The sequence below is a fragment of the Candoia aspera genome, chromosome 3 (assembly GCF_035149785.1).
Source record: "Candoia aspera isolate rCanAsp1 chromosome 3, rCanAsp1.hap2, whole genome shotgun sequence".
NCBI classification, from domain to species: Eukaryota; Metazoa; Chordata; class Lepidosauria; order Squamata; family Boidae; genus Candoia; species Candoia aspera.
In genome coordinates, this window is record NC_086155.1 from 150,350,354 (window position 1) to 150,422,442 (window position 72,089).

At 40.9% G+C, this 72,089-nt stretch overlaps 2 protein-coding genes across 2 annotated transcripts; one reads left to right on the forward strand and one right to left on the reverse strand.

Annotated features, from left to right (window-relative positions):
• Positions 1–1,822: 1,822 nt before the first annotated feature.
• On the reverse strand, positions 1,823–29,543 carry CNDP2 (carnosine dipeptidase 2). Its single transcript, XM_063299042.1, has 12 exons — positions 29,404–29,543; positions 23,446–23,538; positions 22,412–22,555; positions 20,181–20,343; positions 16,308–16,396; positions 14,939–15,139; positions 10,671–10,755; positions 7,523–7,683; positions 6,011–6,175; positions 3,528–3,669; positions 2,766–2,913; positions 1,823–2,585 (listed from the first exon to the last, which is right to left on the reverse strand). Exons 2-12 carry the CDS (start codon positions 23,506–23,508, stop codon positions 2,516–2,518), a joined length of 1,431 nt encoding a protein of 476 aa, XP_063155112.1. The 5' UTR covers positions 23,509–23,538; positions 29,404–29,543; the 3' UTR covers positions 1,823–2,515.
• Positions 29,544–43,391: 13,848 nt separating this feature from the next.
• DIPK1C (divergent protein kinase domain 1C) lies at positions 43,392–59,770 on the forward strand. Its single transcript, XM_063300221.1, has 4 exons — positions 43,392–43,580; positions 50,473–51,147; positions 56,921–57,085; positions 59,016–59,770. The coding sequence occupies exons 1-4, from the start codon at positions 43,392–43,394 to the stop codon at positions 59,247–59,249; spliced, it is 1,263 nt and encodes a 420-aa protein (XP_063156291.1). The 3' UTR covers positions 59,250–59,770.
• The last annotated feature ends 12,319 nt before the right edge of the window (positions 59,771–72,089 follow it).

Consider the following 72,089-nt stretch of genomic DNA (forward strand, 5'->3'; position numbering starts at 1 on the left):
CCTATCTGCAATTTGGGTGGTGGTCATCTGCATTTAACGTGTAGAAATAAAGTGGTGCAGATTGGCAAAATGACAGCTGTTCTGAACTACGTTGGGGGGTGAAGAGAGGTCGCTCAAAGTGGCTGTAACCGGAGAGCGGTATTCGGCCATGGTAGCCAAAAATCAGAAGTGAGCTGCAGTTCACGTTATCTTTTAAAACAGTCTGTTAGTCTGAAAAGGTGCTACCAGGCGCCTTCTGACCAAGGCAGCTAGCCCACCTGAAATCATCTGAAGGTGTGCACCTCTGCATTTTGCAGTCTGGTTGCAATCAATAGACAAAGTATGCAGTTTGAAGGCGGCTTACCATGACGAAAGTTCTTACAGCAAAGAAATAAGGTTTCTTCTTTTCCCAACCAGCACAGAAAGCAGGGCTAGTTCAAGCTCCCTCCTGCACAGTTTGCAGCTCTTTTTATAAAAGCAACACCCTCCACTGTATCTTTGTGCTTTTAATGTGATGGACAGCTGGACTAAGGACAAAGGTTCATCATTCCAAAAACAGCGATTCAAGCTCCAAACAAATAATGACCCTTTGATGGATTGACAATGGTCACCCCTTTGAAATTCCCTTATTGTTTTTTCTATGTAGCCATAGTTGTATCTGGATAGAAACCAGGAGAAACAGTAACCCAACGTTCAAAAGTCTTTTCTTTGGCCTGCGTTTAAATATTATTGAAACTTATGAAACAACTGAGATAGACGCTGACCCCTCATTTGTCCTAGAAGGCTGATACAGGAAGATTCCCTCCCTGAGAGACAATGCCCCTGTGACTCTGGACACACAAACAGCACAGCATGTGCTTCTCGATGCCTCTATTACAGAGACATTCGTACTAGCCTCATCTCACCGTTACCGCATAAATACCCAGGGCGCACAGGACAATTCAATACCTCCCTGCTGCTTTCAGATACCAACCCTGCTAAAGCAAACTGTAGATTTAATGAGCACCTAGTTCACCTATTAAGAGTCCTCTGTAACTTGATACAGTCTTCCACATACTAACCTTTCATGCTGCCCTACACCCAGCTAATGCTCCTACCCCTTTTTATATTCTCACTTTTTATATATACTTTTAGTTTTTTAATTCACGTATCTTAATTCTAATAGCTTTTCAAAATTTGTTAGATTTTTACTTTTATTCTTGCTTTTTTAATTACTGTACCCCACCTTCCTTATGCTGGTCTATGACCATAATAAAGATTTGATTTGACACTGAAGGATAGAAGACTTAAAAATACATATTAAAAAAAGTTACATCATGCCTTGTTATTTCAGGGTTTGAAAGCAGATGATTAGGGCTGGCTTTACAAATTGTACTAAGCCAAAATATGTTTTCTTTGGTTTTTGCTTAGCATGTTGGGTAAACAAAGTCACTGTAGTTTTGAAACTGTTTTATGGTTTTATGCTAACCAAACTACTATGGCTTGTTCAATAAACCATGGCTTAGCACATATGTGAATGCTGTCTGTATAACATGGTTCCAATGATCTTCCATCATAGGTTTTAATTAAGACACCTAAACTTCAAATCATGGCTTATCAGACAACTGGTAAGAAATGGCATCACCTTCCAGCCATGTCAAAAAGGCTTGCTGTAGTCTATAATTCTGCTTATAAGTCTGTGTCACGCTATAGTCTGCAGTTGCCACAATAAACCAACCCCATGACATTCTGGAGTCTTGATTTCTTGTGGGACTTGAGACTCTCCCCTCCTGCCCTCCTGGAGCTGCAAGCCACTGATCACTTCAAACTTTCAACCTCTAGCAATCAATGACCACAGAGCTGATAGAGCAAAGTTGAATTTATTTAGCAGCTTTTCCACATGAAGTACAAAGAATGCTGTAGAAAAATACCAATTTGTTATCATCATGAGATGTCTGCACAGATGGCTAACAGGCACAAGTATCCGGAAAAACCTGCAAATAAGCAGCCACGAGACCCATGGGGAGAAAGGAGGTCCTCTTTGCTCTTTTACCACCCATTTCTATATGTCCAGTACTTTTGGATCCTTCTAGAAGGGTTTTGTTTTTGCAAGTTTAAGGAACACAGCTGTTATTTTCCTCCACTAAGATCAAAGGATTGGGCTCAGAACCTGTTCTGTGGGCAAGTCAATGTGAGGCATTACTGACCATTTGCTGCTGCTTTCTTAGCTTAGAGTACAGAATCATTAGAAGATTTCCACAGATTCTACTCACCCTTCTTTGTTTGGAAGGGAAGGCAAGTAAATTGGAGAGTTGCTGTATTGTAAAAATGCCTGGAATAGAGCACCTGATTTTTGAAAAAAGAAAAAAAAAATCAGCAGCAACTATCATGTTTGTATAAAGTGCTCTATATTCAATTCCAAAATATTATTCCAGGCATATCAACATTGGTTAGACTAGGAGAAGAGGGAACAAAACAGTACAGTTTTCAAGATTGCAGTAATGTACTTTGATGAATTTTCATATCCCAAAGCACAATTTGCAGAAGTGATTCAGATTCAGTTCTTCAACTTGGCAACTTCATAGAGATAAGCACCCAGAAGCTTCACTCCCTGAATATAGTTGTACCTGCGAAGGAAACATCCAGTATTAAATGTGAGCCAAAAAGAAAAAAAAAACCCTGAGCAATCCCAGCAAAACCCAAAATACAAGTGGAAAATCTCCAGCTTATGAGCTAAACCTAGCCCATAGCACTGGCTGCTGCTAGAGCTCCAACTCTGCATGTGACAAACAATAAATATGCTTTACCTGTTGAGTTTCTCATTCTGAGAATGGGCTCCATCATCAGCAGATCCAACAGGAAGCAGCATCACATTCTTGCCTGTTGCTTCTTGAAAGGTCAGCGTGACAGGAATGCTCCCTCCTTCTCGAGTCAGGTCTGGCTCTACACCAAACACTAGGAAGAAGAAAGAGGGAAAAGATCGAGAACTATCCTCATTTTCTTTACCAACCCTACCAAACTAGGTAGCTTCCAGATGTGCTGGCCTTTCAATCTCATACCCCAAGTCTGGACAGTTGTGCTCCTGGACTGACAGAATTTGTAGACCCTCATAAGGCACTGGGCTAGAAACCAGGGGGCTGTGACTTCTAGTCCCGCCTTAGGCATGAAAGCCGGCTGGGTTGTGGGGAAAATAGGAGGTGGAAGGAGTTATTAGGTATGTTCACCGCCTTGAGTTATTTATACAAATAATAAAGGCGGGATAGAAAATAAAATAAAATCAATCAATCAATCAATCTTGGTTGGGGAAAGTATTTTCTCTCATGTACCTGCTAACAATTTATAATCTTTCAGTGTTGGCATTGCAATAGCACAATGCCCATCTGTCGTCTTTTTCAAGGACTGTCCTCCAGGTTGATTTTCATGAAAACTGACAACAGTAATTTTCCCCCCTGTATGTAACTGCTATGAAGTATCTATATTGTGATCTGGATAAAGATCAAATATAGGAGATACCTTTTCCACCACATTTTGACTAAGATATTAAAAGAAACAATGAAAGATGTACTGACCTGTTTTCATGGCTCTTCTGCCAGCCATGTAGTGGGGATGATTGAAATCTGACACCCAAGGTTTTCCACCATGGCCCAGCTTTACTTTGAATTTGTTGGGGCTGTGCAACTCAGCAAACTTTTTGGACAAGTAATCTTCGACCTTTAATAATGATTAAACACTGGCTACTTAAACAGAGTTTAAGACTACAGTACAAATTAATTCCCTGCATATGAACAACTGAGCTGTTTCCCCAATAATTTACTTCCACCCTACTTTGAATATGAGCAAAGTATGAATTATGCTCATACCAATATTTTACCTGCCCTACACTACTGCATATGTCAGGGAACAATATAGTAAATGCCAAACAGCACTGAAACTAAGTGCTGAGTCACAACAGTTTGCAGGCCAGGATAATGATTGTGAAGAAAGGATTTAAAAAATCAAAAACTGCTTAAGGTGGCAGGAATGTACGAATGGGGGCTTTCATATCATAAGCCAAGATGGGACCTTTTTCAATTCTGTCTACTTCTCTCACAAGAAGACTTCTGTTTGGTGCATGAGATAACTTTACAAACACCACAGAGGACTTCCGGTAGGAACATGGTGGACTGAGCAGCTTTGCCCCCAAGCTCCGCGGGCACAACTGGAATTGTGGCAGTTTTTTCAGGCTCAGGCTGGTTTCTCCTGAAGCTCAGGAGTGTTTTTCTGGATCAAGAAAAATGCTTGGAATTGACCCATTTGTCCTTCGGATGGTGAGCTGCAGCCAGGAGATTGTAAACAGCATCTGTGACAGGTAAGACTTTGCCAGGAGGCTGGGATTTCACCATTTCTGAGTTGCGCTGCAGCCTTAAAGAGACATTCAGTCCAGCTACCCCATTTCTAAAGCACTTGATTTTTCTTTTTAAGCATTTGTACCCTGAGTCTTTCTACATTAAGGAGAAACAAACTCTCTTGGTGCTTATCATTATTTCTGTGATTTTTAAAATCTTTTTTTAAGCTTTGGATTTTGCTTTCCATCCAGTACTAAGGAGGGTTGAAAGTAGATTATCGTCTCCCTATTATTTTTGTGCTAATTTTGAAGATTTTTGCATTTTCCTACACGTTGAATCTGCCATTCTGAACTTTTACTTTCCTGCCACTACTTTCTCTGGGGGACTGTCTGTTATCTTAACTCAGTTTGGAAATTTTCCATTGACTCTCATTTCAGCCAGTTAAGTATCTTGGGGGCGCATAATTTGCAGCTTCAGAAATGGAGGGTCTTAGCCAGGCTCTCTCTGACTGTTGCTGAGATATCAAAGCAGGTATTAAGCAGATTCGTTCTGATTCCTGCCAAGTTATTCTGCAAGACATTCAGGGCATTGTGGAAAATATGTGGTCTGAAATGTGCCATTTGGTGGGGGATGATGTGGATGAATCTGAAGAATCTAACAGGATGGAAATGTCTCTCCCAAGAGTGAGGTTCGGTCTTCTGTTGAAATCCTGGATGAAACTGGCAATGAAATTGGCAATGCTGAAGGAAGAACTTAAAGGGAGAAATTGAACTGCAAGACATGAGTGAATTTGACTTTTTGATGGAATGTTATGGAAAAGAAGGGGTCATTATGTATGGGAAGCTTTTTGAAGAGAAGTCTGTTTGTGAGAGGAGCACAGATGGGCTGTTTGATTTAAGAAAATAGCACTGTGCATGTTAATGGGGATACGTAAATGTCTTTGTCTATTTTGACGTGTGTTAAGGGACTAAAAAATATCTGGATTGTCCTTTGGTTTTGGATGATTTTACTTTTTGTTAATGATTGGGATTATGATATTTTGTATTCAAGTTTTTTGAATTATTAATTATAATGGTAGACAAATTACATGCTTTTTTATTTTTGATCTTTATTATAGTAGACAGGAATGTGTAGGATAGTAGTAGGAATGGAATAATTAAGCAACTGTTATTTTAGGGGGGATGTGGATTAGGTTTTTATTTATATATATAAATAAAAACCTAATCAACATCCCCCCTAAAATAACAGTTGCTTAATATATGGAGGGAGCAAAGGTATTTATAGTGATTTTTATAACGTGCTAAGGGAATTGTAGAAATAATGTGATTTTAGTTTAACGTAGAGTAAGGGATTATGGAAAATTGCTGTATATCCCTGATGTTTAAAATCAGAAGTTACTTCTCTTTGTAATCTATTTAAAAAAAATTTCTCTTGAGTTTCCATACTTTTTTAGGGGGGGGGTTGTAATTTTTTGTTTTTCTGTATCTTTTATCTTTTGAAACTTAATAAAATTCTTTAAAAAAACACACACCATATATACTACCCAGTATTCATTAAGAGGTATTTGCAAAGCTGCAACTGAATTTGGAAGAAAAAAAAAACACAGTCTGTCTCCCCAATGAAAGGATCTATAGCATGGCTCTAATCCTGACTTCTTCCGATGCAGTTAACAAACCATGTTCTGAATTCTGTTTTGAGCTTCCTTATCTCCTTTCCTTGCCACATACCTGCTTGGTCACAACTTTTGGAGTCATGTCTGGCACCAGTCGGATTGAAAATTTGCCAATCACTTTTCGTGGTATCACAGTTTTAGCACCAGAGCCAGAGAAAGCCCCTTCTATTCCATGAAGGGATAAGGATGGGTACCGCCATCTATGCATCAAAACCTCTTTCTATAAAAAAAATTAAAGAGAAGAGATGAAGTCAGGCATGATTTTTCCATTTGTAGCAGAATGATTCAGGCAAAACTATAAATCATGAACATGTGGCTATCTTAGATAATGATAAAACTGGGGTATTTGTATGCTCCTCTGCTGACCTAACATTAATCCAGTAAGAGAACAATTTTAACAATGTTTTCACCTTCTGTTCTTTGGATCAATGTGCCAATAATTGTCCATTAGGACTAACTTGGAATGACAACCAACACTGCAAAACTATTCCAATCTCACTGAAATGTCCTTATGTTCTAAAAATCAAAAGATGGAGCAATATGCTTTTTATGGTCTAGAATTAGTAATACGTTTAAGGATTGAACTGATTTTATACTGATACCACGTGGATCTTATTCTCCCCCCTCCGCCATTCTTATGTTTATTTTAATCACTACAGTGTAAATTCTTACTGAATTTATCATAGATGTAGTACTTTTTGTTATACGTCACTAATTAAAATGTACATGCCACATCAGTCAGTGGGTCCTTCAAGAACCCACATCTTTTCCTGGTTCTCTGGGCAGCTGTGCAATTTTAGGAAATAACATGGAGGAATTAAGGTGTCCACAGAATGCCCATGATGTCACATCTTCTCAGTACCTCTCTATCTCAAACATGTATTTTCCCAAGACCGAGCAATTACTCTGAGGGTAATTACCAGGAAAATGTGTATTCCTCCTCTTTAAATGAGGCACTGGGAGTGTAAACACCTGCTCCAAAGCATTTTTTGGCTTCAGATCAGAAAGAGAAAGCATCCCTACTAAAAATTATTTAGGAAGGGCTTCCAAATGCATCCCCCCATTAAAAGAGGACTCAAATGTTTAAAAGATGGATTATAATAGTCTGTGCATGTAAGAGAGGAAATAATGCAATCTAATGCATGTGTCTTCAAAAGAATACCTCAGAGTTGAAAGTGACCTTATCCCAAGTGACAAGCACACTGATTAATCATCAAAACAAACTTACAAAACAGTATGTGGGGCTCAATATAGCAGCCATTTCCACAAATCTGGGTGTGGGGGCAGGTTGGGAAGGGAGAGCATCTTCTTGCCAGATCCACTATCTGCAGAACAGGATAGCTTTCTCTAACCAGATGCCTTTTGGATGCACAATGCTAGAATTGGCCAATAATGCATGGAAGATGCATTCCAACACATCTGAAGGCTACCAAGTTGGTATGGGCATCCTGATACCTTAAAAATACTAACCAGAGTACTCTTATTTATAAAGTGTTATTATATAACAGTGATAGATCACAAAATTTGCTTGTCTTCCTTACAAAGCTGATACGAAGATCCACCTCACCTTTGTGCCATGCAGCAGTTGTGTGGCTCCTACATCTTTTGCATACTCTCTTAAGTCAAAGTCAATTCTGTCGTAAAGTTCCTGTTCCTCATCTGTGACAGGTGCCACTGCCTCATAAATGCCAGGGATAAGGATTTTTCCTTTCTTATCAATTAAGGAGCCTGTGGGAAAAAAAAGAAGCCATGTGCTATTAAAGGCAGCCCAAGAACCTTCTTCCTAGTTACAAGTTGCTGGCACCCAAAGCTTTTTGCTTTTCTATCACATTCCTACCTACCATGGCAGCTGCAGGGAAGATGGCAAATAAGGAGAGCTGCACCATAGGCAGACCGGCATCTACACAAAAGCTGCTGATAAAAGAAACAGAGCCAACTCTCTTTTTTTAGATAGGTCTGTTTTAACTTTTTCAGGAGACTTTAGAAACAAACAGACTAAAATACATGCAGAGCTACAGGGCACGGCTGTTCTTCAGCTAACTGTACTGCCTGCTGAGCCATCGGTCTTATAGCCAATTCACACAGAGAAAGGACTTGGGTCAGGCTCAGCCTGGACCTAGGGAAGACTTTTCTCTGAGCACCCTTCTTCTATAAGCCAGAGGGCATGCAGCTTAAAGTCCAGGTTGCATCCTTAGCTCCATGCCTCCTCCTCCCAAGACCCTTTGGAAGTTTATTTATTTTATTTATCTATCAAATTTATGACTGCCCATCTCCCCCCAAGGAGGGATTCTGGGTGGTTTACAACAAAAATGAAATTAAAACAGTACAATATAAAACTATACAGTAAATATAAATACACAATAAAATATAAGTAAGGTAAGTTATTATAAAGTTGTAAATTTAATAAAACAGAAGGGGGAAATTATTAAGTACAAGACTGGGCTATGATAATATTAACTAAGAATATTAATGAAATGACATGAAAGCTTAGGTTTTCTCCAGTGCCATCTACTATTTCTTGGAATCCAGTCCCTAACATCAAGTGACCCCCAAAGCCTCACCCCCTTAAGGGGTGCCAACCTTTTCCAACCTGGTTCCTTTTCTTCTGACCTCTCAGAAATCAAAGCCACTGTGTTATTTGATCATTATGGCTGGGGGTTCTGGCACAGGGTCTTAATCTCCACTGATGGTTGGGGTGGGCTGCATGGGTCTACAGTCTCTAGAACTGGCAAGGCTGAATATTTTGTTTTTCAAGGTTCAAGGACACATGTATAAGTCAGAGAGAATGTGATATGCACACTCCCAACATGACTGATGTAATAGGGAGGGCCAGCTACAAAACACCCATGGACCAGAAGGGAAACTAGCTCCTCTAGATGGTTTTTGCCCTCCCAGTGGGACTTCTGCAGGACGCATAGGCACTACTGAAAATAGGATGCTGGGCACTGCTGCAGTGCTTTGTGGCAGACCAGTTTCCTATGATTTTTTTGTCCTGTTAAGAGAAACTTCAAGCGAAGTCAGAGAAGCCAGGAGACCTGATAGGCACCAAGAATGATGTCCAGGAGCCAGATCTTTGGACCTATGAACAGAACTGCAATTCTCTTTCTTCTTCCCCAATTTCAGAAAATAGTCAATTGTGCCCAGTGTCAGTCAACTAAAAAGTAACCCACCATAAGTTTGTAGGGCAGAAGCCACCAGCCCTGTGCTACAACTGCTTTCTCACAAATTTCTCTCTGCCCAGTCAATTCTTTCAAGGCTTAACTTGCTGTCACCCAGCCAGATAGTTCTAGTTATTAATTTCTACGAGGCTTGGATTTATTGCTGTGGGTGAAGATCAAAGGTTCTCTTGTGGACAAAGACAGATAGCAGAAATTTCCCTAGTTCATCTGCTTTAGAAAGCTTTAACACATACACACACAGACCAGTGCCCCCCCCCCCCGCCCAACCTGACTCCTTTCTTCCTTCATTATTTGAAGGCAAGAAATATCTGAAAAAGCATCAATCAATTCCAAGCGTCAGGACTTCCTCCAGGCCAATTCAGGGCTATTCCAGAGGATGGAAAGGATGACTATTGGGGGAACAACCAAGGCCAAAATGTACCCAAGCAACAGAATAATCCAGCCCTTGGGTCATGTACTAAGAGCATATTCTCAGAAGAGCAGTGTGGTAATAAAGTGGAGGCAGGGTGTGTCAGGAGGCAGTTGCATGGCTTTTAGCACATTGTCAGAAACAGTATGCATGTATGATGAGCTGACATGCCTTTGATGGGGAAGCAAAATGCTTGCAGAGTCATTCAAGGGAATCATGCTGCATGCTATGAAACGGCCTGACAGTTTGATGCAAACCACTGCAATTCTGATCTGCTCTCCCCAGGGCCAGTATCAGTCCCTTGCTGTTGCTGCTTATCAGACAGTAAAGAAATAATGTACCAATTATAACATCATGTTACTTTACAGACTCAGACAAACACACATGCAACTACTACAAGCAGCAGAGATGGGAAGAGATAAATACATTAGCAAAGAGAGGAAAAGTGACTTGCCAGGCCCAGTTAAACCAACATGCACAATAACTGCATCATTATTATTCTATTCAAGCCTTATCCCACCCACCTGGGCATCCCCTGAATATGGGGACTTCAGTTCCCAAATTCTTTGACAATGGGCACAGACTGGAGAATTCTGGGATATAGTCCTCTTATCTGGAAGGCTCCTTGGCTGGGAAAAGCTGATCTATTCCCTCAACACATTTGCTATGTAGGTAAACCGTTTCTCTTTAAAAATTAAAAAAAAGGTTGCATGAGATTTGATGGCAATTAAATGCTGTACAGGTAGAATTCAAATTTTTCCTTCAACCACATCATAAGCTGAAACAACATTCACAAGGCTGCTAATAAATTTGTTCCTTCTAGATTCAACGATCTTGCATTTATCTTTGTCCTTCAAGGAGAACTTTACCCTCTCATTAAGATTCTGGTTAGTCTATCAATTGTTAACTTTGCATTATCAAAAGCAAAGGATCAAGGCTATTTCTTTTTCTTTTTTTCCTTTGAAGTATGACTACATTACCAACTCCTGCAGTAGTTAATCTGAGGCAGGCCACAAATTATGGGAGGTGTATTCCCACATATCAGAAGACAGCCAGACAGGAAGATGGTTGATCTTTAAGATTTCTAGTTCTCTTTATGTACAATGCCCCCTTAAAATAGCCCTTACCCATTAAAGCAATAAGATCTGTCATTGCTTCATGCACTGAACCACCATATACGCCAGAATGAAGGTCTTTGTCACTGCATTCCACCTTATAGGAAAAGATAAAACCAAAAGCAAGGCCCATTAAGAGTCTTACTGACAGGCACTACTTATAGTACATCATTTTTAAGGTTAAGCTAAGCTGCTGTAGCAAGGATCTTTGCTGCAAATCTTGGGGAGACTTGCAAACTGAATTATGGAATTGCTGCTTCAGAAAAATCAACCAATTTTCAGTATTTTCTTTATGCTCAGAACAAGTTTTTAAAAAGTCAGATATACACTTCTGCAAAGCTGCTAGGGTTGAACTAAAGAATCAAGCATCTAAAAGCATTTCTACAAAAGAATGCTATACATACAGTATCTACCCATTTTTTTTCCTGTACACAACTAAAAGGTAATTCAGAGCTAATGCCAGATTTTGTCCTCTTGTTTACTAACAAAATAACCAATTCTTTGTCTATATAGTTAACAAATAACAAGAATGTCCAAGAAAATAAGCCCCAGGGTGTGGTTTTGGACAGGGCTCTTTAGCGTGATAAGCACCTGGATACTGAATTTAACTGCACTTAAAACAGGAGTGGACAACCTAAAGTCACAGAACCGAGGCAGCCTTGGTCTACTTTCGTATGACCAGCAACTTAATTTCAGTGCCTTCCACAGGCAATTAGTTCAGTCCTCTGACAAGAGCAATTTGCTCCTTTCAAAGCTGTCCAATGGGTAGAGAATAAGAGAAGAGAGGGGCAGGCCCATTCATTTTTGGCTGACCCTGCCCATCAAAATGGGCATCTCCAACAGATTACTTTTGAAGGGAAATGGCCCACAATGCACCAAAAATGTTGCCCACCTCTGATACAAGAACTTTCCATGAGGTTTGCATACTGTTTTAAGTTTGAAAAACATATGGGTAACAATATAGCTATACACTCATAGCCTGGTATAAATAATATGAAACCATGCAAGATTTTGACTTCTGCTGGGAATGGAGTTTTGAACAGCATCTCTTTGCAAATTGGCTTCACAAGTAGACCTGGCAGTACAGCATTTTAGGGCTCGGGCAGGATTCCCTGGAACCCAGAAGTGTTCCCTGGATAAAGGAGAGCCCTAGGAATTACCCCATGTCCTCCAGACAGCTGGTCATAGCCAGAAGATCGTAAATGGAGTTTATATATCAAGCGCTGAGTGATCAGCTGGGAGGTGGGATTGTCGTCCTTTCCCAAGCCACACTGCAGCCATTTAAATGGACTTTAAAGCTGACCACCTCATTTCTTAATGCACCAATTTCTTTTCCTTTTCTTTGTTTAAAAGAGGCTTTTTCCAACAGAGATGAGATTTCTCTTGGTAACTTTTACATCATTTTTGAAACTTAACTGTTGAGCATTTGAACGTGGTTTTGTATTTTATGTTTTGGGCAATGGACTTTATTCACCAAGATCAATGAGGATTTCTACCCAAAAGGCAATTAAGAGACAATATGAGAATAGCTTTGGACGTCATAGAATATTTAGAGCGCCACAATGAACAGCAAGCAGCTCTCAACTTTCTAGGTACAGAGAAGGCCTTTGATAATTTGAACTGGACTTTTATGTTCAAAGTTTTGGAAAATATGGACTTTGGAGATAATTTTATTCAAGAAATTAAATCAATTTATGTGCCTCAAAAAGTGTGTATTATTGTAAACGGCGATTTAACTGAGCCTTGTCATATACAGAAAGGAACAAGGCAAGGATGCCCTTTGTCACCTTCTTTATCCTAGTTTTGGAAGTCCTGAATACAGACATTAGACAAGACGATCAAATAAAGGGTCTGAAGATAAAGAAGGTGGTCTTCAAACTGAGGGCCTTTGCTGATGATTTAGTTTTAATATTACAAGACCCTTTGAACGTTGAACATTTGATGAAGAAATTAAAGGAATTTGGATCATTAGTTGGACTTAAATAAACAAAAAACAAAGATATTGATCAAGAATATGACTACACACAATCAAGAAATGTTGATGGGTAAGACTGGTTTTATCATTGAAAAAAAAAGGTCAGATATATGGGGGTGACATTAGCAAAAACAAATTCTACGTTGTTTCAGAATAATTATGTTAAATTGTGTAGTGATGTTAAGAAAGACTTGTTAAGGTGGGAAAAATTACAACCGTCAATGATGAGTCGGATATATGTGATTAAAATGAATGTTTTGCCTAGAATGTTTTTGTTCCAGACAATACCAATTTTGACAACAAATTTACCATTTAAACAATGACAGAAAGATATCTTTAAGTTCATCTGGCAAGGGAAGAAACCAAGAATCAAGTATAAATTGTTACAAGATGCCAAAGAATGAGGAGGTCTAGGTTTGCCTGATCTGAAATTGTATTTTTTTTGCCTGCTGTTTGCTATGGATGAATGATTGGGTGACTTTGAAGGACAAGAAATTATTGGAATTAGAAGGACGTGATCTCTGATTTGGGTGGCAAGCCTCCTTGTGGTATGATAAAGCTAAAGTTAATAAAGATTTTAAAAATCATTTTGTTAAGCGTGCCATACTGAGGGGTTGGAATAAATACAAACCAATTTGTCTCCTAATGTACCTATGTGGTTGTCCCCTCAAGAAGCTTTTTTTAGAAGAGAAATGGCAGGCAAACCAAGCTGGTTGAAATATGAAGATTTGTTGAATTTTGAAGAAAGGACACCTAACCTTAAAACAAGGGAACAACTAGAATTGGAAGGTCATATTTGTCAGTGGTTTAATTACGCACAACTGTCAGAATGGTTTAATTTGGATAAGAAGGTATATAATTTTGTTAATGAAAAAACACAATTTGAAATGGAACTTTGTACAAACGATGAGCATCTTATTAAGAAAATGTATAACATGTTGCAATTTAATTTAGAAGATGAATATTTTAAAGATTGTATGATTAAATGGGCTAAGAATTTTGGGTATAATATTATGCTTGAACAGTGGGAGAACATGTGGAACAAACGTATGAAATTTACTTTGAATTATAATTTGAAAGAACTTTTATAAAAACCTTTTTATAAGGCAATAGGCTAGAAACCAAGAATCTCTGAGTTCCAGTCCTGCCTTAGGCATGAAAGCCAGCTGGGTGATCTTGGGCTGGTCACTCTCTCTCAGCCCAACCCACCTCACAGGGTTGTTGTGGGAAAAATAGGAGGAAGGAGTATTAGGTATGTTCGCCACCTTGAGTTATTTATAAAAATAATAAAGGCGGGATAGAAAATAAGTAAATAAATACACTTTTATAAAATGATGTACCGTTGGTATTTAACTCCTGATAAGTTGTCCAAAATATGTAATGGGGTATCAAATGTTTGTTGGAAATGTTTACAGGGTGAAGGAACTTTCTATAATTTATGGTGGACTTGTTTGGAAAAGCTAAGAAATTCTCGAATCAAATATGTATTATTATTCAAAAATTCTCAAAGTGGACTTACAGTTGAAACCGGAGCTGTTTCTCTTGGGTTTGATGGAGCAAGAGTTTAAGCAGCAACGTGGAACTCTGTTCTTATATATGATAACAGCAGCAAGACTTTTATATGCTCAAAGATGGAAGGATGCACAAATTCCCTCAATGGAGGATTGGATGATTAAGTTAATGGAACTGGTGCAAATGGCTAAACTGACAGCACTGGTAAGAGAAAATATTGTAACTGGATTTTTTTCTATTTGGAAGCCGCTTTTGGACTTTTTGCTCGTAACGGAAAAAAATGTTCTCATTTTGGGTTTTGATGATTAAATGGTTTGATTTTAGAGAAATAATGTTACCAAATGTTTAATTAATAGCAAGAGATTAACTTTTATGTGCTTTTATATCTGTGTTGGAGAAGGTCAGAAGTCACCTGTCCTTTATGTTCTTCTGTCTATTCTTGCACTGTTTTAGTTTCGGTTGTTTCTTTTGTAGACTTGTATTCTATCTGTTCTATATTCTATCTGTATTTTGTGTTTTAATTATATCTTGAAAATCAATAAAGTTTTATGAAAAAAAATGAAACCAGGCAAGATTTCATTCAGTTGCCTTCTGCATCCATCTTTTCAAACAAGGTAACCACTGTGCCAAAATAGTTGTTGAAACTTTGAACACTGATAGTGATCAACGGTTGGCTAAGGCTGTAGTCCTATATCCACACTGATGGGATGTCTTTCAGCTTAGCGTACAATGCTGTAAACCTAATCACAGTTGTCATCTCCTTAATAGGCTGTTTTATTCCTTAGTCCTTTACCTCAATGAAGTAATAGCAGATGCCCCTGAGTCCATAGGTGATGCAGGGCTTCTTCTTGCCCAGCCAGTAGTTATCAGAGATACACACATAGTCTACATCTTTGAAGAAAGCATCTTTCTGTGCAAAAATCAAGTCATCAAGGCCTTCAGAGCCAGATTCCTCCATACCTTCCAAGCAAAACTTGACATTGACTGGGATTTCCTAGAAGACAAAACCACAACATTGTAACAGAAGTGGGGAGTGTTAACATTTTCACAGTTAGAGCCAATCAAATAGTTCCCAGAAGCCTTGGGAAGACTCCATGTTGGAGAACACTGCTCCAGGGCCAAATTAAACTTTCCAGTCATGCTACTGGCAGTTGTATGAAGTGTTTCCTAAGGGGTAAACAGCAGGTGTGTGTATGGGAGAAGAGCAATTCAAAATGAGATCCAGGGAAGTTAAAGGGGAGATTATTATTCCTTTGTTTCTATACTGTGATCCTGAACTAAATCAGCCTTAGCATATTTCTCTGTGAGAAGCAGTTTCCTCCAATCTGTTTTCACTGAATGCAGTGATGCATCCCTCACCTCCAGATTAACAAGTGGCTCTTACGTGATCTGAGCAGTGGAGGAAGGAACCAGCACCACTCTTTCAAAGCCCCAGCATATAGTGCCTGCCAGCTTTCTTTCTTTAGGATTGCAAGGAACAAGGAAAAGTATGGTGGCTGGTAATGTTTCTGCAGAGGCCAGAAGAGCTGTGCATTTGCACCCACGGGGACTGTGACTGGAAGGCGAAATAATCAGCACATCACACGACTCACGTTTGGGACAAGATAGTCATTTTCGACTTTCCTGGACTCCCTGCAGAACATTGGCAGCCCTTCTATTGCACTGCAGGTAAGAGCAAGCAGATTCAGCCAGAGCAGATTCAACCAAGGCTCCTGTGGTTCTTCCACTCCTAACTTGTCATATCTTAACTAAAAACTTCAGCAATGGTCTTTCCTTGTTTTTCAGTTGACTCCTTTTTCATCTTTTGCCCTGTAATCCAGAAGATGGAACTCCTTTTGACTGGCCTCTTACATTGTTTTGGCTTTGAGAAATGTGAGGAATTGCTGAAAACTGCTCCCTTTTTGTCCCTAGGAAAGGAGCAAACAAAACCCAAGTCGGGCATTTGTCATACTCCAGGCTTCCAGAGGGGACAGAAAATTTGGGGAAATAAATTTGCGACAAGCAGAAAGCTTGTCACCGGGCAGATGGCTAGCCACACAGACCTCCCTTTGGTCTGGTTACAGAATCAGCCATTTTAAATTATCTTTCCTGGTGGCTGCTGTGATTTAATACAAATGCAGAGTTTCAGCTTTTGCCATCGTTCACAGGACTCCCAGCATTACCTGTTTGGTTTGTTGGTAAGCCTCAAGAGCATTCAGCCAGGCTAGCACTGGACCTTTGTCATCTGTCGATCCTCGGCCGTACAACTTCCCTAAAGAGGCAACAAATTAAAGCAAGCTGTGATAAAATGGAATTCTCTCTGCTGCCATGGGAAGCTATAGCCTGCAAGGCTCAGGCCATTCTGGCACTGTCTGCACATCTCACAGCTCCATCTTAGCTTTAGAAAACAGACCATCTTCTCTGAACTCCCAATCAGGATACTTTTGCATCAGGACACCCAATCCATATATTGTACATATGCAGTATCAAATGGCTACACTTGTGGGTGAATGAGCTCAGTGAAATCTTGGTTGTAAACAGAATCCTGGATCCCTTTGCCACAGTAACCCACCTTTAAGCCAAGGACGGGTGGTCTTTTGGAGGCTAAGAATTTCCCTTAACCTTTAGAGGAAGGGAAGGCTGAAGCAGAAGGTGCTAATACAAAGGCTTCATCACATATATGAGCAAACCAGGATTTTTATTTTTCTCTGGTTCTAATTTTTAAGGGGGGAAATTGTGTGGGGATTGCTAAAAAAGACTACACATTCCAGCATCTCCTTTGAAAGCAAGATGCCTCTGCTGTGTAGACATTCAGCATGTTGATCAAAAGACCTGCTGGTGCACAAACCTTGTTCAGCTTTAAGTCCAGTTTAATGCCCTCCATGACCATTCCCAACAAAAAATCCATTAATGAAAAGGATTCTTAAGCTTAAGATAAGCCTTTTGTGCAGTTGAAAAGAAAGGCTATACATTACACCAGAGGTAGATTCCTGAGCGTCAGCTTAGCAACTGTGCATCTAAACTGAATCTGAAGGAGAGGATTTGCAGTCAAAGGGATCTACAATCCACTTTAAGTTTTAAAAGCCCTCCTTGAATTTAATGACGAGGTAACATGTAACATTTCACTGCTCAGGAAAAAAGCAAATTGGTTGGCAAGCATTCTATTTAGCACAATGCCTGCTTGCAAAGATAGGCCTTTGCTTAGTCATCAACATTTGACCTGAAATCATAAAGTTATCTATTACTAGAACAAATAGAGCTGAATGAAATTGCAATTAAATGATAAGCTTGGATAACAGGGAAAAAAGCCAAGACAAGTTCAACATTTTTCCACTGCTGAAAGCATCAAGCTCAGGAAGAACAATTAAGGGCATGGGACAGAAAACTGAAGTGTACCCTGCCTGATCAGAATGCCAGCTAGCTTAATATGACCTTCTCCAAGATATTCTATTCCATCCCCAGTTTTTTTTTTTCAATCCACTATGCTAGAGAATTTGGGCTCTTACAACCCTCTCCAGTTTCATTTTCTAAAAATATATTCTCTCTGGTATAAGAGTGAAGACACAGAATCTTGGTCAGGCTTTCAAGATTCCAGTATTATACTCTGCAACAATAGAGTAGAGTGTCAGTAGTCCTTGTGGAGTCTGTTTCCTGGCTTGGCCTTCCTCAAAGGCTGACAGCTGGCAGAGCATTTCAGCTACAGCAATGGAACTACTCTCCTGGCAAAGGTGCATGGATGGAATAACTAAAACAGGGCAGTTGGGAGTAGAAAGTAGATAGCATAAAGGAAGAACATGTTTACTTCAAAACCTTGATGATGCCTAACTTTCCCATCATCAACAGCAATGCTTTTTATTAATCCTACTGGATGCAAGAAATTTTCCATCCACATCTCAAAAGAATGGGAACAGAAAATAAAATCCACATCACTGGTAGTTTTCACTTACTGTCCTCCAGAAGTGTTCAACTTACATTATTCTCAATAAGCAAGCCTAAGAAGGCTGAGAATTATAAAAGCTGAAGTTCAGCACACTGGAGATTGCTGGATTGGCTGCTAAATTGTGACATATGGCAGACTTTCCCAATTAGAAGCATGCTATCAGCAAAGTACCTAATATGGTGGCTACAGATACCAATGTGGCCACCCAGCTTTTCCTTGGTGCTTAACAGGCTCTCTGCCCACCCTGGCAGTTTTGTTTTACAACTATCCATACTCATAACCACAGCTGCTTTATGAATGAGAAAGCCCCCATTCACCACCATGGTAGTCACAGAGCCCATTACATGCTTTCCAAGTTCCAGGTATGAATACTGTATACAGTAAAGGCTGGAAATTCCTGAGCATCATACAAAAAAATCTGTAACACCAATGAAAAGATGCAGCTTATTGGACTATAAACATTTCTGTGTTTTCTGCATTCTGAGTTTTCCTTTCTGGTTCCTAGATGAACACATACAGAAGAATTACCCCAGTCATATAGAACTGCTCTAAAATTCTTCTGGTTGCCCACATTCAACATGTTCTACAAGTCTATATAGGCCAAGCCACAAAGCAAACTTATGCAGGTTTGTTTATTTATCTGTCAGATTTATATGGCTGCCCATCTCACAGAAAGTGACTCTGGGCAGCATACAACAATTTAATAAAATAACACATATATAACACAATTATTATAAAAATATTTTAAAAACATTAAAATTAATTATTATTAAAAGCAACATATACAAACCCCAGGCAAAGAGAGAGTGAGCATGTACACCTCAGTAATGGAGCCATCTAAGCATGTCTCTGTTCCCTGCGATACCCAGGCCTGGTGACCTAAGCCGGTCTTGAGGGGCTTCTGGAACGTCAAGAGGGATGGAGCTAACCTAATGGGGGGGGACGTTCCATAAGGTGGGCACCGGGGGGGGGAGAATGTTCCATATGGTGGGCACCGTGGCAGAGAAGGCCTGTTGCCTGGGACCCACCAGATGTAAGCCCCTGGCAGATAGTACCCACAGCATGCCTTCTCTGCCCGATCTAATGGGGCGGGCTGATGTGATCAGGGAAATACGGTCGCTCAGATAACCCAGGCCCATGCCATGAAGGGCTTTAAAGGTTAAAACCAGCATCTTGAATTGGACCTGGAAGCAAACTGGCAGCCAACACAGCTTGCAGAGCAGAGGTGTGACATGTGGTGTTCTAGAAGTATACATTACTGCTCGCGCTGCTGCATTCTATATCACATGAAGCTTCTGGATACTCTTGAAGGGCAGCCCAATGTAGAGCGCATTACAGAAGTCCAATCTGGGGGTTACTAGGGCATAAGTGACTGTGAGCAGAGCTTCCAAATCCAGGAACGTGTGCAACTGGTGCACAACATGAAGCTGTACAAAGGCCCTCCTAGCCACAACTGCCACCTGCTCTTTGAGCAGGAGTCGTGAGTCTAGGAGGACCCCCAGACTGCGCACTGGGTCTGTCTGGGGCAGTGCGACCCCATCCAGGACCGAAGATGGCATAGTCCTGGAACCAGTAGGCCCCAAAACACAGAGCCACTCAGTCCTGCCAGGGTTTGTTTGGAATGAAATCACATTGTGTTAAATAGGTACTTAACCTCTAAGATCAGGGCTTGGAAACCGTGACCTTCCAGATGTCACAAACTGCACTCCAACAACTCCAGCCAGCACAGATAATGGTGAAGGAGTCTGGAAACTGCACTTCAACAGCATCTGGATAGCCATAAGTATGCCACCTGTACTGTCTAAAGGTTAAGCACCTACTGTGTACATTGAGTCCAACTTTCAGACAGGCAAGAATCATTGCTTTCAGATGGGGAGCTATAGAATAATTTAAGAAATAAATAATGTAAGTAAACACACTTAAGACAGCTTTATGTCTGGTTTATGTCCTATCTTCTGGCACAACCAGTTTGGGCATGGTTGCAGGTTATGTGCAAAGAGTAAACAAAGAGCTCAGTTCAAAGAACCATCTGAGAGCAACAACATGAGAGCTGCTTCAAAATTTATTCCCAAGGTTAGATGTGTAGAAGCACAAACCAAATATATACAGGTCTTACCTTCTCTTTCGATCAAGGTAAATGGTTCGCTGTCCCAGCCATCCTCTAATGCTGCAGGTTGCACATCCAAATGGCCATAGACACAAACAGTTTTTTTGCCAGGATCTGAGCCAAGTTTGCCCAGAATTATTGGAGGTAGAGGAATCTTAGAACCATCAGGCAACTGTATTTAGAAACACTAGGTGTCAGTGGAGAGCTATTTGAGAACGTTCTTTTGTAGAGTACTTAGTATAAAAATGTAAACACCGAAGTTTTAAGACAGGTGTATAACTCATAGCCCACATGCATCTCCCCAAAGTTTCTTCCATGCCCCTAGAGTGCCCTCTTTTCACATTTGTTGGAGATACGGAGGGATTGGGGCAAAAAGGAGGATCTTCAGTCTTGGCACTCATTCCTTAAAATGTCTACAAACTCAGTATTATTTTTCTCACCTAAAGGATGGGTTAAGGAGCAAAATGGGTTTCTTAAAGCTGAATGAGCTTTGAGGCACACATTTCACTCCTTCAACCACAACAAAATGTAAGGAAAAGGCTGGTCCTGCCCACTTCTGTGATGTCAAGAGGTCACTGACCACACTTCCATAGTTTTTTTTTTTTTTTTTTTTTAAGTACAGCCTCCTCTTTAGCACAAGGAAAAAGTACAGAACGTATTGTCTGGTGACAGGCAATTACCCAAGTTGGAAGATTTAAGGGAAACATGGAAGGTTATATAGACATGAAGCCTTTGTTAAAAGAAGACCTGTTGGAGAACTGAATTTAGCCAGAGCCCTTGTCAGAAGCTGTGCTCCTGAGCATAGGCAGAGTGCTAAAAGAATACTGAGTAATTTAGTAGTAGCAGGTCCCATTTCAAAGAAAAAAGCTCACAGTATCATTGCCTTGGATCCTGAGTATTGGCTTAGCCCAGTTATCAATGAATGTTAACAGATATTCATTATATTTGAAGGTAGATTTACTAAGAAATATGTAGAAAAGTCTCATTTCTATCAAAACTACATCTTGAAGAGGCAGAAAGACTAGAAAGAGTTAAAGTACCCTTTTGTCTCTTAAACACAATGATTCATTTTACTAACAGTAGGCCAGGTGAGAGAGACACAGGGACAGTGCCACCATTTGTTCCTTCATCTCTCTCTCACCATTTGGTTGGGTGATCAAAAAGGCTTTTAGATCCATCAAACCCTAACCTGGTGTCCTCCAAATGTGTAGACACTCCCAGAATTCCCAGCCAGGACGGCCATTGTAGGAATGAAATCCACACAGCTGGAGGACACCCAGTCTGGGGAGGTCTAATCTAGAGACTCTGATCAGGAGCAAGGGCCAGGAGATTGTGCCATAAAAGCCCTGGAGGGAACACCCTTAGTCACAGCCCAATAGTGCTCCATGGCCAATATGCTGACTCAAACACTGGCAGATGGTGCTTGCTGCCACGAAATAAGGGTTGAGCTTGTCCTCTGAGGGGAAAACAGACAGAATCCACCCAGCAGAACAGGTTGAACTTGGGACTTTGAAGAAGAGACGCTTCATTTCAAGGAGAAACTGTCTAGCAAGTGCACACCTGCTTGTCTGCCTGACAAGAATCAGACTAAACTGCTTAATTGGCTCAGGCTCCAGTGAGAGAGAGGATGGCAGCACAGAGATTGACAGGGCAAATCATGGCCTGTCATTCACAAGACCAGGGAGGGCAATATTTTTGCTCCCACAAGCACCATGCAGCAGTGGATTCTGGGTCCCAAGCTAGAGGGGGCTTTCCCCTCTTTAGCATGCATATAAAGAGACTTTCCCCTTTTGCACTGCACGCATGCAAACTTCCCACACTCACAAATATGAACACAAACTCCCCCAAATGTAAAGCCCTCCTTCTATTCCCACTGAGCACCTCAGATCTAGAGGCACCAAGAGAAGAAAGCTAGTTGCCACCTGAATACATGACTGCCCCAAAGTAGCACGACCTAGTCAATTTTGGCACAGTTCCAAAACAAACAGAAAAGCTAAGCAGCTTTGGGTCCTGCTTAGTTCTTGGATGGGAGACCACCAGGAAATCCTAGGGATATAGATTAGACTGGAAGGTCAAAAAAACATGCTGGAAGAATACAATGGAAAACCATTTTCATATTGAGCTACATGGATGTGTCACAAGTTGAGCTCAATTGGATGGAATCTTTCGTTTTTTTAACTTATCATTAGTAGCACTTTCTGCTCTCTCAATACTCCCTTGATAAGGACCCCTCTTCCTACCTTCTGCTTTCCAATATCTATCAGTTCAGTTGTGCCTCCAAGCCGTTCAATGTCCTTCGCAGCAACTTCCATCATCCGTCTGATTTCTCCTCTCTTCTCCGGCCATGCTGACACGCTCTGTATCGCAACCCACTGAGCTAGTCGCTATTCACAAGCAGTTTAGAAAACAGCAAGGATATGGGGAAGAAGAGTGAAAGGAAAAAAAAATTACCAAACGAGATCATCTTCTTTGGCTATTATTTTAGTGGAGACATATCCATAAAGAAAAATTGCAAATATTCTGGAGAGAATACTAAAGCTGCTATTTTCTTGTGTTTACTGTACTGAAGCCTAATGTTCACAAACCATGATCAGCAAGAATTCCTACTGACTGTTAAACATATTGCAGAATTGTGGCAGTTTGTTAAACATATTGCAGAAAATGTGCACCAACCAGTGAAGAACCCATAAGTTTTTCCATCAGATAATTGTACTATCTTCTGTCTACCTTACTGTCTACTTTGCAAATGATGTTCTATTCTGGCTATATTTCCATCTCACTCCCCATAAAAGTGTTTCAGGACTGAGAAAAGCTTCATCTTCTCAATTCTTTGCTTAATAACATTAAGTTTCCAGTTGATGCTGCCATGAAACTCAGCTATTTTAAAAGTGAACAGAGAAAGAGGATTTGTGATCCTGCAGGGTGCCTCTGCTCCATTAATTTGCTCATGGCCCCCTTAATTTTGAGTGTGGACTATTCCATCTCCATCAGCCTTGAGATTCACAGGATTATACCACAGTGACCACTAAGAGAACTGAACGACCCTCCAAAGGAAAGTCCAGAGTAAAAGCTTATTCCATGCCTACAAAAGACTTGGGACAGGCAGAATAACTCTTCTTCCATTTTATCAACTAAGATTTGCTGAGAACTGCTTTGCCATGACTGTTCCATACCTATTCTTCAAGGAAGGAACCATGCAGTTGTGCAAGCTCTTAAAAATCTCACAGTCTCAAAGGAACAGTTTGGATTTTGTGTCCTTGAAGAGGCTACTTACCTCCACATAAAGGTCTTGATGTTTGTCCACATGTTCAAAAAGAGATTCCAGAGCAGATGCCATTTTCTGATCAAACCAGCGTGACTGAGAAATCTAGAGGGTGGGTTTTAAAAATGAGAGAGAGAGAGAGAAAGGAGTTTTAAACTCTTGGCCTTGCAACAGGCTGCTGTTTCACTTGGGAAGATACTTCCTTTTTAATGTTCTATATTCTGCCTAGCCCTAACTTGCATCTCAGCAGATTTTAGCAAAATCACTAACAAGAGAATCCTGCTGTGAATCATGCCACAAGTCACATGACAGGAAAAAGCAATACAAAGGAAGTCATTAGCTGTTGACTTTAAAGGCTTACAGATCTGCAGTTTCAATGGTAACGCCGTTTCAATGGTAACAAAATGGAGTAGGAAACAGAATTTGAATAAAGGCCCTCCTGCTTGTTTTCTTCACAGACCCTACTCAAAACCCAGCTCCATTTCTCTCTGGCACCTGGAGAGTTCGTACACCACCTGATCAGGGCTTGAATTCTGGGTTGAACTGGATGAAGGCCACTGATTAGGGACACTGTCTGCTCTGGACAGGACTGTTCTCCCCGATGGAATAGGCTCACAGTCTGGGGATGCTCCTGGATTATTGTGCCATTATTGTGGCTGGAGGCTAAAATGACCCTGGTACATCAGCTGTGCCCACTCCCAGGTAAAGTCAGCTTGGCCATGGTGCAAGAGGAATTTTAAGTTCCAAGTGCTGTAACATGCTCTATATCAGAGTTTTTTCAAATTATGAAACCCCTAGGGTTCCACAAGAACTTGATGGCGGTCCATGAGAGAGGAATGGCAAAAATGTGGCCAATTTTATATCACTAGAATTTTGCCTCTTGATCAGGGATTCTGGAATTTTTTAAACTAACATTTCCAGGCTTGGCAGGAATGAGGCCAGAATATGAACAAACACAAGTTCAAAATAAAATGTTAGCCAAACAGAGGTGAATTATTAGAAACCACGCCCGCCAAAAACATACAAGTTTGCAGTTAACTATAGATGGCAAAACCAGGGTTATACCTAACATTTCAACATATAGTTGAACTAAAACCAGAAATAAACGTATTTCAAAAAGAATAGTTCTCAGAAATTTGGCAAAAGATGTGCAACTCATGCCCTAACAAGGTCCAAGGAAATGTAAGATGAAACAAGCAAACAGGGATAAAAAGTATAGTTCTCTTATTTCCAAAAACTAAGAGTCATGTAGACATTGAAGAATGGGAAACTCATTCTTGCTGGCAAACCTTTATCAACATTTTGCTATAGTCTTTATTCTGTGTTATGAGAAGGAAAGAGAGTGCTTCTTGTACTTTTTTCCCCAAATCCTGTCACTATAAAAAAGTCTTTCTCCTAACTCAAATTGTATTTTATAACTAATCCTGAACTTGCCCAAACAATGACTTGACATAAAATGGTTGTGCACTACCTCCAGAAATATGACTTCATACTAAATAAAGGTTATAAAATCCAGTGAATGGAGAACTTTCCATTTTCTTCAGTGGTAACACAAATAACTTGTCATGTGTTTGGGAAAGGAAGGTCAAGGAATTGCTTTGTTGGAGGTTCTCCAGCCAAAATGGACAGCTTTAAGAAGGAAAAGGCTGGTAAATACAAGTTGGGCCCAGTGACAAATTCCAACAGCAGTTAAATTGCAACAGAGGAGTTAGGGGTACTGGTGTACCATATTGTAGACAAATGCTTAGCAAGAGAAAGGCCTTCTTCTGGATTTGGCTTAAATCATTATAGTTCTGTTTATTCGTTTAGTCGCTTCCGACTCTTCGTGACTTCACGGACCAGCCCACGCCAGAGCTTCCTGTCGGTCAACACCCCCAGCTCCCCCAGGGACGAGTCCGTCACCTCTAGAATATCATCCATCCACCTTGCCCTTGGTCGGCCCCTCTTCCTTTTGCCCTCCACTCTCCCTAGCATCAGCATCTTCTCCACGGTGTCCTGTCTTCTCATTATGTGGCCAAAGTATTTCAGTTTTGCCTTTAATATCATTCCCTCAAGTGAGCAGTCTGGCTTGATTTCCTGGAGGATGGACTGGTTTGATCTTCTTGCAGTCCAAGGCACTCTCAGAATTTTCCTCCAACACCACAGTTCCGAAGCATCTATCTTCCTTCTCTCAGCCTTCCTTATGGTCCAGCTCTCACAGCCATATGTTACTACAGGGAATACCATTGCTTTAACTATGCGGACCTTTGTTGTCAGTGTGATGTCTCTGCTCTTAACTATTTTATCGAGATTTATCATTGCTCTTCTCCCAAGGATTAAACGTCTTCTGATTTCCTGACTGCAGTCAGCATCTGCAGTAATCTTCGCACCTAGAAATACATTCTATCGTTTTTTGAATTGTATCCAAACACTGCTTTAGCTACTTTACTATTAATTAGGAAGGCTACTCCATTTCTTCTGTGGTCCTCTTGTCCACAGTAGTAGATCTGGTGGTCATTTGATGTGAAGTGGCCCATTCCAGTCCATTTCAGTTCACTGATGCCCAGAATGTCTATCTTTAATCTTGACATCTCACCAATAACTACATCCAATTTGCCCTGGCTCATAGATCTTACATTCCAGGTTCCAATGGTGTGTTGATCCTTAGAACATCGGATTCGCCGTTCACCACCAGCACCGTCGGCCGCTAGCCGTCCTTTCGGCTTTGAGCTAGCTGCGTCATCACGTCTGGGTCTAGTTGAACTCATCCTCTGTTCCTCCCCAGTAGCATTTTGACCATCTTCCGACCTGGGGGTCTCATCTTCCGATGGTATACCGACATATCTCTGGTTGTACTGATCCATTTAGTTTTCACGGCAAGAATACTGGGGTGGGTTGCCATTACCTTCCCCAGGGATCGCATTTAGTCTGCCCTCTCTGTCATGACCTTCCCGTCTTGGGTGGCCCTTCACAGTTTAGCTCATGGCATCACTGAGGTGCTCAAGCTCCAGCACCATGACAAGGTCACTATCCTTTGCTGAAGAAATTATAGTGGGGTGTGGAATTTAAATTTTTAAAAATAACCAAGCAGCATTTCATCTGTTCTACTGAAGATTTTAATTCAGGTTACTATGGTGCTAAAATCTGCTATAGCAACTCATCCTTGGCAAACAGGTTTTGGCAGAGTTTATACTTCGTTTGCTCTTCTGTGATCACCACTTGATCTGTTTCTGGAGAATCAATTTAACTAAGGCCTTTAGTGCTGACTTCATTCCTTAGGATTCCCACCCCCATACACCAATGTCCTGTATAGTTTGTTAAAAAAAAACACCTTTCAGCCTGCTAGATCAACTTTCATAATTTCAACTCTCTGTACAATTTTCAGGCAAGAGCAAGGATAATTCTATTGTAGTGGCCTTCATACTACTTAATCTGATGTGTCTTAAAATAACAAAGAAATGGAACTTGTCATTTCTACCACCTCAATTATGGATTGGCTTAACACAGCTTTCTATGGTTTATGAGTCCTGGGCCCACTAAATTTACATGCCTGATGCCTTGTGAGTCTGTCCCTATGTTTTTTAATCATTCACCACTTTAGTAATGGTGTGGTTATGAAGCATAACTCACATTTCAAAAAGTTAAATAGACAACCACCTTCCAGTTGTTCTAATTCCCTTCATTCCCAGGAGGAAGCGATACAGAGAGATCATGGAAGTTTCAGCCTAAGAGCCAGTTTGGTGTGGTGGTGAAGGTGCTGGCCCAGACACCAGGAGACTGAGAGTTCTAGGCCTCCCTTAGGCATGAAAGCCAGCTGGATGACTTTGGGCCAACTACTCATTCTCAGCCCAACCCATCTCACAGGGTTGTTGTTGTGGGGGACATTGCAGGCAGGAGTATTAGGTATGTTCCCCACCTTGACTTATATATAAAAAAGACAGAATAAAAATATAACAACATCATCATGTTTGGCAGGTATAAGTCACAAATGCTTTTTTTTTTATAGAGAAACTTACAATTTCACCATGTTTTTAACATTAGGCAATGATGAATTATATTTCACGCTTCAGGCTTAATCCACTATTTAGTCTTTAAAATGAGCATATTCAAACTAGTATTAGCATTCCCACCCTGCTTGGCTGATAACTACATCAGTTTTCAATGCTTCACACAGATGGGTTTCAAGAAAAGGCAGTCATAGTATCAGATATTTGAAAGACATTCTTTTAAGTCTGTTCAGAAGTGTTGTTGAATTCAATAGGACTTTCTCTTTATTTAGTCCACATAAGATTTCAGCCTTAGCAAAGCAACAACATCCTACAGAAACTGGGCCTCTTACTATCTCACAGCCTAATCTACCTCACAGGGCTGTTATAATGAGAAAATGAGACAGAGGAACAACCTGGAGGAAAAGAAGCAATAATAAATATGCATTTGCAGGAAATGTGTAAAAAAAAAAAAGCTATATACATCATGCCAATGGATTTGGATTTCTCCTAATTAAAAGCAATTCTGTACAAGAAATGACTTCAAGGAAATTATTATTATTTAATTTTATATGCCACCTGATTCTCAACGACTCTGGGAGGTTATTATTAGTTATTAATATTAGTATGTATTAATACTTATTTATTAAATGTATAAAAATACAATCACAGCTACCTAGCACTGGTGCAATGTGTAATAAAACATGTAAATGAACATTTATCATAAACTTGTAAAACAGATACTGAACAAACTCTTGCAGAAATATCTAAGTACTTTTGCTCCAAGAACTCCCTATTCTGTCCTCAGCATACACTCTATCATACAGATGCAAAAACAGAATTTGCCTATTAAGTTTTATAATAAGGTTATGCACATTTGTCTGAGCATCTGGCATTAAGCTGCAGAGGGAGGAAGATTCTAGGAAAATAAAATAAAAGCAAGCTGAGAAAATAGAATATTCTTAAGAATATTCCTATTTCCAAGGATTCAGAGAAAATGTCAGGAGAGTGAGCAGACTGCAGCAGGCAGAGAATGACAAGGGATAAATTGAAGTGGCTGATTCCTGAATTTCGCTAAGCTGCAGCGTCTTTCCTGCAGTTCAGCTCACAGGCCTGCTTTTAAGGACCCTGGCCTAGATTGTCAATGCATTCTCCTTAAAAGCAAATCCCGTATTTGACTGCTGCCAGTATAATGAAGAAACACAACGTTCGACCCTCAGACAAAGGAAGAACTGGTAGCTGCCTTATCTCTCAGGTAGATAAGATAGCACAGCCTTCCCCTCACGAGATGCAGTGTTGGGCTACAATTTCTAAGCCAGGATGATAAGGAATTAGGGATCTTAAGTCCAACGAAGTGGGGCGGCTGCAGCTGACAGCAGCAAATAAAGGAGGGGGTTGCAAGGAGAGCTGCTCCTTTGAAATGAAGGACTGTCCATTTTTTTCCTCACAGCGAGACAAGGCGCAAGGAAAACAAGGGCCTGGTTTTCTCTGTTCCCCCCTGACTTGCAACTCCCCGGAAAGACTGAAACAACCGAGGCAAGGGAAGCAGCAGCTGCAGCTAAATCAACATGCTCCTCGAAGCGAACAACCAGCTTGTTCCTACTCACGCCGCGGATCGGGGCTGGCCTCCAGCGCAGGGGGCGGAAACCGAGGCCAAGGAAAGCCTTACAGGCTCTGGAGAAGGTGAGCGCTGCAGCCATGACCGACCCTGCCCGTGCCTCCGAAAAGGCTGGTGGCTGCAAAACGGCGGATGCAGAAGGCCCGGAAAGGAAGCCGGGAAGCAGCGGGGACTGAAGAAGCGCAAATCCCCTGTGGCTTCTCCTTGCCGTTTCTCCTTACGGAGAAAAGGGAGCGAGCAGGAAGCAGCTGGGATCCCGGCAAACTTTGCCAACTTAGCAATGAAGGGCCCAAGCGAGGTGGGAATGGGACGCTGACATCTACAGCCAGCGACCCCCTTTGTTTTCCTTCGCCTTTGGCATTCGCGCGCGGCGGGTCTGCTACTTACCGTGCGCCGTCCCACTCAGACAGAGCAACCCTCGCGGAACCAGCCCCAGTGGAAAGATCAGAAAAGGCGTTAAGAGCACCCAACGTGGAGCTTAAAACCTCTCGCTAAGCCCACCCCTTTGGAATTGCGCAAAGGCCAGATAGCGGCCCTTCAAACGATTCGGTTTGGAACCATTGATCAAGCAGGGCGAAACCCCGGAAGTGAAGGGAGGTGTGGATGAATGAAGAGAGGGCGTGGAGCGAAACTGAGATTCAATCAGCCAAGCGGGTTGTAATTATAGCGTTTTTGAAAGCGAGGCTCTCTTTTGAAAAGAAACAAACATTTGGGCTCTCTCTTCTTGGAGAAGGGAGTACTGCTCGAGGTTGAATAAATATGCTCTAGAAAATGAAGAAATTTCCGAAATAGTTTTCAATCCTAGCATTGATTTAGTTTACTTTAAAACGTTTTTAATTTTTGTTACAAATGGGGCAGAAGATGCTAAACTCTCTCCATAACAGATTCATGCTAAAAAGAGGAACATCAGCTTTGTAATGAAACAAAAACATGTATGCTGGTTCCTGTCCTCTGCAATATTAACTAGCTACAGAATGTACTAATTATTCTTAAAAATAAGAGAAAACAGAGTGAAAAATTAAGACTCGGGATACAGGGTGGGTTTTTTGGGGGGGCCTCATGGACTTTAGAAAACTGGAACTTTGCCTGTATTTGTGCAAACTTCTCTTTACCTGGCTCCTTCAGTGTCTTTCCACACATAATGCCAATTTCTTTCATATCTTAACCATTCTATGTATTATATTTAAAGCATAGGGGTTTAGTGAGGGTCACAACTCCCTGGAGAGTTGCCAGTTGCTTAGAAGAGAGTGATAAAAGGTATGCAAGGCCCAGAGCAAGTTTTCACAGTGCTCTTCCTTTCACCAAGTAAACCATCTCAGGCAAAGCAGGGAGCAAAATCCAGAGTCAGTTGTGAGAATGCTCCCATTTCACTTCCACAGTCTCAATGATTTGCCATCCACAGCTGGAGCACTGTCAGAACTCCTCCAGCTTGCAGTTTAAGATTTGGCTTGCTCAGGTAAAACAGGGGAAGCCAAGTCTGGAGATGGTGCTCTGCACACAACAAACCTGATAATATGTTGTCAGAACAGGCCCCAAATCTTTATGGGCAAGCCTGGGAGCAAAGCCCCAAGTGAGTTTTGGGAGATGGCTAAACCCCGTTGGGTCTAGCCATCTCTCAAAACTATCTGCCAATCACGGTTTTGTTTATTATACTGCTTTTAGTTATTACTGACTTATTTAGCATTATTCATGGGTGGGTCACGCAAATCATTTTAAGGGATTGCTGTCTCCCCATGTTTTGAGATACAAATGGTGGACGTAGGCTGCAACAACTATAGCGGTATATATCAAGAGTGGGAATGGAATACATTTGTATAACAATGCAACAGCAGTCTGGAAGGCAAGGGAAAACCACTGCATTGTATTTTCCTGGGGAGGGGGAGAACCCTCAGTGGCTGAAAAAGCATTGATGGCTACCAACCTCTGGTAGGAGACAGCACTAAAAGAAGAAGATGTAATACTACAGTTTCTATGAATTATTGTGCAGTCAGTTTTGACAGCTCAGTAAAATGGATGGACTCTTGATGTTGGCAGCCTTCAATTTCCAACTTCCTTGATCATGAAGGAAGTTTAGGACAAGAAAGGAAAAGAAAAACCCTACCCTTTACATAAAGGATCCATCACTGCCAAGAATCCTAATAATGAAAAATAATATGACTATAACATTATTGTATTTAATAAATAATTAAATAAAATTGATTGATGAACTTCATTGTGTTGATGGCCATTTGCTTAGGTTGCTTGAGAAGACAATTGGACAACCCATAAAAGATAACTTTTAAAGGTGACATGCAGTCCACCCTTTCCCCTGCCCTAATTTCAGAGCAATAGCACTTACAGGGAAGTGGCAACAAAAGAGTGTCCAGGGGATTTTTTAAAGACACTGGGGAAACAGAAGACTGGACTAAGATTTTTGGCCTGATTTACCAGGATTCTCTGTTAAATTTCCTCTGCTCATTAGTGCTGATTGCAATATGTGAACACATCCTTATTACAGTGACAGAATTTGCACAACACCCTAAATCAAAATGAAACAAAAACAATATGGCTTAGCATGAGAAGGTGTTTTTTTTAAGTAAAATCTAATGGGATAATTTCCATTCTTCCCCACACCCCTCAAACAATCAGTAATTCATAGTCATGTTTAAAATAGAAACAATCAGATCTCATGTTTTAAAAGAAGTATTCCAAACAAAGACCAGACTCATCCATAATGCTATGCCATGATTTGCTTAACGTTGTTGGTTGGCTGGATTTGCTTATCTGCTTAAGCCAGAAACTATGGTTTTCAAATTGCATTAGTGAGTTCACATGACCAGCTTAAGTCAAAACCAAATAAACCATATGTTTACATAGTATCATGTCTGAAATTATGTAAGTCTGTAGTTATCTATTATAATGGATCATGATTAAAAATCAAAACAAAACTTCAGTGTGTGATAACTAGAAGAGGCCAGTAGGTGGCCTCTTGTGCCTGAAATGAAAACTAACTCAAAAAATAACTTGTTACAAGTTATTTTTACTCCTTGATCTGAACTATTTGTATTTAAACTTATTCCAACAGAAGGCCCCTGCTTTAAAATCAGTCCTATTATACCCATCAACATTTTCACACAGACTGGCCCTTATGAAACAATCCGTTAGGGCTAGTTGGATTAGTTATCTGTTTTTCTTCTAGAGCAGGGTTTCTCAACCTAGAGTTCCACAAAAGGTCACTAGGGGTTCCCTGGATATCATGATTTATTTAAAAAATTATTTCAAATTTGGGCAACTTCATATTAAAGAAGTATGTTTCATTCTTTATTTTCAGTTTAAGAACAATGTTAATGCATATATACAGGCCTACGCATGAAACAAATATAATAATTTTGTAACTTCTGGCCTATGTGCCTGAATGTGCAGGGGTTCCCCGAGGCCTGAAAAATATTTCAAGGGTTCCTCCAGGGTCAAAAATTTGAGAAAGGCCGCTCTAGAGCAAGCAAAAGGAGAGGAAGGCTGATGGAACTGTGAAAGCCCAGATTTCAGCAGAACAGGAAACATTGTAGAATTACTAAATTTCAGTATCCTCTTATGCATTTTTTTTTCTTTCCTTCTTTTTTCCAGGCCTTTACACTTTCCAGGGAAGAACAGCAGGATGAAGCCTTCTTTTATTTGCTTTATTTTTTTTTTCAGGTTCCTTCCACCCCAGACCTTCCCATCTCTATATATGTGGGGCCACGAATACTGACTAACCTGTGAGTAATCCCACTGAATGTAATGACACTTAATTCTGAGTAAATGCGTATAGGAAAGACAAGACTGGCAGTAAATGGCACTGAATTCAGAGCCTGGTTTCACAGACTCTGCTAAGCTATAGTTTGTTTTATGCTTGCTGAATAAATCATGACCCATGTTACAAACCATAATAGCTGGGTTCACACAATATGCTAAGCCAAACCCAAGCAGACCATGTTAAAGCAAGTACAATGTGTGAACACACTCAGTTTGTTCTTGCTTCTAAGTAAACCCATATGGAGTTGCACTGTTAGTGATGACTAGGGCGAGGATTTCTATGACATGTCATATTTTTTCTGGAACCTTTATTTGAATTTATAAGTAAAACATGTTTTAGGGTAATCTGGTGAGAAGTAGATGCTTTTTTTTGCCTGAAAAGTCATATTTTGACTTTTTAAAGGTGCTATGTCATATTTCTGCTTAATTTTGTAACAAATGTCATATTTTGGTCATTGGCAACCCTTCTGATAAGCCAGCAAGTTCGAGCCAGCAATGAAAGTGAGAATTTGCCTGTTTTTTCTTTCTTTTTCTTATTTGCTCCCCAACTCAGGGGTGTGTGTGTGTGTGTGTGAGAGAGAGAGAGAGGTGGGAACAAAGGCTTCCCTGACCATGCCTGAAAAAAAAGGTGAGAATTTGCCTGTTTTGTTCTCTTTTTCTTATTTGCTCCCCAACTCAGGGGTGTGTGTGTGTGTGTGAGAGAGAGAGAGAGGTGGGAACAAAGGCTTCCCTGACCATGCCTGAAAAAAAAGGTGAGAATTTGCCTGTTTTGTTCTCTTTTTCTTATTTGCTCCCCAACTCAGGGGTGTATATGAGGGAGGGAGAGAAAGGGAAAAGGCTTCTCCCCTGACCAGGCCTGAAGAAAAGGTGAGAATTTGCCTGTTTTGTTCTCTTTTTCTCATTTGCTCCCCAACGCAGGTGTGTCTGTGTTCAAGGTGATGGAGTCACATGAGAGCTGCAATCTGATTTCAACATGCCTAAAAGTAGATGTTCAGTGAGTGTAAAATTACAGCGTCTTATTCAAGAATTTGGGGAGCAGGTTTTCAGTAGTGATGGTGATACTTTGTTTTGTAAATTGTGTGAAGTTAAGGTGTCGGCCCAAAAGCATGTTAATATTCAACAACATTGTGACACCGCGAAACACAAGAGTTGTTTAGCAACATTTACCTTCACTGAGAACGGGCAACGTCTCCTTTTCAAGAGAGCTTCTTCTTCAACTGCAGGTTCATCAAATACCCAGTCAGAATTTTGTGAGGATCTCTGTACAATGATGGTTACTTCAAATATTTCCTTAAGGAAATTAGGTAGTGTGGTAGCCTCAGGCATTTTTTGGAGAAGTACACCAGTCACCCGATTCCAAATGAATCAACTGTAAGGAAAAATTACATCTCTGCCTGATTATGCAGATGTATTAGAAAAGATAAGATCTGCTGTTAAGAACAATAAGATAGGGGTTTCAATAGATGAAACAAGTGATGTAAACAAAGATATGTAGCCAGTGTTATTATTGGCACTCTGAAATGTGACAAGCCTGGTGAAGTATTTCTTCTAACATGTGAAACTCTACAAAAAGTAAACAATTCCACTATTGCTATGCTCTTTGACGATTCTATGAAACTACTCTGCGGCTATGTATTATTTCACAAATTATGATTCCTTGCAGTGGATTGTTAATATATTGTTTTCTACTACAGATTAAGGTTACTACGGTAACTAATCATTTTGGCCGGGTGAAGAGGTTGAATTTAATTGTCCCATTTTCATGTGTTAATGGTTGCATTGCCTAAGGGAGGAACTTGCCTGAACTTGTTTTAGTTTCAGTTTCCCTTCTGTGTAGGCTTGCAGAGAATATGCAGCTGAGAGAAATCTCTCCTCTCAGCAAACAGCCTTTAAATACGTTTGTTTTCTGTAAATAAAATTATTTTTATAGAAATGCCTGGTGTGTGACTTTTCTGATCTCTCCTGGGCCAAATGCTTTCTAGCACTCTGCCAAAATGGATAGTTAAAGAATTTAACCGTTGTGAAACTTCCTCCATCAAGATTGTGCAAGATTCCTTTCCTGAAACCTTGGCTGGAAGCTTCGCATATATAGGATCTAACTTCAGTGGATTATCAATCACCCGCCTTGAAACTGTAGCAATGGAACTTAGTAATGCAATGAACATTGTAAAAGAAACTGGAAGTGATTTAAAGCAAGCAAAGGGGAAAGTGGCTGAAAAAATTAGTGATAAACTGCAAAGAGTGCTGCAGTCTAATCTGGGTTATTCAACACTTCGCAAAAAATGGACTCGAAGCAAGACTTTGAGCCAGAATTTTCTCCAGATGAGTTTGCTTTTTTCAAATTTGTTCCTATAACCTCTTGTGATGTTGAATAGAGTTTCTTCAGATACAAGAACATACTGGTGGACAACAGAAGGAGTTTTGAGTTTAATAACCTCATGATCCATGTGGTCATCCAATGAAATTCTGCTGTTAATGAAACTAATCCAGAGATGACCATTTTACTCTCAAAATGTTCATTTGATTCCTTCAATACTAGCACTTCTGCACTGGAAGTGAAGAAGAATAAACCTTTTAATTTGTGTGTATGTGTGTGTGTATAAGCACAGATTTTTAAAAATTGGGTGCTAATTTTAGAAAAATTGTAAAATCATATTTTTGCTTTAAAAGTCATATTTTTGTTTTAATTGGTCAAATTTAAACGGTTTTAAGGTCATAAATGCTTGCATATTTCTAACATTTTTAGGTCATAGAAATCCTTGCCCTAGTGATGACTGATTTTCAAAAGCATGAATTTCCTTAGATCCATGGAATTTGGGGGTGGGGGAAGAGTAGAGGAAATGATGAAATAGTGGTCAGTAGCAGGAGTTGTTTTAACCATAGTTTGTTGATTAAGTCACAATGGCTGGTTTTCACATACTGCTAAAGCAACACCAAACAAAGGCAAAACTGTTAAAAGCTGCTGCCATCCTTCCTGAGTATGAACACCATAGGTGTCCATTCCCTAGCCCCAGGATGCCAAAATGGTGAAACATAAACCATGATCTCACAACACAAACTTGACTCTTTATCCTAGTGTCACGATGTTGCTTCCAGGCATATAAGGGGCATAATTTGTGCTTCATCGTTAGCTCTCCCTGCCTGTGATAAGGAACACATCATCTGTTATAGTTAGCTCAGAGCCATGCCTAAGGGTCTTTCAGTCTTACTGATTATATTACTGTAATGGTCAGGATAACAGAGAGGTCTGAGAGATACCAGAATTAATGTTAAGCCCTGGCTTAATTCAAGAGGTGGTCTTTCCTCTTCAAAGTAGCCAGTGAACTCCTGAGGTGAGGCTGCAGCAAAATGGATAGGAGCACTTGCACCAACCTAGGGAGGTAAAGTCCACTTTTGAACTGGAGCAGAGAAAATGTGTATGGAGATGGTTTCAAAGTGCTCAGAGGATTGACAGAGGGTGATGTTGACCATTGCTGATTGTCAGTCAGTTCTGACAATCAAGTTAGAGGTAGGTCCAGATCTGCTATCAGTAATAAAGAAACCTACAAAATGCTGTTGGGAGTACAGAGAAATCTGCCAAGCAGTTATTCAGAGGCCAAACAGATCATTAAAAGGGCCTGGATAGATTCTTTTGTGAAAACCTGAATACTTGGAAGATCACTTTGTTGCTGCAGTGATGATGGCCTTTAGTATTCACCAGTCAGCCTTCAACAGTCTGTTCTCATTCAGCTCATTTGCTAACCTCAGCATTGTGCGTTTCCAAACATGTAAGCTTTATCTGTAATTATCAAGTTTACCACCTACTCCAAAGCTATCCAAGTCTATATTTTATATTGACTTTAGAGTTTACATTACTTTCATTGATTTGGATGTTTAGTAAAGTACACATTTGAATATCCACCATCTTCTGAACTCAAGAATTAAGAAGATGATGCCTGTGTTTATTACAGTATTCAAGTAAAACACCAATACAGTTTTTAAATTTTTAAAACAATCTAAGTTATTAAAAAAAAACTCTACCCAAGCATACAACATTTAGGAATACTACTACTACTACTAATAGCTAGATGTTCTTGAGTTGGGATTATGAGACAGAATTCCTAGAAGATGAGGCTCTTGTTTCTTATTCAGGAGGAAGGTAAATTAACATAATGAAGAGGGACCTTGTAGTACCCAGGTGATACACTCAAGCAGTTGCCAAGCTTTATGATGTTTCAACTTGGCTGCTAGAAATCAGATATAATCAGATGCTAAAATGCATTGAAAACTGCCTCCCAGTGCATTTGTAAAAGTTGTATGTATTTCTTCTAGGTATGAAAAAATATTACTTTGTTTCAAATCCAAGTTAGAGAAAGACCAAATTTTCAAAGACCAGCTACATAGCATACACAGCTAGAAACCAGAAGCCTGTGAGTTCTAGTCCCGCCTTACGCATGAAAGCCAGCTGGGTGACCTTTGGCCAGTCCCTCTCTCTCAGCCCAACTCACCTCACAGGGTTGTTGTGGGGAAAAGAGGAGGAGGAAGAAGTATTAGGTATGTTCGTCACCTTGAGTTATTTATAAAAATAATAAAGGCGGGATAACAATAAAAATAAAATAAATTTTGACAAGTAAAACTTAAAATATATCAAACAATGAGATCAGTGGACCAGTATGCTCACTCCAAATAGGCTGGCACGTGCCTTCTTGCTAATCATTATTTTGCAGGAAAGAGCCAGTTTTTAGAGAGTGCCCCCCCAAGGCCACTAATCTTGCAAAATCTTGACAATCTCAGTTTCACTGACTGCTGGTTGTTGACTGTCCATCCACAATACAGTCAGAAAACAGATGGAGAATAGATATTTGTAATTTGTATGAAATATTTCTGTTTCACTGTCATACCAGCCATCACTCTGGCCATGTGGATGTGCCAAGAAGCTCAGTCCAAGAGCAAGCTAATATAAAACAATACATCTCCAGTGAGAAAGACAAAGACAGCTTTGAGGAAATTGGAAAACTGCATGTCTCCTAGATTCAGAAGTGACCTGATCTAGACAGTTTTCTAATAGAGCTGACCCATCCTGTGCCAGAACTCACTTTTGGTCCTCAAGCGCCATTATTCTGGTATCTGAAGACCTCCAAGATCAGATCATAGAAATATAGTAGCAAAGCACTGAATGTCATATAATGTACAGGTAGTCCTCATTTAACCTCCCCTCATTCAGCAACCATTCGAAGTTATGACAGTGCTGAATGAGGGGTACTTATGACAGTCTTTGTAATTGCAGCCCTCACAGCATCCCCACGGTCATGTGATCGTGATTTGGTCACTCAGCGACCAGCTCACAATTATGATGTTGCAGCATCCTGAAGTCACGTGATCGCCATTTGCAATCTTCACTGCTGGTTTCCAACAAGCCAAGTCAATGGGGAAGCTGGCAGGAGGTCACACATGGCGATCATGTGATTGTAGGACACTGCAACTACACAAGATTCACCTAATGACAACTGGGACTGCTGGAACTGCCATTGTAAGTCAGCGTGTTCATGTGACATCACGTCTTTGACGGCGTCGCTTAGTGACAGTGTTCTTGGTCCCAATTACCATTGGCAAATGAGGACTGCTTGTAACATGTTTTTGTGAATTTCTGGCAGAGTCAGATACTGTAAGATGCTTCTGATAAACTGATAAAAATAATGCAACTTCCAAATTACTTGAGGGTACATATGTTTCTTTTTTTTAACAAAGGACGCACACACATGGACTGCACATGCAAAAGTAAAAAATATTAGGCTGAGTTGGGCTTTAGATTCTATAACAAAGTAATGGTCTTTTGGAATATACACCTTTATCTGTGATGAGATTGACACATTGTACTAGGCCATAATGTTGTTTGGTTTTGGCTTAGTTTGCTATGTAAACCCAGAACTGTGCAACATTCAACAATATGAAGTATGCATTGATTAGTGCACGCAGCTACTACATGGGGTAAAGAAAATAATTATATGTGTAGAAGTGAGGATTGCTTCAGACAATGAATCACCACAGGAGGCAGTACGTATACACTGTAAAAGTAGAGAAATCCACCACCACCACCACCACCACCACCAAGGGGTGGCATTAGAAGTCATGTAAATCCTCCTACGTGGGGCCCTGACGTTGTATCTCTCTCTTTCTGAGAGTGTAAGAGAAGGTAGACTGTATATGCCGTTCGACAGATACGCCATGCGATAGTTTCAGATACAGTAGTGAAGACTGATTTGGGTAGTGTCTGTAGTATCTTGGCTCAAGGAATGCTGCAAACATATTCCAAGAGTTTATTTACATGGAGAGTGTGAAGGGATAAGATGTGAAATCAATATGAACAGTATACACTAGGCTTCTCAGCAGGGCCTCTGAAGGTGAGTGTGATTCCAAGCCCAGCATGATCATTAGGGCTGAGCAGTAGGGCTGGGCAAAATTTCAATTCATCCATTCTTCTGAAAGACGAGTCAGTCAAAACTCTGAAGTGGATCAACTCTGCACACCAAACTGAGCAGTTGGTTTGAATCAGATACCTCTGAATTGATTTGGATGTTTCTGCACATGCAGAGGAACAGCTTTCCTGAATCGATTTGGAAATCGGAACTGAACTGACCCAATTCAACAGTTGAATATGACGTCCAGCTGAACTGATTTTCTGAATCACATCAACAATTGGATTTTGTGTAGTCCACACAGCCTGTGGCTCTCTGGCTGAGAGATGTGATCCTCAGCCCAAATTTCAGAAATTTCTGCATGCTATTAGAAGTTCAAAGTCCTGGCAAGAGTGATCTTTCTGTCCTGGCAGTCCATTAAGCAGGGAGGAGGCAGAAGAAAGTGGGGGGGGGACGGACGGGCGGGGGGAGATCAGAAAGTGAAAAAACAGAAAAGAGGAGAGGGAAGAAAGTCCTGATCAGTACATGCATGCCTGTGAGCACATTCTGATACAGAACTTTTTCTCCAGGTATCTGTTCTTGCATTTATTTCCATTGACTTTACAACATTTGCATTTTTATTTCATTTCCCCTTAATGGGTTATTCTCTTAAGGAATATGATGGAATGCCTTTGGTGCTGGGTAAGCATGGTGACTGCAAATGAAAGCAAGAAATGAAAGGGGGTGAAGAGGTTAGGAAAAGACCCTACCCATGGGGTGGGGGATAAGGAAGAGACATCTGTGGTAATGTTTCAGCCTTTAGGGCATATTGAGGGTGAATAGTGGAGCTTTTGTTCTCTCCTCTCTTCTATTCCTCCTGCCAGAGGAAAGTTTTAGGTCTTTTGTAACATTTTTACTCTTTAGGTTTCACCCCCCTGCCTCCCCCCTCCCCATAATTCTTGGACATAAGCGATTGTTGTTGAATAGTTAAGTACACAAAATAGATTTCTTCAGGTTCCATTCCTGCAGCAAGGGAATTCTGATGCCAGCACAAACACATTCATCTGCATTCACAGAAGCCTATCCTTTAAAAAAGATTTTTGCTTTAGAAAATATTAAATAAAATGCTTGGATCTGGTTGATCTATTTGGGGACTGCAGGCTTGTGGTGGCTGGGTGGGTGGGTTTTTGCTGCGTGAGCGGGTTCTATTTTCTCTCTTTTAAAATGCCCTCTTTTTTCATGTTCTTTTTTCTCTGTTTCTTTTTCTCTCCCCCAGAAGGCAGCCAGGGAAAGGTCTGCCAGATCTGAGCTGCAAAAATCTAGAGAACCATTAGATGGCAACAAAGAGTAGGTGTTTTCTGTTTCTGTTTTATTGCCATCTACAGTAGTGATTGGATTTTAATAGTCCTGGCCCTGGCCAGCCCTCTTCCTGGAGGAAGCTCCATCCAAATGATGGTTCAGCATTTGAATGATGAGATGGATCAATAATTTTCCTTCAAGGCAGTAAGTTTAAACAGCATCCCAAGAGTGATTTCAGTGTTTTGAGTCTCTTCACACTCTCACATTTACTGCCCCATTAATTTCAATTGACAAAAATAAGGGAGAAAAAATGCACTGAGATATGATGCTGCCTGAGGACAAGGCCCTGTCCTCATGCTCTGATCTGTTCATCCCTGCTAAAGCACATTCATCTTAACCTGCAGTCATTGAGTTCTGTTTGGTTTAGCCCCTGGTCCTCCTCCTCTTTACCTGCAAAGTTGATTTAGAAAGGCCTGAAAATAATCTATTCTAGCTCATTCCTGGAAGTAAAGAAGAAATGACATCTCATGGATGACAATTTCCCCAATAGTTTGAAGAGGTGTAGTCCCAAGTAGAAAATGTTATTAGATAAAGCAGAGGGCAGTGAGCTTTTAACCTTACATCCAACTTTGTGAGTCCCATCAGTAGGGCTACTGTATTTGGGCTGCAGGAATCCTAGATGGCAGAAAAGCAAAATTAGCGAGCCCATAAAGAGAGGAGGTCAAAAAATAATCAGAAGACTCACAGAGCTATAGTGTGGAAACAGTGAAACTGTGACTTTAGATCAGTGTTTCTCAACCTTGTCAATTTTAAGATGCGTGGGGTAGGGAATTCTGGGAGTTGAAGTCCACATATCTTAAAGTTGCCAAGGTTGAGTAACACTGCTCTAGTTAGTACAGGGCAACCTATGGCCCAGATGTGGACTCCACTGCTGATCTTGCACAATTAGTAGTCATACGTTGTAGTCTGTGTGTGTGTGTGTGCACACCTTCGAGACAGTCTTGACTCCTGGCGGCTGCCTGCACTAGTCCCTGCAGTTTTCTTGGCAAGATTTTGGAAGTGGTTTGCCATTGCCTCTTTCCTAGGGCTGACAGAAATTGACTGGTCCAAAATCACCCAGATGACTTCATGCCTAAGGCCTTAGAACTTAGAGTCTCCCGGTTTCTAACCTAGTGCCTTAACCACTACACTAAGCTGGCACTATATTTTATAGTAGTAACAGCTGTTATCTGAAGAACCAAATGAATTCATTCGTCATGTATCTAATTTGCCAGTCACATTATTCCAGGGATATTAAATACATTCCAACAATTTTGTGGCTGTTTTGTGAAGATCATTTCAGTCTCTATGTTGTGCTTTTATCAAATGGGACAGTTCTTTAGGGCTGGGCAGCATGGCTTTGAAGGAAGCCCAAAAGCATATATAAACAACAGAAATAAATTATTCAACTTATCACAGTTCTTTTTTTTTTTTTTGACAGATCATATCATTCAAATAGAAAATATGTGGTGGCTAAAGATAGTATCTCCCTCTTTTTTTTTTTCTGTAAAAAGATGCAGACAAGTGATGCTCTGCAAACTAAGGATGCTTTGACGTAAGGTTTTTATCATGAAGCCAGTCCTTTCGTGAAATTATGAGGATTTTTATAAAGAGTGAAACCACTTTGTTTTGCAACCTCTCCAGTTTTTCACCAGGAAAAAAGTGTTTAAAAGGGATAGTTGCAAGAGGTTTTTTTTTTTTATTGGTAACACCAAAAGGGCCCTCTGAATGGAAATTAATATTAAAAAGAAAGAGAAGAAATGAACAAATATAGGAAAAAAGGAACAGAGGAAAAAGGAGGAAGAAAAAAGGAAAGGAGAGGAATAGTGCATATCTCTGTTTCTGCAACACATATACAGTAATTGTTTTAGGAATACGTGGCTTTTTTCAGGGCAATGGGAACAATGGCTCCAGGCCACATACATGGAAGAAGGAGCATCTAAAGTATAAGTTAGTGCTGAGTGATCAGATAGATCAATACTTACTTGTCATTTAAGGCAATACAATTACTAAAGTAAATCAGAAATCCTAAGGAATATTCCAGGTGTATGATTTTCCCACAGGTTCCGCACACTCCCTTTTGCTAAGCTATTGATTTTACTGGTCAAGATACAATGGCCGGGTTGGGCTGGATCCTTATACTGATACCGGATACAGTGGGAAGAATCCCCTCCAATATTAATTTTAGACCCTACGCTTGATCTTGGCCAAAAAGGCAGAGAAGCGATCGTCTTTCTTTTAAGTACATCGGGACGGTATCCTAGCATAATGAAATCCAGTCACCGTGTATATTTGCCGCTAATTTAGAGGAGGCTGCCCGCCCTCCAGACGAGCAGGTCGGAACTGTCTCTTTAAAGGTGTCGGTCAGCCCGTCTGAATCTCGAAAGGCAAACGTCCCCCCTCCTCCCCCGGCACGTGAAACTTTGTCGGGGCGAGAGGAGCCGCCGAGGAAAAACTGTCCGGGGGCCGCGGCAGACAAAAGAAGGAGAAGGCGGCGGAACTACGTGGCTGGGACTCGACAGGGCTGCGCTTTCCCCAAGCCCCCAGTCCCCACCGCGGCGGCTCGCTGGCACAGCGGGTCCCGGGCGCCTGGAGACGCGGGAGAGCTGCTGGCGGCGCAGGGCGCGGAACCTCGGGGCTGGCGGGCGCTCGCCCGGGAGATGAGCCTGTGCCGCCGCCCGCGGCTCGCCCGCAGCTTGTCGCCGTCCGCTTGGACGTACGTGGAGGGCAACCAAGAGGCAGACTTCGGCTTGTGCCCCGGGGGACGCCTTCAAAAGCGGATCGGAATCCAGCTGTGGCTGCTGATGGATGCTGGCGGCTCTCCACGCCGCTCGGGCTGCTGCTCGAGCTAAAGCGGGAAGCTGAGCAGCCGGACGACCGTCGGTGCGAAGGATGCCTGGGCTGAAGCGGCTGATGAGAGCCCGGCTGGGCTGCCGGCGACGCTCCGCCGCGCAGTGCCTCTTCTGGGGGGTGTGCTGGGCGGTAGGGGGCGGCCTCTTCGCGTTCTTCTTCCTGGCGCACGGGGGCGTCTTCTCAGGGCGCTGCACGGACGAGCAGAGTCACCGGATCCTGGCGAGGCTGGTAGGTGGCAGCACTGGAGCGGAGGGGTGTAGGGCATGGGATGGCCGACCTCTGCTCTCAGGAATAGACCCCGAATGGGGCCGGGGATCTAACGCTTGGGCGTAAGGGCCGCCCTGGCAAAGGACGCCTGTTGGATCCCAAGCGGCAGGCTTAAGCTTGCCTCCAGCTGTTCAGATCATTGCGTTTGCAATGGTTTCTTCACCCTCCTTTCCTCCAGAGTTCAGTGAGAAATTACACATCAAGTGGGAGAATCGTTTTCTGTGGCCATAACCGTGAGGGAGTTTCCCTCAGTCTGGCACCCTCCAGATGTGTTGTGTCACAGCTTCGAGAATTCCAATCCAGAAAGGCTTTCCTGCCCAACACACCTGGACCTGGTGTGAGAAAGCATGCCTTAAAGCAACAAGGTAGAAGTATGGAATTGTCCTCCTGGATCATCCTTTCCCTATGGATATGCCTAAAAGGAAGAGTCATGGCCAGGACCATGGCCTTTTGTAAACTTCTACACAAGAAGCATCGTGTACCGGCTTGGGCTGCTTTCCCGAACCCGGGGGTGGCGGGTAGGGGGCGTGGGGTGTACTCCAGATACAATGCATTTCAGTCCTCAGAATCCCCAGCCAACACATCTGAAGGGTATCAGGCTGGAAAAGTCTGGATAGAATATTGGATTAGAATTGGGCAGATCTGGGTTGAAATTTCCATTCAGTCATGCAATTCCTTCCTTGCACAGCCATCCTCATCTCTCAACCCAGAGCACCTTACTGGGTTGTTGTGAAATTATTTTAATGATTTCCTTATTTTAAAGGCTTGATAGTTATATGTTCTTCCATGGGAAAAAGACATGACAAAAATTGTAATACATTAAATAAATGGTACATATTGCATGAATTGAGTGCTTCATGCTTTAAGTTACTGCTCTAGGGAACAGGATAAGGTATGCAGCATGGCAAGCATGGGGCCAGGCTCATGTGAGGGTTTTCTCCATGGAAATCTCTGACCCCAGAGCTATTAACCCTAAGAGGGAGGTTTTATTCCTACAGTTAAAAAGAGTTGTGGGCACGAATGTACGTATATTCAGGATTGTGGGAGGAATGCTTGGTGAAGGTGATGGAAGTAGCAGAGATGGCAAAATTAACGTGTTTGCTTAGAGAAAGATCAACAACTATATTTATTAGTCACTGGAAACCCCTTATGGACTTTTTGCTGAAAAAAGAAAAAAATGAGCTGGTGATTAATGGATGTGGTAATTAGAAAGGGTAGATTATGGAAAGAGGGAAATTATGATGTAACCTTAGAGAGAGAGGGTAAAATATAAATGTACTTGTAGCTGCTGTTAAGAAGATTAGGTGCTACTTCTTTATTACTTTTTTCTTTTTCTTTCTTTTCTATTTCTATTTGTTTTTCTTCATTTCTTTTTTTTCACTTTTCTTATCACTTTTCTCTATTCTTCTCTTCAATTCAAAATTTGTATTGTTTTTATTCTGCTGAAAACCTCTTCTTAAAAAATTATATTAAAAAAAGGATTGCAACAAAAGAGAAAAGTTGAATTCCCCTTCCCATGTGGCAAGATCCCATCCTTTTATACCTCCCAAATGAATGCAGTTTAAACTAAAATTTAAACTCTGCTTTCTGTCATATAAGGCTAGAGGTAGACCAAATTTCAGTTGGTTCATAAAGTGAGCTTCAAGCTCACGAAAGCTAATGCCTTTTAATACAATTTGTTAGTTAGAAAAGGTGCTACCAGACTGTGCCTGATGTTTTGCCACCACAGACAAACATGGGTCTCCTCCTACAATAGAATGGCTGTTAAGGAACTAGGACTGGAAAGACCCAGGTTCAAATCTATCCTCAACCATGGACACTCACTGGGTGACCTGAGGCCAATCACTCTCAGATCAGTCTGCCTCACAGGGTTGATATGGGAGAAAACTTGGAGGAGGGAATTCTTCATATGCCACCTTGAGCTCCTGAAGTAAATCTAGCAAACAAAGAATTATGCTGGTATTGACTGCTAACATACCTTCATCACCACACATGTGCTAACTTCTTACATGGCCAACAGAACAAATAGCTATTTCTGTAAGTCATACTGAGAAATGTGTTAGAGGAGAGTCTATACATTTGATAATGAGGTAAAATATTGATAATAAGTCAATAATAACAATAATAATAATAGAAATCCCAACCTTGTGGAATGGTTCTCTCACTGCTTTGAACCCATCCCTTGGCAAGGAAAGTGTTGAACCCTTATTCGTTGGTTCTTTGTTTTTTTTAAATCAAGAGAGACATGTGTTTCAACTCCAGAAAGCAGGCATGTGCTGCTTAAAAAAAATACATTAAAACAGGTTCCAATTAAGTGGCTCTCTGCTATCTGTTGTCTCTACTTTACAGCATGCATGTCTTTCCTCTCCACTCCAGTCTGCCAAATGTAACCAATTACTTCTACACAATGCTAAATGGTGACCCAAATACGATCAAGGATGAATCTTTTGAGCAGACCCTGCTAAGAACTCCTGAATGCTTGATGCTCTGAATAGGAGGTTTGTGAATATATTGGCATGAAAGGCACTAGGAGACAAGTACTTGTTGCAGAGTGCTAGAAAGCCTTTGGCCCAGGAGAGATCAGAAAAGTCACACACCAGGCATTTCTATAAAAATAATTTTATTTACAGAAAGCAAACATATTTAAAGGCTGTTTGATGAGAGGAGAGATTTCTCTCAGCTGCATATTCTCTGCAAGCCTACACAGAAGGGAAACTGAAACTAAAACAAGTTCAGGCAAGTTCCTCCCTTAGGCAATGCAACCATTAACACATCAAAAGGAGACAATTAAATTCAACTTCAAAATGATTAGTTACCATAGTAACCTTAATCTGTAGTAGAAAACATATTAACAGTACTGTGGTCCATGCTGATGAAGTTTTGCCTGGATTTTGAAAGGGTGGGGAAGGAAAGGAGTCAGGCTGCTGATTAAGGAAAACCGTTATCTTGCCTGAAAAGCATTTGCAACTGCCATGGCGTTTTATCCCTTCTAGGCAGCAGTTAGTGTCAATTAAACAAGACAGAGTATTCAGCTGATGGATCTCATTGATAAAACTTACTCAAAACAAACAGACAAGAACCATTTACATTTCCTAGTGGGGTGCAAAATCAACTCTGGAGGTAGATAAAAGGATGAGTCTCAATCCATTTATTTTGCTTTTCTGAACTATAATCTGTTTCATGAGATGTATCTGATTTGTCGCAATAGAGTAATTTAGCAACTTTCCGGAAAACTATGGAGATAGATTTTAGGAATTGGTTCCATTTCTTTGTTGTGATAAAAAAAGCAAGATTTTTTTCCATTTTATCTATAATATATCATGATATAATATGGCAGTATATGGATAAAGTAGAAAAATTATTCCATTATTTGCATTTCTTTCCACAATGAAATATTTTGTTCCTAAACAAGTTGTTTAGGGTGTTAAAATGAATGCTAAATTAAATTTGTTGGATCTGTTGTAATAAGAATTTATTAAACTTGTATGCTGCCTGACTCTCAATGACTCTGTGCAGCTCACAACAATCAAACTAAGAAATTACAATAAAATCAATAAAAAGTAAAAGATGGAGTGAGGGGCTCACTTTCCCTCGCCAAAGGCCTGGATGAAGACCCAGGTCTTCACGGCTCTTATGGACAACAGCAGAATGGGGGCCATCCGGATCTCGGGGGGAACCTCATTCCTGAGGGCAGGCACTGCTACAGGGTAGGCACACTTCTGGGGTCCTGAGAGACGACATTGCTTAATCAAAGAAACCCGTTGTGTGCCAACCCTGCAGGACCAAATTGGCCAGGCAGATGTTATGGGAGACAGGTGGTCCCTCAGGTAGCCAGGCTCTATGCCTTGTACTTATGCCACTATAAACATTTTTATAAGCAAATGTTATATGCTATGTTTCACAATTGTTCCAGTACACATTCCCTGAAAGGGAAATTGTGTTAAGGGGTTGAAAAAGTCCAATAAAAGATTAAACTCTGTTTTTTGTTTTATTTATCAAATGGGAAAGTAACCTTAACAGATATTATTCTATTACAGTAACTACCAGTTGATGACTATAAATGTCCCTTGTGTGTTACATAATAAACTAAAACAAATAGTATGCTGTGGCAGCAGCTTTGCCAATTTTGTGGAAATGCAACAGTACTAAATGTTTTTCTTCTGACAGGCAGCTGGGAAACTTGGATTCTTCTGAGATAAGGGTATTTCCCATTTCCCACAGAGCTGTGCTGTAGCCCCACAAAGCTTTGGAGCCATTGGGCCTGATCTGAGAATCGCATTTTGCATTCATCCCTGGGCCTGTGGCCTCACTGATTCCAGAAGGAGAAAAGTTATTTACAGCCTTATCCACAAGCCAGATAAGACAGAGTACTGTGCTTGGGTTTAAGCCAGGGGTTTTATTGACTTTGAAGAAAGCAAATTGTCTTATATCCAGACAGTGTAATTTCAGCAGTTTCTGATTAATCCCTGAAAAAAAAAATAGTTGTCTGCATTTTAAATGCTGGTAATTTAAAATAGCTATTTAAGGTGATTGCATTTGTTTGTTGCTTATCTTTAATATTTGGGAGGAGCTATTCTGTTGTTTTAGTAGATGTGTTTATTGATTACTTTTTGACTTACTTCAACTAAGTGCTGGGGAAGCTGCAAGCAGAGCTCCTACTCATATTGTACTACTTGTATGAATGTGTATCTTCATGCAAAATCAGGGTTACTATATAAATCCAGTTTTAGAATGCCTGCATGCAATGAACTTGACACAGATGTAAATATGAAAGTTTTTACTTTAGATTTTATAAAACTTTTTTTTTCTTTTTAAGTGTTTTGATGTGTGCATTATGTTCCTTTTTAACATTATTGCAGCCAAATGTTTGGTTTTTTGCAAAAAGCTGTTCAAATCTGTGTGCATTACATTATTCACATCCTTCGGTTTGGCTAGAGGTTTTCAAGACCTTTTGACCTCTTTGACTCTAGAGAGTTGTGAAGTATGTGGATTTATTCTTGGAATAATCTGGGGCCATCGTCTTCCAATTTTCATACTTCATAAAATACACTTAAATAGTATTTCCTAGCTAAGATGGACGTATACAACTTTACACATGGCTAGGGTGAAAGAACTGAGAAAAGAATACAAGAATCTGAAAGTTCCATCTGGGAATGGAAGAATGGCCTGGAGAAGTTTGAGAAGTTCCCACGAGGGTTGAATTTTTTGGAGTAAGTATTTCTCAAGGAGCCTGATGCAGTGGTATGTGGGACCGTTGACTGAAAGAAAAAGGAAGGTCAGAGAAAAACAGGATGGAAGTTGGTATAAGGTCTCTTTCTGACAGTTTAGGTTTTGGGATCTTCTAATCCACATCAATGAGATATGCCCAGAATAAACTTTTGCAGCTGCGCTTCTAGAAGGACTGAATGGATGTGGTTATACAGACTGCCTGTATGCTTAGCAATGGAGGGATGGAAGCAGTTATGAGTGGAGGAAGGGACCGGCAGGGGAAATCCTCTTTGTTTCTTTCATGCATCTGAGATGACCAAATAACTACAGACTTTCAACCTCCTTCTAAGCTTTGCGGTCATGAATTGTGGAATATACAAACCCCACAAATATATGCATATGTATGCGAGTATGTATATATGCCAGCATCTATCCTCTTTGTCCCAGGATATGAAGTCAATTTAATAACACAGTAAAGAGAACGGTCTGGTGTTGCAATCTAATCTTGTTTTTTAATCATTGGTTTCTGCATTTATTGAGTGTTATAAATCATAATAGATCTAATGCTGTTTCTTATAATGAACAAACACAAATTGTAGTTCATTATATTTATATTGTATGCAATGTTATAAGTAGAATGGTGTTCACTGACTTTTATGATTTCAGGTTCATCCCACCGGGTATCATTGCATGATATAGGTAACTGGGATTCACTGTTCCAGGTAGAAGAATGTTGGATTGCAAATCTGTTTCTTGATATGCTGGCTAGGGCCCATACTAACTGGGTTTCAGAAAAAACTAGAGGGCCACATCTTGCCCATAATTTCTTTCATGTCTTACTAGGGATTTTTATCCATTCAATTGTGTCTAATTCTCAGCGACTGCCTGGATAAGTCCCTGCAGTTTTCTTGGCAAGATTTTCAGAAGTGGCTTGCCATTACCTCCTTCCTAGGGCTTAGAGAAAGTGACTGGCCCAAGGTCACCCAGATGGCTTTGTGCCTAAGGTGGGATTAGAACTCACAATCTCCCGGTGCCTTAACCACTACACCAAACTGGCTCTTGTCTTACTAGTATTTATACATTAATCACTGGTTTTCAACATAGTGTACACAAAAGCTGTGCATTTTGACAATTTTATATTTGATGAAAAATAAGTTTATGAAGAGGCAATCTTCAGTTTGTTCTTTCTATGGGATTTGAACTCTTAACTCTATGGTTGAATAGCTAAGATACCAACTCTAAACTGCAGAGGTCTAAAGCTGGGCCTTTACCATGAGGAAAAGACAACAGTTATAATGTACTGTATATCAGACACAGTTATAATTTACAGTGAGACACAATTTATTATTTACTGTGGGCAAAGCTTGTTATCACCCACAGCACTAGCCTTAAGCGAGGCAACCATAGTTTTCTGAGCACTCATGCTGTGACAGTTTTTCAGGAAAGGTGAACAGAAAGAGTGGGAAAATGTTCTGCTCAGACCCACCACCTTGTCTGCATTTTTCTTTGCTTCCTACAGGTTGGAAAATATATTTTCCAGATAAAATTTTCAAGATAAAATTCAATCAATGATTTTCGAACTGCCTGGACATTTTTAGCTTCCTGCCATTAGCGTTCTTGTTTGTTTGTTTTCATATTTCTGCAGTGTCTTGACTACAAAACGGGCATGTTGACTGGGGATCTGTGTGAAGACTTATGTGTGGCACAGACTTTGACCTACACACGCTGCCTTTATTATGATCAGGGGAAGAAGGTCATCCAAGCTGACTGGAGAGGCCGCCCAGTGATCCTAAAATCAAAAAATGAAATATTCTCTAGCTACCACAGTCTTGGCTTTTTGGAGGAGATGGAATCACAGGGAATTGCGGAAACAGAGCTGCTTCTGATGGTTGCTTTGGAGATCAAGAACACACTGGGCTTGGAACTTCCTAACAAAACTGTGGGACCTTTATCGAAGAAAAGAGACCCACGTTGGAAAGCACAGCTGGCTAGTTTGTGGTCTTTACTCCAACAGGAAGAGTACATTTACTTTAGTGTCTTGCAAGACATCAGTAAACATGTTCTAAGGGTTATCGGTTCTTGTGGCCACTTTTACGCTGTAGAATATCTGACAGCTGGACATGCATGGCACAATACACTCTTTTCTGTGGAAGATGCTGTTGGTGCTTCCCTCTCTGGGATTAAAAACAAGGCCAAAGCCATAATCCAAATTGCAATCAGCTTCCTGGATATGGTGAATCATTTTGACAATGACTTTTCTCATCGCCTTCATCTCTGTGATATTAAACCAGAAAATTTTGCCATCCGAAATGATCTGACGGTAAGTTAGGATCCCAGCATTTCATAGCTAAATGTAGGATTTATTGTCATAATGGAAGTTGTGAGCACATGTGACTCATAACAAGGAAAAGTCTTGTTCTTTGTTAAGAGCAGTCATGAACATTCTGGACTGCGGCAGTTTTACAGATACTGACCAATCTTATATATTGGAGCAGCCTGTGAAATTCTACTATCTAAAGCTCAGTCATTTACCTTTGTACTGTTCTAATGTTCTGCATTCTTAAGAGAGGGTCTCTTTTCCTGTGTTGATGTACAATCCCAGCAAGAAATCTCTTGAATATATAAGCTCTTTGCAAAAATAATAATGATAGGTTGAACAAATAGAAACTATGCAAAAAAGTTGCAGCATGATGTGCTTCTGTTTCAGGTTCCAGCAGACCAGTCTTGTCTTCTACCTGAACACCTAACTGCATTTGTTCTTCTCCTGTGCTCCTCCCCACAAACACACAACTTTCAACATTACATAGTCATGAAACCTTCTGACATTGGGTTCCTACCATTCCCTTTAGGTTTCTAGCTATGGTTTAAAAATTCTTCAGTCTGTTGAAGCTGTCATCTTATGCAAAGGTGGTACTGGTTCGGTTTTATAAGCAATAGTCAGAACGTCAGAAGCAGGTAGTTATGAAAATGAAAAAGGGTGAAGTTTCTTGTAGAGCTTCATCTCCTTGGAGATACAAATCCCAGTCTTCAGCATATTCCAAAGATATTGTAAACCTTAAATATATAGATTGGTTGGGCAACAGGGGGTGGGTGGGATTTACAATCAGATGCCCTTAGATGAAAGTGGCTGAAGCCTACATAGTAGTGATGGATAGTGTTAATTCCATAAATGGATGAAGTCAAAGTCAAGAGTGGATGAAGTCAAGAGTGGCTCTTGTCTCTCTTCATTTATCTGTCCTCTAGTAACACCCTTTCTTACATGCACCGATCCATTTGCACAAACATTAGCAACCCATCAATTCTGGGAAACGGCAAAGTAGCTTAAATTGCTTCCTTTACTGTACTGTTTCCCATTCTATCTTTTTCACACCCATACAATCAGGCAAACATACATACAGTCACACCGCCACTAGTTTATCCCCATTTTGACACTTTCCATTTATTGACACCTTATCCTTGATAAAATTTCCTTTGCCTCTTTCATATACTTTCTTCCATTCACACATTAACCTTTCATTTGCATCTCCTCTTTTTGTCAGCATACTAGGAAAGGAAGATGGAATACCAAGAAGCAGGAAAATTCAGGAGTGGGTGTGGTATTGGCTGAGGGCCACACTGGAGGCAAAACCAAGGGACTGTCCAGATATACCATTGATGAGTAGGAAAGATTTGTATTGCACACCCCCCAGAGTCATTTTTTTGTGAGATTGGGAGCCATACAAATTTGATTAGATAGACAGACAGACAGACAGATAGATAGATGGATGATAAATTGGATTTCCTGACAGTTTTGAGATGTGCTGGGCAATTTGCAAGAAAGCATGTTATTGATTTAACCCAACATGAGCTTTTGTGGAAGGTGGAATAGACATCCGACTGTTCTGACCTCAGCATTAGTTTTTTTAAGGACTTTTTTTTTAATCATATGGCATAGCAGTTTGGTGTTCATGCTGCTTTTTCTTGCTGGGAAATCCTTGTGAGGTCCAGCAGCCAGATGTGTAGACTATTTAGCCATGACAAGCCACGTTGCCCGGGGTGCACCACGAGGAGGCTAGTCTACATTGCACCGAGCCAGGGTGAGCCTGGGTTGGTTTTGGTCTGATAAATGCACGCACCCCCAGAGGTCAGTGTTCGTTGGCATTTTAAGGGCTGAGACTTTTAAAAGGGTCTTCAGATCACGTCTGCAGTTTAACTTTAGGCAAATTAATTTATTTCTGTGGAGTGAAAGGAGAACGTGTTCATTAACAAAGCTGCCAACACAATTGGAATTTATTTAAGTACCTATATAGAATTCCACACTGGAAAGTTCAATGCTAAGGTGACTTAAAGGAGTAGGAATAATTTAGTCTTCTATTTCTTAAAACATAAGAAAGTCTGAATTATTAAGTGGCGAGTAGATTATTTTTCCCTGGGTTAATTACACTTATCATATGTTTACTCAGTTTCAGCACACTCATTGCAGAGTGCCCTTTTATGCATGCAGGACTCTTTCCAGCTGACTGGAAGACATTAGCTCCTGCCGCTGTAGGCACTGGTAGCCATTGCTCAATGTCATAGATACACAGTGCTGACTAAGCAGCAGTAGTGTTTACACTCATCTACCTTGTTAATCATGCATATCTATCCAAGCAACACACATGCAGTTGCACTGCATCCTGAGATAGTGCCCTTTTTTGAGGGAAGAATGAAGTCCCCCCAAAGTTTGAAATGAACACACTTGAAGTTCACTGCAAAAAATAGAAAAGGGGTGTCAAGGGTAAGCATTCAAAATGATTGCAGGAGATGGAAGGAAAGAAAGAAATTACAGTAAAACTTAACCAGCTCTCCACTTTGTAGACTTCAGAGGCAAAGGACAAAATTTCCATTTCATCCCTGGAAGTAAGAGACAAGCCCATTGCATCCAAAGAGGTCTAGATGGGACACTTGAATTTGTGTTATATTTAACTTCATTTGTGTTAATTGACCATTTGCATAATGAGATGTTCATGTAAATTTATGCAACTGAGGTGATCTGTGTCATTTGCATAATGACATCATTATGCAAATAATGTAAGCACCGCAAATGACATACTTTTAGATGTGGTGGACATTTTGAAGTGACAGATACCTCTCCCTCGAACTACTCCATTAAATAGAAGATTTCTGTATTATTATCACTATTAGTATTAATAATATTTCTAATTCCACTTAGAAGCTGAAGTTCTCTGGTCAAGTTACAGCGTTAGTTAAACATTAAATGTTTCTGCACATATTACCCAAGGAAAAGAACAGTGTAATAGCAAAATGGAATTAATGAATAGTGCAGGAGGCCAAAAATGCCCTGTTCCCTTAAAATCAAACTGAATGGAAAGCTATAGAAATGTTTGAGAGAACAGGAAGGTCTTTGACTGACTGGGAGGTGGGTGGCATATAAATTTAATTTATTGTTTTGTTGTTGTTATTTGCTTGGTGCCAAAAGGATACTGAGACAGAGAAGGATGAAAGAACTGAGACAGAAAGAACAATCCCTGTGCTGGCATTTGGGAAAGAGAGAGAGAGGCCATTTTCAGATAAAGAATAGGAAAATACATGGGATTAGACTGGGGAGGAGGAATCTGACAAACATACGACGATCTGCCTGGAGTTTTGAATAGTCATCCTAGAATGTGTTTCAAATTACTACTAATATTTTTGTTGAGGGTTTCCTGTATTTTTGTTCCAAACTCTGCCCTATAACCAATCTGCCAGTTTTGCTAATACAAATTAATGAAGTGGCCAGCACCTGATTCCAAGAGATAGAAAGGTTATTATATTAATGCTGCATATACTTGCTTTTTGAATGTGAAAGAAATCTCTATGAGGCATCTGAGTTACAGTGTAGCCATCTCAAGTGCTGATCATAATATTTGGGCCACAATTTAAACCTGGCCCGCTTACTTGCATTCCATAAATATTTGAAACAAAAGGCAATGAACCGGAAATGTTTTCCATTAGAGGTTGTTAATGAAAGAGAAACTCAAAAGAAGTTGCAAACATAAGAGGATATGTCAAAAATTATTGATGTTCCTGATATTGCCTGCATCAACCTGTGGAACAGCCCAGGGCTGTTTTCAAAGACATTTCAGGGAAAGGAGAGGGAATGTGGGTAGCTTCTCTTAGAGTTCAGGAAAATTAGAAGAAAATTTCAGGTTCAGGACTCTCACCTTGTCACTCAGGCTGATGGGATTTTAGATGTGTTTTCTTCCTTTGCTCCCTTTCTTTTTAATGTTGATATGGATCATTGAAAAAGTAAAATTCATTCCATTCAGTCCATACCATTAAAAAATAAATACAAATCGGATTTGGGATTGAAATAAAATAAATAAAGTTGGGAAACTGGCAGTATTTGGAATAGCCTCAGTCAGCTCCACTGCTGTTTTTTAAGGACTCCTTGACCCTGTTCACACAACATGTTTAACTTGATCAGTAGAGAGAGCAGATCAATATGTTGTGGGAACTTCCAGAAGAGGTTAAATGACCTTATCAACTAATCTCTAGGACAGTAGTTCGAAAAATTTATATTTCCATGACTGTCTGAAATGATAAATGAATTAGTGTGACCTCCCCTGCCATGACTAAAACTAATGATTTCGTTGGTGTTAGGACTTGGCAAATTTTCTTTGCTGTGGCTGGGAGTCAAAAAAAGAAGACACCAAAGGCTGACATGGATGTCCTGGATCATGTGCTGCCAGTGAATAATGACTGGAGGAGGGCGAGCTGGTCATTTGCATCTTGGGAGCAGGACTTTCTGGTATACACTTATCCTGGAAATCTGCTGATTTTAGCTGTGGCAGAACTAAGGGCTAAGAACTAAGAGCTGAGTCTTAAGCTCCTAGAGGATCTTGTCGACTGGCAATGGTTTCTGCATTACTCTTCCTTCACTCATTGTAAATGCTGACATGGAATAGTCAGAAATAGATTTTTGTATGAGCTCTGTTAAGTCCTTTCATGAAACCAGCCACTAGAGGCTGTGACTGTGTTTTATATTTTAGACTGTTGAAGCTCACAAGCAAATCATGTTTAATCAAACCATGACTTAAGAGGACCATGTGAACATACCCTAATACTTTGGATCAAGGTTAAGAAATTCAAATTAGCTTGGGAATTCTCCAATGTAGAACCTAGTGACAAAGGTATTGTTCATCCCTGGCTAGATTCAAATAGTGTAATTGTATAGATTAGATTGTGTCCTACAGATTCATGGCCTATCATTAGGTCCATGATCCAGAGCATCCTTCAGACTCTCAAGTAAGTCCCAGGGGACTTGAATGTGCAGCTATATGGCTATTGGGCTTCCAACTCTGGGCCTCAGACCAACACACTTTGAAGTAGTCAAGGTATTTTGCTTCTTCCAGTACTAAAGCTTCTTGACTGGAGTAAACCTCAGGAGATCATCAGCAACTTTTGATTCATTCTGACCATTGCATTCATTGTATACTCATTAAACAAAGAAATATGTTTTTAAAAATTGTGGGCTGCAATAGGATCCACTAGTACCTCTGGGGTTTCACACAGTTCAGGAAGATAGTGGGACAATGTCAAAAATTGAATCCAAGAACCTCTGCATGGAAAAGCTGTCTTCTGTCACTGAGAAGGGGTCACTTTCTTGGATAGTCAGTGTTATGCAGAACTACCTAAAGATGAGGCTGATGAAATAAAAGAAACATGTGCCCTTCGGTGGCATTTGCAGCAAGTTGAGATTATGACAAAATGACAACAAATGCACTTTGATGTCATTATACAAATGCAGGTGATGTCATCATGCATGTTTTGTCATTTGCTTCTCCCAAGCTGCAGGTGCCCTGCAGGGTGTCCTTAAAGAATTGTAATAATTCCAAGGCTGACATTTTCTGCATGATTTCCAAGGAAACTTATATTTTCTTTTACAGAGCAGTCAGTTTGAGTTTCAGAGCTGGTGAGCAACATAAGTCCCATGTGTAATTTCTCATTTTCTCTTGAGTTTATCCTGCACTGCTTTCTCTCAGAATTCAAAAGGAACAGACACTGGAAAGCAGCAATTTGCATGGTGCTTTGGCTCAGAGTAAATCAACTTGAATACATTACTCTGGTTGCAGGTGGTTGCTATCGATGTAGATATGGCTTTTTTTGAACCTAAAATGAGAGACATCCTTGAACAAAACTGCACAGGAGATGAAGACTGCATTTTTTTCGATTGCTTTTCAAAATGTGACCTGAAGAATGGAAAATGTGGAGCAGAGAGAGCCAATAATAACCTTCAAGTGAGTGGCCAAGTAGAAATACTTTTAACTGGCTGTATGCCTCTGCTTTAAAATACTAATTACTGTGCTGATTAAAATGAATGTTTCTATGACTGGCATTTGGGCATGTTCACATACGTCTGCACAATCACTAGCTGAGTCAAGTCCCAAGTAATGACTTCAACGTATATATAAATGTGCCCAGAGACATCTGCCACAGACAGATCATGCAGTGTCAAGCCAAATGCTTTTTAGGGAAGACAATTAACAGGTTCTGTTACCACTCCAGTCTCTGCAATAACATCTATATTGCCAACATCAGATGTAGCATCGCTCCATCTCAGTGCCAGTGGTAGCTAATGATGCTTAACAGAGAGCAAAACATTTCATAATGTGATAACACTGTGTAACTTGGCAAGTTGTCCTAGACATTATGATATGGATGGAGAAGAATTTCCCATGGTAGTGAGGTCGGTAGTCTTCCCACAATGAGTAAAACATCTAACTCCACTCTCAATGGGGAGTCAAGCTATATGTGTACCTTGATCAAAATGGGTCCTTACTACTATGGCTATGCAAAGTAGTTTTAGTCAAAGCAACAGCCTTTTATACCCATAATGTTCAATTACAAAGGAGCCAGAGGACTTTATTATCATGTAGCTTGTTCTTACATCCAATGCTTATATTGTATAATTGGTTGCTGTGGGGTTTTTTTTTTGTGAATGGATTCACTTCTTGCACCTTGTAAGGAGGTGATCTGACTTGTTTGCTCTGAGTGGCAAGCTGGGAGGCATCTGGTGGTCAGAAATTGTTCTCAGTGTCTCACATTTTATCATCAGAGTAAAGGTCAAACATATTAATCTGATTGTGCTCCTACTAATTGGCAACCACCTCTATGCCCTCCTTAGAGTAGTTTCTTGATGTTGGATTAAGAAGGTGTTTCTTAATCTAAGTCACCCTGTCCTAGGCAGAACATAATTTTTTTGAGTTTTTATTTTGATGGTTGGTGGGGGGATTGTTTTTACCGATCTGTCTACCACACAGGGTTATTGTTACAATATGGGTAGCTATACAAGTCTTTAAAAGAAATAATAAATAAAACAGTGGGGAAATTTGTCAGCAGCCAGAAAAGAGGAAAAACCTGAAGTATAACCTGCTCCAAAGTGCAGAGCAATATAATTTATTTAGATACCAGAAGTCAGTCTTTTGGCCCAGATGAATGTGTGCATTTGCATTGATTTATTTAGCACAGTATTTCTCAATCTTGGCAACTTTAAGATGTGTGGACTTCAATCCCCAGAATTCCCCAGCTACACATCTTAAAGTTGCCAAGGTTGAGAAACACTGATCTAGCAAAAAATGAAGTGGGGAACTTTTCTGCTCAGGGGTCTAATTTTGTCTTTGTGTCTCATCTGGGGGCATGGTGACATCATCACTGAAGTGGGTGGAGCCAACAGGTTTTGAACTTTCGGATCTTGGAGAGGGGGAGTTAAAAAGTGTGTCTTCAGCCTCTGCAGCTTGAAGGTGCCCATGAAACCTCCAAGCCCGCAGCAAAGCAAAACCCGCTGAGACTGATCGCATTGCCCTCTGGTGGGGCTGGGATCCACAAGTAGAATGCTTGGGGGCTGGCTGCCGGTGTTCCACTAGCCACACACTGCATAGATTTTCTCTGCCGATGCAGACCCAGGGTGAGTCACTTGTGTAAAAATTGTTCTGGACCAAGATCTCATTACAGAATGGCCCTGTCATGGTCTGTGAGGCATTTATGTGTTGGATTTTTATTTTATAGCCTTTACTGTGGAGTTCTGTGAGCCGCTTAGAGCCAATGGGAATTTAGCAGCATGGAAGCCTTAGTAAATAAGTAAATAAATACATAAACTGCAAAGTGCAACAAGCCTGAAAATCTCACAAAATTCTTCAAACAAGGCTCTTTTTTCTTCTTTTTCCATAGGTCATCTGTGATAAAATATTTCGTCCCTGGTTCTCTCTAAACCTTGGAGGATCAGCTGTTTCCTTTCCCATGCAGCTACAGTTACAGAAAGCTGTGCATGACTGTGCACAACCAGGGATCAAGGGTGTTTCCAATGTCCAGAGCAATTCTGCAAATTCTCTTTCTCAGTTATACCACTTGCTCCAAGCTAGCCAAAAGGAACTTCAGAAATCTAGTCTACAGATCCATCAGTGATGGTTACCCAGGAAACATAGCTTTTTCTTATTGCTGTCGCTGAGTTAAATTATTTTCTACTTATTTTTTTTTAACTATGCTTTGAAAACCATGACTGAGGTTGCTGTGTATATATTACAATGAAATCCTGATTTAACAGACCTACTGTATATTCAGTAAACTTTGGATACAGTGGACCAAATTTCTATTTGGACATCCCCCCTGAAATAACAGACAAGTCCATTGCACTTTCAGTAGTTCAGATAAGGAAGGTAAATTTACACTAATTTTATCTTAATTTTATGACACTCACAGCAATTTATGTTAATTACATAATGATGTCATTATGTAAGTGATGTCAATCACTGTGAAGATGTACTTTTGTAAATAACAGACATTGGGACTAACAAATGCACCCCTCCCACCCAAATGGTCCATTAAAGTGAGGTTTAGTTGTACTAATTCTCTCCGAAATGTGGAAAGCAGTAATATCAGCCAAACTAATACAAGACTTGAATCATTTACCTTGCAAAATGTTTAGGGAGGAGAAAAATAGAACAACTTAGTAATTCCATTTTACTTCTAAAATGAAGTTGAGGATGGCTGAGCATTTAATTAACATGCTCAATGAAGATAGTGTAGATCTTTGCAAAGAAAATTTATCATATTTTAACAAAGAACAGTTTTTAAATATATTTATCTGAGTTACAGCCTCCTTGTTGCTCATAATTAAGACAAATTACTTAGACTAACGAAGTTTAGTGATGGAAGTGGAGTAGAGAATAAATGCAATGTCATTTTCTTCTTATATCTGGACCACCGGTTATCTTCTTCTCTGTTTCATTGATGTTGCGACACTGATGGAATGAACTGGCAATTTTGTGAAGAACAAATACATATATTTGACATTGTTCACTAGATTGTAATCCAAGGATACCTTTAAATCAGGACCAGATTGTTTTATGGCTGCATTCCCTCACAGTTAACAGGTTTGGGATGGCATGACATTCATTAGGGCCAAAAATCAGTGCTATTACCCCATTATCAAATACCACTTTTTCCTTTCCCTAACCCCACTGCTAATCCCTTATTTTCTTCAACATCCTCTTTCTTTCCCAGCTTGCAAGCTACAAGTGAAGCTTTTACCAGAAGTCTGACAAATCTCGTCCAGATGGTGTTTAAAATTCAAATCTCTCAGCACTCATCGATTCTCCCCCCTGTATTTTTTCTGTTATTTGAATCCATTCCTTCCAACTGCATATTTCACAAAGGCAATGTCCACACAATGTGCTAAACCATAGTTGGATTGGATTGAATAAATTGCAAATAGCAAGGTTCCCATATTCCAGTAAACTAAAAACCATAGTTAATAAACAACAGTAACTGGGAAGACACCCACAAAGTTGCAATCCACAGTATAACTTACTTGGTTGCGCTAACTTGGCCCTAGAAATCTGCACCCTGGAACAGTTTGCCAATAAGATGAACAAAAGGAGAGACAATGGATATTATATTCAAGAAGCTATAACCATGAAGTATTCACTTAAGATGATGCATTTTAAATTCTATCAGCAAAATGAACTACAGCTTGATGTGTATCCTTTAGACTCTAGTTCAGTCTTTCTCAACATTGGCAACTTTAAGACGTGTGGACTTCAACTCCCAGAATACCCCAGGCAGCCATGAAGTCCACACATCTTAAAGTTGCCAGCTGTTGAGAAACACTGTTCTAGTTCATTGCATTCTTGCTTCTGGGACAGCTTTTCACAGATTGGGTTTGCAAAGGTCCTGATGATCAATAGAGAGCAGCAGGGATTACATTTCTGTGTTGCTTTGCTGCCACCTAATGGTTGTTTAGATTTTTGCATCTGTAACCTGGTAGCCCTATTAAAGAGATAGATGCTGAGGAGAAATCCAACCAGACTCCATAGTCGGCTAGTAATTCTCCTCTTTGGCATGGCAGCACCATGGTAAGATTGCATCATGGCTCTGTACCTGAACCATCTTGGACTTTTAGCAGCTCTGCAGAAAGTTATAGCAGGTGGTGGTGCTCACATACTTAAAACAAAAAACATACTTAAAAAAAAACCAGTTTACAATATAGGTTGTCCTGTTGAGAAAGGGGGAAGGGCATGCTAGGATTCTGAACACTGTCTCACAATGGGAATGTTCACAAAATATGCTTCACCTGGTTACCGAGTTAGCCCGTTTGGTGGGGCTTGTACCATACATTGATATACAAACTAAGCTGAAGTACTTCTAGATAAATGTGCGCAGGATTGCAGCCTGAAAAAATACTTAAGCCAACTGGAGCTTCCTTTTTAATTTCCATAACAACATTGTAAATGGAATGAAACAAACATTTTTCCTAGTTCTGAAGCTTTGAACCAAACTTTTACTATACATGAGCAGATTGTAGTTCTGTGCCATTACTTAGGAAGCTGCAATTCTAGATGATTTATCTGTAAGTCAGAATGAGATTTTTTTCTGAGGAAATAGGCAATAAAACTACTGGAATATATTTTCCTTCTTGCTCCATCATGAGTATAAGCTCAGGATACTGTTCCTTGGAAAACTGTCCACAGTAAAGTGAATGAATTTTGTGCATCTGCAACAACAGGAGAGGAAGTCACTGATAATGGTCTGAAATATACTTAATGTTATTGACAGATGATCAGACAATCCCCCCCCCCCAAAAAAACCACTGTCTAATAATATTGTGGCTTGTGAGAGAGCCAGTTTGACATAAAGGTTAAAGATGCTGAATTAGAAGCTGAGGAACTGTGAGTTCTGGTCCTGCCTTAAGCACAGTGCCAGCAGGGTGACTTTGGCCAGTCATGGTCTCTCAGTCTTTGGAAGAAGGCAAGGGCAAACCACTTCTGAAATAATTGCCAAGAAAACTGCAAGGACTTGTCCAGGCAGTTGCCAGGAGTCGTGGTTGACTTGATGGACCATGACAACAACAGTGAAAGTTATCTGGAAACAAATAAAAATTGCCTGTTATGTTTAGTCTGCTTTTGGATTTTATGTTATAATAGTCTAGAAATAAAAGTATTACTCCTTAAGGCTTTGAATATCATGCTTAATTTTAAAAAGTTATATATATTTTCTGATTTGAAAAAACAAAAACCCAGAATTTGCTGTTGCTTAAAAATACAGCCTAATGGAAAATTAACAAGCAACTGGAGGCACCTCTGTGGCACATTTGGCTGAGGAAAGGACACTTGTCACACTTTCCACACAGTTGGAATTATTTCTTGAAATGGGATTAGTTTCTCTGGCACTGCACACTTTTATGAGCAAAGAAGACCCTAATAGCTGCCAGAACCAGGCAAGAGCCAGACTCACACTCTCCAGTTTCTCTGTGCCAAAGGAAAGATACACTGCAATATCCCAAGTAATACAGGCATCAGGTCCTAACTCCTTTGAAGGAAGAAGATCTCCCATCTCATCTCCTCTAATCTCTGAAGCTGAGAATAATGAAGTCATTCAGGAAGCTGAACTGTCTGAGGTCTTTTCTTCCTTTGCACTTAACCACCGTACAAACATGCTCCGGAATCTCTTTCGTCTGCTACGTCCTTATGATGTTGTCTTAGCCTAATCCCCAGTCTATGAGTGAAACAGTTTAAGTCATCCTTGGGTATAAGAAGTTGATTGATTGATTGATTGATTATGTGCCGTCAAGTCATTTTCAAATGCTAGCGACCACATAGATAGATTTTCTCCATGACGATCTATCCCCAGCCTGGTCCTTTAGGTCTTCTAACAGTGCACTCATCACCACTGTAACTGAGTCCATCCACCTTGCTGCTGATCACTCTTCTCTTCCACCTTTCCCAGTATAAGAAGTAGCATTTCTCTCTTATTCCAATGCTGTCCAAAAGCAGTCACAAGATGTTTACCATGGGGAACATCAGGTGATTGCAGGGACTGAGAATAGAGGCAACAGAAGAAGGATATGGATCAGCAGTGGGGACTGCACATTTCTGCCAGTTCATGGATAGATGGATATACTAGTTCAGCTCAGCAATGGGGAAGAGACTGGGGACTGAGAGGATGGAATTCATGTACCACAGTAAGCCATAGTAGAAATTGGTTTTGGGTTCCCACGTGGGCTCACATCATTTTCCTCTCACTTGATGATTGCTGAGGACCATACTCTAAAAAATCAATGGGTAGAGCCAGGACAAAAAATAAAAATTTTTCATTTATGCATAGAATTTATAATTAATTATACTTAATCTGATTATTCCCTAACCATGTATTTAATAATGCCTCAATTTAAAAATTACAATTTGGTAACAAGTTTTGGAGGTTTCTAGAGCTGCACCTAAAGCTTGGTGGGGAGGGGGCAGGAGACACCTGTATGTGATCCTGGAGCACAGGCTGTGCAACTCTGGCTTAGTATATTGTGCAAACCTCCCTTTTGGTTTGTAAACCATGGTTTACGAAGTATAGGTAAGCCTTAAGCCACACATGATCATTAAATCTCTTTTTTGTTGCCTTGGAGCACACTGTGACCACAGTTACTAGAATTCAGTGTTATATTTTTCACCACTTTGAAGTGAGAAACAAAAATTGTAGTATACTGTCCCAAAAACCTTAATTTTAAAAAATGCCTCTCAACTCTTCCCATCTTATTCAAAGAAACGCACCTTTGCATCATCATCTCACCTACTTGCGATCCTTGGCCCATTTAGAAGCATTACATGTGGCTTCTGAAAGGTTGTCCACTTTTATGGCATAAAGTGTTGTGCAAACACAGACAATTGTGGTTTATTTAATAAACTGGGTTGAACAAATCATGGCACAGAGCTACATATCAAACCAAGCCAACAGTCCTCTATTCCCCTAAAAAGTAATCCCTTAGAAAGTCTTGGGCTTGAACCAGCAGTGCCCAGATTTTTTTTCCAGTTCACAGAAGCAGTGTCTTCTATGAAGTAGAGGCAGATCCCTGGTGGGGGTGGGTGGGGAGAAGAATGTCAGGCTGCCTGAATTCTCACACGAATAAATCTGACCTGTAGGAAGAATGAGAGACAACATAGTCTGGCAAATGAACCAGGCTGATCGCTCCCTTTCTCTGCTGCATTTTTTCCATTTTCATTTGCTCCTGAACTTCTCTGGTAGCTTCCATGATTTTTTTATTTGGCATCCTAGACTATACCTGTTGGAATTATCAAGGATCAACTCAGCATTGTCTCATAAGGATAAGGGGGTCGCCCTAGAAAGTCGCATCTCTATTGTGCTTGTGAGATGTCACATGGGTCACCTGATTTCCACTCCCTCCTTCTTAGGCTTGGGGATTAATAGTCTCCATTACCCTTCTGGCAGACCTGCAAACAGGAGGTGCTGCAGGAATGCAGCCCTCCCCCAACCATCCTCTGCTACCAAGAACCAGTGATGAATAAATGCTTTCTACTATGAATCTACCTGTATCCAGATCTACTGAATAAAAGCAAGCTATCTCTATTTTTCTTCATCCAACTACAGTGTGAAGACTGAATTTATTTCTGAATGTAATTAAGCTTAACGTGCAAGTTCTTTTTTGGTTCACACTTCTGCTCTGCAAGATTACTGTTAGCTGCTTGGAGTTCTTTTATTAACCTTTAAAAACTCCATCAATACCTTCCCTTTCTGTTCCTGCTATCTTGTCAGGCCAGAGCCAAGTTTTTTTTCTTCTCTGCTTGAGTCTTCCTATGCACATGTTTACCTCTGCAGCATTAATACAATGGCTGTGGCTTTTCAGATGAAGAGATGAAGAAATCAATCGCATTTCTGAAAAGAAAACTTCCCAGGCTATTTCCTACAACAGTAGGTTCCATCCAGATGTATACAGAGTCAGTGGTGAACCAATTGTGGAGATACAATCATCTCTCTGGGGATAAATGATCAATTTGGAGAATCAAACTGTAAACAAAGGTAAGTCCTTCCATTTCTTGCAGGGACTGACTTCACATAGTGGGACTGCCTGTCCTTTTGTCCTGTCTCTGCAGCTATCTATCCTGCCTGCCAGTTTTCTAGCTCCTGTGACAATATAGAAGTCACTTTTTCTCACTTTCTGGAAACATGTTTCAGGATTGTTTTTAAAAGTCTTCTGAGTAGCTTTTTAAAAACAATGCTAAATAATTGTTTGATCAGCTAAAATGGCAAGCATCTGGGGTTTGTTTTCTTTTGATGCCAAAAAGCTCTCTGGATCTGTGCTGGATTTGGAGCTGGGTGTGGGTATCCTTTCTGAGTTCTTTCAACATCCTCTACCAGCCTCTAGAGAGGTAAATCTGCACATATCCTTAATCTGATATGATGTTTTTATATCCACAGTTTTGTACACTCATGGGATATTATGGACATTATTATTACATTGGAAAAAAACTGGTTATGAGATGAATATACAGTATTTGCCTAAAGCTACCTGATGAACTTGCAGCTTAAAAAAAGATTTGAAACAGAAATTTCTCAGCCAACAGCACTCATGTTTTAATCTCCCTACACTTAGCTCATCTGGATGCATATAAGTGGATTAGGCAACCTGAGCTTGTTGGAAAATTCCACCCACATTATTTACAGGGATGCCCAAGTCCCAAATACCATACTGACATTTAGGTTCTGAGTGATCGGCAGGAGAAACAATGCTCATCTAACACTAAAGTGATTTTTGATAGCAAGAATCATTGTCATGGCTGGAACCTTTGTTTTTTAAAGGTGTTTCAAATCAGAGAGTATGTATATCATTTCTGTCCTCCAACGTAAGCTTATGTGACATCTTTTTGAATAGTTTTTTGTTGTTTATTCATTTAGTCGCTTCCGACTCTTCGTGACTTCATGGACCAGCCCACGCCAGAGCTTCCTGTCGGTCGTCAACACCCCCAGCTCCCCCAGGGACGAGTCCGTCACCTCTAGAATATCATCCATCCATCTTGATTAATCATTTCCTATGTTCTCTTGCTCTCACACAGCTGTATAAAATACGACATTCATTCTTCCAAAATTTAATTCCCTCTCACATGGCTTTTGATTTGTTTCCCTTTGAAAGGAAAGCTAAATATGGCATATTCACAGCTTCCTTTGCCATGGGATTGTTAGCACAATCCTACCCAATTTATATTTGGTGGCTGAGGATAAGTTTGCTTCCAATTCATTGACTTTGCTGGACACCAAGAACACACAGGTATGTAAAGGACGTCCATACCTTGCATTGCTCTGTCCACAGCCCAGCAGGGTTGGATCAGTTTTGGATTCAGAAGCAATGACAGCACCAGTATGAGTACCTAAGGCTTTATTCCAAGGCAGCATAAGAAAATAACATAAAATAGCAATCAAAGACTATTCAAGAATACAATAAGAAAAACAAAGAGTTTACACTCCTTCTGCTAGTCAGGAAACCCCAAAGAAATGATTGCAGGTAGGCGCCTTTCAAAGCCAGCAAATATGCAGCACCCCCAGTTAGGATCTGCATTGAAATCCATTCTTGATGTAGAGGGCAGAAGGAATGACCTTAAGGGACAGGAGAAAGAGCCACTACCAAGGCAACGGTCAGATAAAAGAGGGTTGAGTCTGGGCCAAAAATGTAATGTGAGTAAACATCTCAGACAAGCCCCTCCCTAGTTCTTATGAAGATAAAGGCAGGGGGAGCCCATTCAGAATTGCAAGATTCTACTGCTATGGCTTTACAATACAAGTTGAACTACATGACATTGGTTTCCTAGTCTGATCTACCTTGAAGGGCTGACACCCATGGAAGTTTCTGACTAGCTTATATTGGCTCTGAACTATAATTAAGCATGTCTGTTTTCAATGGTCTTATCTCCGTGGAGTTTGCCAAGGATGAGAAGGATAAGTGTATCTTATCTTGTACTTGGAATGCTTTGCCTATTCCTGACAAGAGTGAGAGCATCAAGATTAAGAAGCATTTTTATATACCAGGTGGTGTTGAGACCATCTCAAGATTAAGGAGTATTTGTTTCCCAAGGTTTTTGGATTGAGATGAGAAAGAGCATCCTACACTACACAGGTGTCCCACCAAGGCCAGAGCAACACAAAACATAACCCATATGTAACCCTTTAGTGACTAAAGTAAATGCTTGATTAATTCTGTATTACATATTCAATCATTACAGTACACGGAAGTATAACGTTCTATGTACTATGCACCTAAGGGAAAGAGATACACAACATTATCAATTCCTCCTTGCCAATCTCCTGGTGAAATCACCATCACTCTATACCTGCAGGTAAAAAATTATCATAGCCATCTTGAACCAGTAGGGGGAAAGGATCCAGTGCACATAATATACATATATGTCCATCATGATACTTCCTTTTGGAGTGAGCAATATTATGCAGAACATAGGAAAAGGGATAAGAAATAGAAATCAAAAGAAATTGAGGAGGAGGAGGAGGAGGAGGAACATAAAACTAGTTTACATCAGCACCCTTCAGTGTATCTTCCTACACTCTGCTATCCTGACCATATATTTTATTTATTTATTTATCTAATTTAAACCTGCCCATCTCCTCCTGTTGGAGGACTCTGGGCGGTTTACAACAATCTATTAAAACCATCACAATAAATACAAAGAGTACAATACAGTAAAAAGTAATATAAATAGAAGTAAAAATAAAGAATCTAAGTGGTGAAGAATCTAAAACAGTCCAAGTGTGGGAGGAGTGGTCTGTAGCAACGATCCCCATGTAGATCTATTCCCCTCTCCACCCCAAGCGAGGCGGCAGAACCAGGTCTTCAGACTCTGCCAAAAGACCAGGAGCGATGGGGCCAATCTCACCTCTCGGGGCAGCATGTTCCACAGGGCGGGAGCTACTGCGGAGAAGGCCCAGTTCCTGGACCCCGCCAGATGAAATTCTTTTACAGACGGGGTCTGTAGCATGCCCTCTCTGCACGATCAGGTGGGATGGGTTGATGTAATGGGGAAGAGGCAGTCCCTCAGGTAACCTGGCCCCATGCCATGTAGGGCTTTAAAGGTAATAACCAACACCTTGAATTGGACCCGGAAGCAAACTGGTACCCAATGCAGCTTGTGCAGCAATGGTGTTACATGTGCCCTTGTGGGGGCACCAAAAACAGCTCGTGCAGCTGCATTCTGGACCAGCTGGAGCTTCCAGATACTTTTCAAGGGTAGCCCATGTAGAGCGCATTGCAATAGTCTATATGAGAGATAACAAGGGCATGAGTGACTGTTCGAAGGGCCTCCTGGTCCAGGAAGGGGCGTAACTGGTGCACAGCACGTAGCTGCACGAAGGCTCTCCTGGCCACGGCTGCCACCTGCTCTTCGAGCAGGAGCCGTGAGTCCAGGAGGACCCCCCAAGTTATGCACTGGGTCTGTCTGGGGCAGTGCAACCCCATCCAGAACCAGAGATGTTAATGTCCCGGATACAGAAGAACCATTAATCCACAGCCACTCCGTCTTACCAGGGTTCAGTTGAAGCCTGTTTTTCCCCATCCAGGCCCCCACAGCCCCCAGACACTCGGAGAGGGTGGTCACAGCATCACTTACTTCACCTGGGATGGAGATATACAATTGAGTATCATCAGCATACTGATGATACCTCATCCCATGGTGACGGATGATCTTGCCCAGCGGTTTCATGTAGATGTTAAAAAGGAGAGGGGAGAGTACTGATTCCTGTGGTGCCCCACAAAGAAGGGGCCGTGGGGCCGATCTCTCCTCCCCTATCAACACTGATTGGGATCGGCCCTGGAGGAAGGAGGTGGACCAGCGTAAGACTATGCCACCCACCCCCAACTCCCTGAGCCGCCCCAAAAGGATACCATGGTCGATGGTATCGAAAGCCGCTGAGAGTTCAAGGAGAGCGAGGATGGATGCACTGCCTCCATCCTGCTCCCACCAGAGATCATCCATAAGTGCGACCAATGCCGTTTCCATCCCATAACCGGGCCTGAAACCTGACGGAAAGGGGTCTAAATAATCCATTTCCTCCAGGACCCTCTGGAGCTGCAAAGCCACCACTTTCTCAACCACCTTCCCCAGATAGGGGAGGTGGGAGACTGGACGAAAATTGTCCAGAACAGTAGGGTGCAGCGATGGCTTCTTGAGGAGGTGGTGCACCAATGCCTCTTTAAAGGTAGCCGGGAACACCCCCTCTCCCAAGGATGTATTAACCATCGCATGGACCCAACCACATGTCACCTCCCGGCTTGCTTTTACTAGCCAGGAGGGGCATGGGTCTAGATGGCATGTGGTGGCATTTACTGTCCATAGGATCCTGTCCACTTCCAACAGTATCCAACAGGATCAAACTGCTCCCAGATAACTGGGTAAGCCTGTTCCCCTGGTAGCTCTCCAGACCATGCCTCACGCCTGGGGTCCAACTTGGAGCGGATCCCAGCGATTTTGTCCTGCAGATGCTCACCAAATTCCTCTGCACGGCCCTGTAGGTGGGTCACTGAACCCACCTTCCCCAAAAGGTATCGAGTGATCTTAAACAGGGCCGTCGGGTGGCATTCTGCAGACGCAATAAGAGCGGAGAAATATTGATGTTTCACCGCTTTTATCGCCACAAGGTAGGCCTTAATGGCGGCTTTTACCTGTGTTCGGTCGAATTCAGTCTTTGTCTTCCTCCAGTGGCGCTCTAGGCGTCTCTTAACCCTCTTCAGAACCCTCAGCTCCTCCATAAACCATGGGGAGTGCCGGGTTCGATGAGACAAGAGAGGCCGCACAGGCACAATCCTGTCCAAGGCCCCGGGCACCTCCCTATTCCAGGCTGCGGCTAGGGCCTCCGCTGGACCGTGCAGCAGATCACTGGGTATAACCCCCAGCTCCCTCTGAAACCCTACCGGGTCCATCAGTCGCCGGGGGCGGACCAATCGAATGGGTCCTGCCTCCCTGTGGAGGGGGGTGGCATAAGAGAATGTATATACATAAGAGAATGTATATTGCTTCATACATAGCTTTTTGTTCTTTTATTCTTCAGTATATATAATTGGGTGATATTTTTTTACTTTTTATTATATTTTTATTAGGACCAATGAAAATAACAGTTCTTCAGAACTCTCTATCATGCACAATGTTACAGAAACAGGGCTGCTTAAGCCCAGTTTAGGCCAGATGTTTAAACTGTGAGATTTCAAATTCAAAGTCAGTCCCAAGAGGAAAGTTATGCACTGAAAAGAGAAGTCTAAGGGTTAGCTGCCAATCGTAAGAGTTAAATGGTTTCTTTCCCCAGATCTGAAACACTGAATATTCTTGCAGTTGTTTTGTGAATTTTTTTTAAATCTGGAGCTTCCCCAGTCATGTAAGAAATATGGGAGTCTATTTTTACACAGCTAACGGATGTGCAGGTGGATGTGTGTGGCTGGTATCAGCATCTGCCAACTTTGGATTGTTACTGTAGCCCAGCATTTCTCAACCTTGGCAACTTTAAGCTGTGTGGACTTCAACTCCCTGAATTCCCTACCCAGCCATACAGAAATGCTGCTGTAGCCTGAGCTCCACAGTAACACTTTCTGGTGTTGACAGTTATGCCTCTTCTGCTTGCCTTTAAGCTTTGGCAGCTAGATCCTTGGATGAAGAATGCCCCTGTCACTTTAAATTTCCCACAATAACCCAAGTGATGCTATGTCAGAGCATTATGGGAAATGAAGGCTGCTGATGTGGAAAGGTCTTAAATGGCATTCTCTCAAACACCCCCCTGACTGGGAGCTGGCACCAAATGAGATGTTCTACTTCATCCCACTTGCAGCAGACAGCTCTGCAATTCGTTCTTTCCTTCCTTCCAAGTACTTTTATTCTGAATCAAGTTTAGATTCCAGAATTGTTTTTAGCTGGTGGGAAAATGCTACATGGAAGAAAAAACATCCTGCAGGAATTGATTTCCACTCTCTGCCTGCTTCTTATTTTGTTATTTAAAACTGAGCCCCACTAACCTACATAACCTGCAAATACCACTTTTTAAATACATGGATCTGCCTGCTTTATATCTAAGTTGGTCCCTGTAATACATCTTGTTTGTTCCTGTACTGGCATCAGAGTTAAACATTCCCGCTGAGCTCAGTGGAAGCCCCAAGAAAACCCCACAGCTTCTGCCAAAACAGAAAACAGATTCCAGCTAATTCTGTAGCCAATTGTGGCATATCACCAGCAGTTTTTAAAGTCCAGCCAGCAAACAGAACTCACATGCAAATAATGCTGATGTATTTTGATATTTGGTAAACTTATTTGTAAGTGAAGGATACAGCAACATGGCCATATGATGAAATATAAAATTAAGCAAATTTCTAAGATCATTATGTGCTTTTAAAAAGCAAAATCCAAATCTTGTTCTCAGATTTATAGCCTGGTCCAAAGTAAGACACAGTAATTAGAAAAAGGAGAAAAGAGAAAAAGGAGGTCAGCCGCATCCAGAAAAACTATAATGGAAACATGGCTCACTGAATGTGGCAATAGGGGAAGAGAATTAGATGCTGGGGGAAATAAGAGACATGAAAGTAGAAGGATAAGGGGGAAGAGAGGTGGGAAAATCTGATTTGTGAAATTCCGGTTATTTCAGTGGAACTTTCTCAGATATTTTATGTGCCTAATTCAGTGTTTCTCAACCTCAGCAACTTTAAGATACGTGGAGTTTAACTCCCAGAATTCCCCAGCCAGAGTGGAGAACATGCCTGAAGAGCTGCATCAAGATACACCTGGCAGAGAAATTGTACCTCAGTGGAAAGGCTCATACTTTGTGCTCAGAATATAATTTCATTTTCCATGAAGTAAGATTATAGGGGAGCTAGAACTCCAGTGCAACATACATTCTAATGCAGGATCTGGAATTCCCTGCAAGATTAAGATCCAGACAGATATAAGGCCTAGTATTTCTCTTCTTGCAGGATGGAACCATATT

Bases quoted from the DNA above. Each gene is read 5' to 3' on its own strand.
- DIPK1C (XM_063300221.1), top strand. From the start codon at position 43,392: ATGCCTGGGCTGAAGCGGCTGATGAGAGCCCGGCTGGGCTGCCGGCGA. The intron at 43,581-50,472 runs GTAGGTGGCAGC...ATATTTCTGCAG, and splicing joins ACCGGATCCTGGCGAGGCTG to TGTCTTGACTACAAAACGGG. The intron at 51,148-56,920 runs GTAAGTTAGGAT...CTCTGGTTGCAG, and splicing joins CCATCCGAAATGATCTGACG to GTGGTTGCTATCGATGTAGA.
- CNDP2 (XM_063299042.1), bottom strand. From the start codon at position 23,508: ATGGCATCTGCTCTGGAATCTCTTTTTGAACATGTGGACAAACATCAA. The intron at 22,556-23,445 runs GTAAGTAGCCTC...GCTTGTGAATAG, and splicing joins ATCAAGACCTTTATGTGGAG to CGACTAGCTCAGTGGGTTGC. The intron at 2,914-3,527 runs GTCAGTACATCT...TCTTCTTCCTAG, and splicing joins CAGAAGAGCCATGAAAACAG to TGTTTGGTGTAGAGCCAGAC.